At 36.7% G+C, this 72,089-nt stretch overlaps 1 protein-coding gene across 1 annotated transcript; it reads left to right on the top strand.

Annotated features, from left to right (window-relative positions):
* Positions 1-13,516: 13,516 nt before the first annotated feature.
* SLC26A7 (solute carrier family 26 member 7) lies at positions 13,517-68,153 on the top strand (the record flags this gene model as incomplete). The annotated part of the gene is given in 19 exon segments (XM_079533194.1): positions 13,517-13,706; positions 17,157-17,173; positions 17,177-17,213; positions 25,182-25,292; positions 27,884-28,056; positions 31,801-31,965; positions 38,102-38,254; positions 39,276-39,358; positions 40,648-40,795; positions 42,850-42,963; positions 46,180-46,257; positions 47,261-47,356; positions 53,206-53,312; positions 55,837-55,903; positions 60,932-61,069; positions 62,300-62,348; positions 65,388-65,488; positions 67,685-67,739; positions 67,828-68,153. Coding segments are annotated over 19 exon segments (2,208 nt in total).
* Between the last annotated feature and the right edge of the window lie 3,936 nt (positions 68,154-72,089).

Raw genomic sequence — 72,089 nt, 5'->3', positions numbered from 1 at the left:
AACCATCAGAATTAGAGTTGCCATCAGCAGCTGCATAATAAATAAATGTTAAGAAACTAATTCCAGATCACTCTGAACAAGGCAGTGGCTATCTTGAAGCTCTGGACATGAAGTAAAATCATTGGCTGGCACTACTTAATATATTGTTCATTTAGAAGGTTTAGAGAAGCAAATTCCTCAATATCTTGTAATACTACCTTCTGTTATAAGATTTTGAATTCTGAAGTATATAAAAGTATAACAGTTCCAAATATTGCCACTGGGTTGAATATTACCCAGAAGCTAGCAGTTGTCTCTGTCATAGTGATCTTTAAATGGTTTAAATGTCTTAAAGACAAAATCTGAGTTTAAATTGTGCTTTTGGAAACCTTTGTGCCTTCTAATCTGCTTTAAAAAGCTAACCGTATTTACAGAGTGTTTGACAGAATAAGAATTCAGCAGCATCTCTAGTAAAAAGTAATGGAAAGTGATTTCAAAATAATGGCGCTCCAGCTTTTCTTAGAAAATATATAAAATATCAGAAGATTCTACATTTAAAAAGATTTTCATGATTCACTCTTACTTTGAGAAGAAAATTAAAATAGTTGAAAATGTACACCTGCTGCCTACAAGGTCTTTGCTTATGCTCCAGTCTGCCATAGTCTTTGCTGCTACTGCAGCACGAAGCAAGGAAGGAATATGCTCAGTACATAAATCAGATTGCTCTCTTTGGTATTGTTTACAATGATTGTTAATTAGTTTCCTAGCACAGTACCTAATTTGTGGTCAAAATAAGATGTACACCAGATGGAGAGAAAATGAATTCTGAAGTAGTAATCTATCCATATACATAATTATTCCTTGTAACTGTGTAATGGTGGTGGTTTTGGCTGTTGGAACTTCAGCAATGCATAGATCAAGTGGATGACATTTCTTAAGCATTATTCAGGGTTTTATTGGGTAAGCTGTAAACAATTGAAATATGATTGCTTTTTGATTAGCTTCTTCTTGTGATCCATGTACTTTAATGTGATATCCTGATTAATGGTTTTCTGTTTACAGACTTTGGGTTCACATGTTACTTGTAATATATTTTGCCATTTCCATTACAAATCCTGCTTTTCATATGTTTGTAAAGTGCCTTTTAGATTTTGGTGCATAGATGTCTTGATAGAGAAGAAAATGAAGAAATAAAGGGAAAAAAATGAGGTAAATCAATCAGGTTTGAAATGTTTAGAGGTTTTGTGGTTTTATTGCTTTTTGTTGTGTGGTTGTTTTTTTTTTGTTTGTTTGTTTTGTTTTTTGGGTGTTTTTTTTTTTTTTTTTCCTGGACCTTCTATAGGAGGTTACTATCCATTACAGAAAACAACGAAAAAAATGTTAATTGTTTTGTCTTTAGAAATTCTGTACCTATACTCATTGTTTTAATTCCAGTGGATGTTTTCATGTGAGAGAAAAAAATATTCTTACTTTGTTTTTTTGGTAAAAATCAATTTATTTGTGTCATTTCTCCCTGCTTTAAATTACAACTGTTTGTTATTTCACACCCTTTGGAAATAATCATGATGGTACACAGAATGAGTTGATTCCAAGAAACAGATTCCTAATCTTGACATAACTTGTCAGTGGTGTCAGTAGGATTCTCCATGTGCCTGAACTCAGTTATGCTTTTTAGTTTTCTTCAGCTGCTCCAAAGCTACTTTGAATTTACTTCACTAATGACTACTGCTATCATAGATGTCTTAAAACTTAAGATCAGAGCCAGAATACGTTCATACACCTGACTAGTCTAGGAGGTAAAATCAAGCATACATGAAGATCAGTTATTTCAAAAGTTTAAAGAGAACCTATGCCAATTTTGTATTTTGTGTGCGCCTAATCTATGTAGTTCACCTAATCTATGTAGTGTCTATCCTTTGTGTAGGGCATAAGTCAAAATCCATTTGTGACAAGGAAAAAAATATATTACTAAGTTATACACAGGTACTGTCCCAGAGTAAATATCTATGTGGACTGCTGCAGAGAATTTGTAGGAATGCATGCCCATATGCAGGAAAATATATATACATGTAGAATTTGTAGAACTTTAAAAGTTCTTTATAATTTGGATTTAAAAAAAAAAAATTCTATCTGATACAGGCTTCGTTGTTGAATGTAGGTACTGTAATTCATACTGTCTATCTCATTTTCATTTTCAAAAACAGCTTCATTCCAGCATCAGGTTTATAGTATGTTACATGACATTGATTTAAGCTGCTGGCTCTTTAAATAACACGCTTTAAAAACCATTGCACAAATGCTAATAAGGCAATATAAAGGTGGCAAATATTAATTATATATGCAAATAAAGTAAGTAATTGCTGGCAGACAGGACCCTCATTTACCAGACACTGGGGTCTGAGATGGCCTGAAAGAGGAGGTGAAAGAAAGGAAGAGCTGAAAATCAAAGTTGTGGTCTCACAGCTGCCCAAATCTTTGGTCTATCAATATTGGTTCCCTTCACTTTTGTTCTTTACCAACTGCGTAAATGAAGGTCTACAGAATATGCCATCATTTTTCCTTGTCATCAACTTCTCTGTAACATTTGCTCCTTTAATCCAGAGGGCTCCTTCCATCCATTGTAATAGAAGGTCACAACTTTGGCCCATGAAGACTTTGAAGTATGAGAAGGCGCTGAATTAATCTGAGTTTCTCTCACTACAGATACCAGGTTTTCTGCAGAAATTGTCCCAAGGTAATTTTAAACAAGATTTTTTTAGGTAATTATATCTTGGAGAAAACTTCCCCTCTCTCCATTGAAATCCTATTGCAGTTCCAGCTTCAGCAAAATGAACTTGAAGTAATTACAGCTCAAAACAACAAATTTGTGCTATATACGCCCTCTCTGAGGCACTGCTATAACTAACTTCTTAGTTACAAACACTGTACATTTCTGTAGGGCAAAGAAAGATTCATTGGAGGGAAATAATTCCAAAGCAGGAAACTGAACAACTGACCTGTGGGAAGAAAAATCAGTAAATATACAGTGAAAATCCCATCCCATCAGCACATTTGAGTGCATGAGAGAGGTTTTAACAAGGTGGAAGGAAAATGTCTGTATGGAGCATGAGAGAAAGAGCATCCTCTTCCAGAAGAAGAAAATGAGTTGCAAATCAGTGGGATAGAAAACAAAATCAACACAGAATCTCAAAAATTGAAGCTTCAAAACTAGAAATATGAGGGGAAAAGATAGAGAAAAGTGGCTTGTGTCATTTAAGAAAATAAGGAACTAAACAAAAGCAACTGCTGAGCACCTGCATCAGCAAACTATCCTGCCATATGCTCAAGTGCATTTTTTATTTAACAAAGCACTCCACAGTCAATTAAGCAATCACTGGGGTCTGCAGAAATCTTTCCATAACTGCTACAAGAATTAGTTTAGTCCCTTGGACGTCTTTTTCACTTCAGTAAGACATAGGTTTAGTGTTTCTACTGTCTGTGGAATTACAGAAAATGAGGCCGAGAAGATGATGTAAAAGTTTGTATCAAAATTTTTTGATGCAAATACACTGAAAAGCACAGTCTTCCTGATTACTTTGAAAAGTGCATTTGGAAAATGTACATATAATGAATTAGTGTATTTCTGTTTGGGCGCAGAATAGTCTCAGCTGTCTGTGCTGTCTTACCTTAGCAAGAGAGGGATGACAAGTTCTTAATAGCTGGGGCTAATACTGATTATTAGGAAAACCGACTGTAGTCCTGCAACAGTTGTGAAGCATGTGATGGATTTCTCTTGCCCTGACAAGCACATTTCAAACATCTTAAAATCATGACTTAGTTAAAATGCACAAAATTCTGTCAGATAATAACAAATTAACTGTCTCTTTCAATGGACTATAGATGACCACAGGTCATATCCCTTCTCCCCACTCTCCCAAGTGAGGTTTAACATGTGTGCCACACCACTCTAAGCATGCAACCAATGGTGACAAAGATGATAAAGGTCTGGAGCATCTCCCACATGAGGAAAGGGTGAGGGACCTGGGTATGTTCCACCTAGAAAAGAGAAGGCTGAAAGATGTTTGATCAATGTTTATAAATATCTAAAATGTGGGAGACAGTTGGATAAGGCCAGACTCTTTTCAATGGTGTGTAATGATAGAACAAGGGGCAACTGCCAAAAAAGTGGAAAGTAGATGTTCCATACAAATATGAGGAAGAATTTCTTCACAGTGAGGGTGGCAGAGCACTGGAATAGGCTGCCAGTGAGGTTGTGGAGTCTCCTTCTCTGGAGATATTGAAGATCCATCTGGATGCTTACCTTTATGACCTATTTTAGGGAACTGCTGTAAGAGGGGGTTGGACCCACTGATCTCCAGAGGTCCCTGTGATTCTGTGATCCTTACCAGCTGTTCTCCACTCTCTAATTGCTACCATTTTCAAAAACCTGGGAGAAGCTATATGTACTATGTATGAGATGAAGCTATGTTCTCTAGAACTAGTCATATTTTTATTTGTTTATTTATTTTTAACCCCCCTCTCTGTCCTTTTCACTGAGAGTTTTGGCTCATCTCTTCTAGGACAGAGTCTAGAAGAGACTACCTACATACTCAGAGCATCATATTGCACCTAAGATGTAGCTGTAACAATTCAAACCATAGATAACTGACTTGATTGCAAAATTACTTTGTCTGTTTCAGGAAATAACTGTGTCTAATTTTAAATTGTCTGATCTGTGAAACAGCAGATACTTAAGAAAGCAGCAAAACAAGCATTTCTTCATTCTCTAACTTAAGCCGTTCTATTATTATATCATTTTATGATTCATATATGCAATCTTTGTATTCACATAATAAGTGAATAGAATTACATCTTAATAAACACATAAAACAGGTATACAAGGACAGTATGCATTGCTCAAGGTGATCTACAATAGATTTTTCTGCTGTAAATTTTGGGCACTGAAAACAGAAGCAAAAATGCCCAAATGATAGAGTCCAGGTCATGCAAGTTTTTCTCATATACTTGGTTGCATAAAAGTGGCATAAAATGGGTAAGCACGTGCATTTGGTTGTGTTCTCATCTCATGCTGTATTTTCAAAGCAAATTTAAAATTTGGAATGGGGGAATATACATTTGTATAGTGGAAACTTCAAACAAAGTATATGGAGTTGTCTGGATGTAGTCCCTGAATAAGTCATGGCTTGTTAAGGACCTGGCACGCAGAGTCACTGTGTGCTGGATGACTGCTCAGAGTCTGCACTGGTTTTGTTCCCAGCACTTGGGAAGAAAGTGCTGGAGAGGCAGAAGCAAGGCTCCTGACTTCTTGGCAGTTGGCAAGTACACCTGGTGGCTTACTCTGACTTATTTCTGAACCATTAGCACTTGTAATTATTTTTTATAGCTGTAAGCAGACCTGTGGAGTAGTTTAAAATACTTCATATCAAACCAAATTATTTTATGTGTGTAGTTTACTATGTCATAAGCAAGGCTGAGATTTTTTATTGAAGCAAGCAGGATATTCATGACAACTCCTTGTTGTATGAATTTTCTGAGGCTACTCTCCTCTTTCGTAGCTAAAATACTTAGAAAAATAATGTTCTTATGAATATATATATCTTTCCAGTTCGTATTTTGAATCAGGAAAAGCTGATGTTACAGGATATTATTAACACAGCAGTTTTCGTCTTCTCTAACTTCTTGGCCCCTGGAATAGCTTAGTACACAATATGTTGTGTTTTCATATGTACTTGATGTACATTTTTAAGTAAACAAATTATGGAAGGGAAAACATTCAAGTGTTTTTGGGCTCACGCCTGAAAATGAAACAATTTTTTAAAATGCAATGTGAGCAGTACATTCTTCATGTGAAACACTTTTGCATGCAGATTACAAGACAGTAGTCTCATAAAATACATTTTAAGACATTCTGAATTGCCGTGAGAAAACCAAGAATTGTATGAATGTGTTAATATTTTCAGATCTTTCTTTTCTGGGGGAATTGTTTTAGCTGTTCCTTAGTTTCAGTGAATTCATCTGGTTGTCACTTCAGAATTCCACTGGCTTACTGTCTCAGAAGGCAATAAGATGTTAGCTGTTTAATTAATGTAAATTTTAATTACTACCCTTTATAGCCTTTCCTTTTTGAATGGCCACATTTTTGTCATTAGTTATAAAATCTATTACAATTGTGATTTATATAACAACAGCCTACAGCACTGGATTAGTACACTGCTTTATACATAAACAGTTTCTTCAGTTAAGTGATTGAGTTTCTATTTCAGCTGGATAAAACTAACCCAAAGAATAAAGTCTGTGGACTGTAAAGCTGCCAGTTTTTGTAACTAACTCTTGGACTGGAATGACACCTCTGTAAAATGTGTAGCAGTGGCACACTGTATAGTAAAGGTGGGTAGAGAGGAGACATTTAGAGGCTTTCACACAGAGAGAAAGGAGTGTGATAAGATTATCAAGGGATGCAAAATAAGGGATTTCATGTGCTGAAGCATCCGGTGGTAAAGTATTGTTGGTTGTTAAGCAGTAACTTATCTGTAACACTATCAGAGCAAAAATTTACTTTTGAAGAAGGCTTCTAAAATTGGGATAATATTCAATGTAATAGTCTATTCCTCTGTTATAAGACAGCGTAGCACTCATTACAGAGAGGTAAAGAGAGGTAAAACTTTCTGCATTGTTCACACTAGTTAATTTAATGTGTCTTTTGGGGAAGAGATGGTAACCCTGAGGATGCAACAGGAAAGTGGATCCTTCTGCTCTGTTTCTGAAGCAAAAGGGCAGTGATGTCACATTTCAGCATTCTTTTCCTCTTCTGTGAAATTCATTTTATTGATCTGTTTGTTCATGATCCTAATGGCAGCTAAGGTTTTCCTGGTTTTAGCATGCTCACAAGCTCACAGTGGCTGTGACACTGAGTGCGGCCCTTCTTAGTCACACATTGCTGACAAAAGAGGAGTTTGTTCTATTGTCCTTTAATAAACTTTTTGTGTCTGATGGCTTGGAATCAACATATGCTATTGGTTGATGTAAAAGTCAACACCAAATGCAGTGGGAGGTTAATTAGAAAAAGATCCATCCTTGGAGGTTTTCAAAGCATTCCTGAACAAGTTCCTGAGCAATTTGATCTGACATTGCAATTATCCCATATTTGAAGAAGTATTTTGATTAGCTGGTCTATGGAAGGCCTTTCTCCCATAAATGAGTCTATGACACTAAGGATATCTGGAGATAAAATTCTTCAGGAATGCTTGTTTCATGATAGTTGTTCCCAGATAAGTCTTTTCTAAGTCAGTGAACACAGAATGTTTTGTAATGAATGAGAACACTGTAATTACTCAGGTAAAAAGTAACTGGATGTACAAGCCTTTGAAGGCTTGGGAACAGTGTGTTGTACTGTATGAACAGTTACATTTTAGGCCTATCTGCTGCTTATCTAGCTGACAAGGCTGCTGAACCCTGGTTCCAACAAACCCTGTCGCAGGAGTTTGAATTTGATCTTCCCAATGCATCAGTGCCTTGATGTCCCACAACCATGGGTAGGCCAGAACCCAGCACAAATCTCACATACTTCTGGATGGATTTGACTTCTTCAAGAAGTTTAAATGCTCAGCACCCAGTGATCTGAAATGGAAGAATATTTGTAGTGAGCAGAGGTTTCGAATCTTGTTCTCTGGAGGTCAAGGCTAGAACAGGAGCCTGTGTGCCTCTGCTCACAGCCAGCCAGCAAAGTTTGAAGTTGAAAAGAGGGTGTTTGAACCTGGGGTTATTTGCATCCAAATCTGAAGTGTTCTCCATCTGTTGTGTGGCCTCGTAGAATCACAGAATTGTAGGGGCTGGAAGGGACCTCTAGAGATCATCAAGTCCAACCCCACTGCAAAGGCAGTGCAGGCTGCACAGGTAGGCATCCAGGTGGGTCTTGAACATCTCCAGAGAAGAAGACTCCACAACCTCCCTGGGCAGCCTGTTCCAGTGCTTCGTCACCCGCGCTGTGAAGAAGTTCTTAAGCACGTTTGTGTGGAACTTCCTATGCTTCACTTTGTGGCCATTTCCCCTTGTCCTAACATCACACACTGCTGAAAAGTGTCTGGCCTTGTCAGGCTTATAAGTTGGTTTGTGCAACCAGAAATCAGGAAATCTGGTTTATGCATTCTGTCTGAACATTTTGATATGCAAAAATAATAACATTTATGACTTGTTTTATCAACTTTCTTTTTCTTTTTTTTCTTTTTCCTTTTTTTTTTTTTATTGTTTCCTACAAGTGTCAAGATTAGGGGTTACCACAAAATGCTTTTGTTTCTGATGCTTCTGATATCTGTGTATATGCATGTTTGTATATTTTGGCTACAAAGACAAGTTCTCAAATGTGGGTGTTCACAAAAACCAATTTACAGTTCATTTGGTAATTTTACCCCTAGCTTAAAAAAAAAATAATAATAATAACCATTTTTTACTATTTTGAAGGAAAGTTTACCTTCCAGTGATGCTAGATGCAATCTTAAGAGAGAAGGAAAAAGTGAGATTTTCTTTACAGACATTTTCCATAAGAAACAGACATTGTTAAGCATCTCATGCTCATTTTAGACGTTCTAAAATAATTCAGTATCACTTCACATTCATACTATCTTTTTCCTCATTAGCAGCTGCGTGGCATGTTATTAGCAGACAGTTGTAACAGAGCAGGAGTGGAATTTAAGAGAATGGTCACACTGTAAAATTATCTGCCTGTTCTGTGCTTGCATTTTTCATTAGACTCATTGAGAGCAGATTATACCTCAGCACTAGGAGCTCCTGTTTCAGTACTTGCTAATTTATCCCCGGTCTTTAATTTCTGACCTGTAAATTTATTTTAAATGTGATGGATAATACTTCTATTGCTGTGATTTTTACCATCCTGCATTATTAAGCTGTACACTTGAAGTTACACAGTTCAAAAACCATCATGTAGTGAAACAATTTGGTCTAGCTAGTGCTCTCGAGCCTTGCAAAAATAGAAGAAAAATACCAAACAAAGACACTGGATGTCAGTGTTGCTTCACACAGCTTTGTATATCATGGCATAATTAGAGAGCACTGAAAACCCATTTGTAGACAAGATCCTAAAGTTGAGCCCAAGCCGTGTGGGTCAGGACCCGGCTTCTGTATGGCTGGAGGTTTGCCTTTATCTTGTAATAACTCCGGCTCCTCACACTGTGTCAAGCCACAGTGTTTCCTGAGTGTGCTGCATGATGAAGGGAGCAGGATTTGGCTTAGTCATAGTCATATTATTTTTAGTGTAGAGGGCTAGGACCTTATCTTTTTCAGTCAATCCCCATGTTTAAGTATTTGAAGTCAGGAGTATTCTTAACTGCAAATAAAAGCATTTTGTCTGATTTTGAAAGATGCATTGGGAAGCTTTGGACTTCATAAAGTATTTTTTTTTTTTGACACCAGAATCTTAGAGGTGAAGTTTCTTAAATTTCGTTGGTAATGACCAGGATACTGAAAGGGTTGCAGCTTCTGAGACCCAGTTTAATATTTTATGCAACATACGGTTGTTAACTTGTTGGTTGTTTTGTTATTTTTTTTTTTTTAAATATATGCTCAAAGTCCAGGAATGCATTCCTGAAGATGCGGATGTCTTCTACTACTTTAGTCTTGTTCTGTTTTTCAGCACCTTCCCAGCCATTTCAAGAGCTTGTATCATATAATAGTTGTAGTTTGAATGATCTAAACTCATACATACTACTGTTTGTTTTAAATATGACTTCCATTCTCATTGTGGTCAAACATACTTTCCCTTGGAATTTTTGCCAGCTTTCTTAATGAAACAATGCTTGTATACCCAAGATTTTAGCCATCTTTTATTCTTTTACTTTCTGGCATCCTCTGAATGCTTTGTCCATTTTTGTCTGAATGTGACAGAAAGACAGCAGTATCAAAACGAGATCATAGAATAGAATAGAGGACAAGAATGAATGGAAATTTGGTTCACTGCTGAAAAAAAGATGAGGAGATGTCAGTCATTATATGTTTTTGATTACTCACAGCATGTACTTTCCCTTGCCGAATGACAGTAGATGAGAGACCATGGGGAAGTGAAGTGACTTAGATGCACAAGATGTTCTTAGGGAACAAATGATGTTAATCAGCAGGAGCATAGGTTTAGTTAGTCCAAAGTCCAATTGGTTTAATCTTGGAAGATATTCAGTGAGTGATCTGTTTTCCTGAGAAAAATTAAAAAGAGCAAGTCACATCATTTCCAGCATAGCACTAAGGTACAAAGACTTCTGAAGGACATGTAAACATATTCATAGTTGAATTTTCCTGCTAGTTTATGTGAAGACTAAAAGCGCTTCTTGAGCAAAGGTTAAGTGATTTCCTACAAAGCCTGCTTCCATATGAAGTGGGATGCCTGAATTTATATATTTTTTTCTGTTTTTATTTTAGTTTTTTTTTTCATCCTCTGAGTTCAGAGCCATAAGATCAAACATCCTAACTCTGTGTATCCATCATGTATGTAAATAGCCAATGAATGATGAAAATTCAGGTTGTCCTCGCAAAATGTACCCCATTTTTCAGTGAATCTGTTTTAAAGTAAGTGTGAGAAGCCCGCCCAACTTGTAGTGCAATATTTTTTTTTCCTTTTACATTAACTATATTGTAAATTTCAACTTACGTAGTTATTTTCTCAGCCCTGCATGTATATCCACTATTAGAATAATACTACTGTGTATTTTCCAGGCTCTCACAGTCCTGGTAGACATTGTAATACAGTTTAAAGAATGACATGTTTGTGTTTGTGTACTTTAGGGGCTTATAGATCACAGGTTTATAGGTTAATGAAAGCCACCTGGTGTGAAAATGTTTGTTTGGTATGGTACAGTACGTGTTTCAGTTAGGGTACTGTGTTTTACCAAAAAACAGATGAGTTTGTTGATGATTCCTTAAGGTTGCACTACTTTGTAGTAAAGAGGTTTTCCGTTTTGTGCACCTGTGCATCTACCATCCCTTAAATATTTGATTTCTTTGTCTGTGCTGTTGCAAATGATGTATTGCTTAGTGGCATTGGTATGAACACTTAATTAATTACAAAATTACAGTGAGGAACAATGTCTTCCATGACTGGCGGTGACGTTGATCAACTTCAGGTTTAATGATCCTTCAATCTGTCTTTTACTCGTCAAAGCAATTGCTGGAGTAAAATCAAATTTCCACACAAGTACCACACCAGCATGGACATCCCAAGGACTTTGCATGTGCAATTCTGTCTGTGTCCAATTAGTAGTGTTTATTTTCAAGCATTAGCTGTAAGATGTTTGCATTCATGCATGCACACAGCCATAGAGAGAGAAGCCATCCCTTGTTATTGGAGGTAGACAAAAGTCTGTTGACACGGCTAATCCTAGGAGTTCAGATATCAATCTGGGATTGACAAAACTGTCCAAATTTACTGAATCTAAAAATACCAGGTGGGTAAATCTCAATTACAGACTCCTAAACAGCTTCAGCATTTGACATGAGAAATCCAGAGATTAGGGATTATGATCTTGATTGTTTAATCATGAATCTTTGCTTTCATAATGTGGTATTTTCCTGCCTGTTTCAGAATACTCATTCATAGCTCCCAGTGAACCATGATTTTTATCAAATTAGGATTAGTCCATCTTACATCAGTACTCACATTTTGTACATACACATCTATGCGTAGAAATGTATTTATGTGTATTTTTGTTTAGTAAAACAAACCAGTGGTGGCATTTCATCTGCTCTTTAAAGGATGTACATGATTAAAAGATGAGCAGGGCAGAGAATAGGTACACTGGAAAACTCCTACATTGAAGCTTTGGTAGAAGTGATCTGTTTGTGTTTTGGTAAACCACTTTTTTCCACTTTTGAGTGATACAACAGTGCACACCAGATGAGTGACACAGTAGAATGATTTGTGGTGCATTTACCCTATTGCTTTTTCTCTTTTATTTTTTTTTTTTTAAATTTGAATAGAAATTGTGGTTTTTGAAACATTTGTGTGACTGCAACCATTTCTTTTCAAAACTTATAAAATTAATTTTAAGATTCTACATCCAGTCGGAAAACTTTTTTTTCTTTTTTTCTTTTTTTTGGTAATATTTTATGTTATATTTTTTGCAGTACCATTAGGAATGCTGGTAATATAATTGAGAAGAAAATTTCTTATCATTTAATCACGAACTAACTAAACAAAGCTTTAGCATGTTAGAAAAAAACATCTATTATCCATGATCTGTACTGATACAATATGGGAGATATAATAAGATTCAGAATACGAAAAACTGGAGTGCAGCATAAAAAAATGTAATATATGTTATAAGAAACCATTTTTGGTAATATTCAGGAAACTAATTAAGTTATATTAAGCTTTGATTAAATATGAAAAGTTAAATATATAATTAAATATTTCCAAAATTGGTGCTTTGTTTCAGAACCACCAATGCCAGCAATTAAAAAATTGAGTGAGGCTTCAGAATATCAGGAGATTGAGTTAATAGACTAAAAATGAAATTCAAATATTTTTATTTGCCATTTTAAATTTCTTGTAATGTTTTTCTATAATTTCAGGGACTGTGAAACTGCTTATATCTGAAATGAGAATTGAGATCTTGAGAATTGAAATGAGTGTTTTGAGCAGAATATCAAAATCATGAATGGATGACACTTCAGCTTTGTTCATCTTTGTCTAAAGATTAACATATAAACTAATTTATACAAATACAACTAAAATATTTAACAGTATATTTATTTTTATTGCTTACTGTGGGACAGCTTGGGAGGGCACTTTCACACAGGTAATGGATTTTAGATTTTGATCTGAGGGATCTAGAGCATCTAGAGGTACAGATTCTCTAGCTCCCCTGTGCCCTTGTTCCAAATGGAATGAAGTGTTTAAGTAAGTTGACAGTTTGACTTTTTCTGCGCTGATCACTTTGTACCTGTATGTTCAGTGTGAGAAGTTATTTCTCGACCAAAAATTACTGGGTGGACTGAGCTCTGTTCTGCACCATAGGGGCAGTGGGGCTGGTGGAGCTAAGCCCCATCTCTCACCTCAGAGCAGCATTGGCTCTGCTGTGACCCTGAAGCAGCCCTGAGATGTCCCAAGGTCCAGCACCTCTCCCTGCACCACGCAGCCCCGGCGAGCGCTTGCCCCGCTGTGCCTCACGTTCCCGCTGGACCGAGGCCAAAAGCACAGCACTGCCCAAATATAAAGCGGGAGGTGACGGGGGAGAGCCACAAACTGACAGGAGAGGAGACGAGCCGAAAATGTGAGCTTTGCTCTGAGAGCTTCGCGTGGCTGTTCGTACAGTTATGACATTTAGTAAGTGCTTTTATTGAGCATAGTGAGAGCACAGCTGCAGAAAATGTGAGTGCTTCTGTGTTGTTTGTTGTTTTGTTGTTTTTTTTTCAATTTTTTTCCCTATAGTCTTGGAACCACAAATTCTCGGAAGAAACCTGGAGAACGACCCAGATCAGGGTGGTTTCTCAGCCACTCATTCTTCTGCACAAGGAACTTCTTTTGGGGGTTTTGGTGATGACGGGGGCAGAGAGGAGAAGGAGAGCGGTGTGGGGGAAGATCCGGGCTGTTCGCTGTGAAGATATCAAGCAGTGGTGCGTGAGGCGGCTGCCCATCTTGGAGTGGGTGCCCGTCTACGATTGGAAGGAGAATCTGGTTCCCGATATGGTGTCTGGGATGATGCTGGCCATCCAGCAGGTGACTCAAGGTACAGTTAAACTTCTGAAATCTTGAAATCCAATCCTGCTGGATTTATCTGGTTTTCTTTTACACCCTCTTCATGCTCATATTATCTTAAAATTTAGTTTTAGACAGCTTATATCCTTACCTATCAAAAGCAGATTTGATCTAAATAAAAATACAATAAAAATTCTTAAATCTTATGCATATATCCATGCAGATGGAAATACATGGTGTTATTTGAATAGCTTTCTGTGAACCAAAACTTCCTCTATATCCGATCCTTTGACAATTTTTCAGAATTAATACAAGAAATAAGGAAGCATTAACTCTGTTCACACAGCAAATGATTACATACAAGATTTTATCAATTACGTGACCACATTTTTTTATTCCACATGAAAAATAAAATGTATCTACATGGTAACTGCATTGTAATTTGTCTATATGTTGTCCGCATTTTAAGAAAATCTGCTCAGAAGTAATCATTGTGATTATACTGTTACCTGTGGAAGCCCAGTGTACAGCAGTAAAAGATAACAGTGTTCTGTACTAAAAGGGCACTTCTGTCAGTGACATGAACCACAAAGTGTGTGCATACACAGCTTGCATATTTCTGCTTCTGTGTTGACTTAGTGCTGTATTACACTACCTGTCACTTCTCTTGTCAAGCAGCAATACAAAGAGAGGTGGAGCTAGACTCTATTTTGCTTCATAAACATAAAAAATTAAAACTAAAAAAAAAAAGAGAAAGAAAAACTCCTAGAAACAAAACTCTGCAGAATGACCTGCAGAAAACAAAAGTCCCAGCTATCTGAGTCTCCAAAGTGGTTGTTACTGGGAAATAAATGCTTTGGTCTGTTTTCAATATGTCCATTGTAGTGTCACTTCTTTAGGCAATATTTTATACTTGTCTCAGATAATCCCAGCTGCTTGTCTGCCTCAGATAATTTTCAATCCCTTCCCTGATGTAAACTATACATATATATGTTATTTCTTAACAACTCCCCATACTGGCTATGCTTTACTATCATTTATGTTGTTAAATTATAAGCACTACTTTAATTGAATTATGCTGCAGCTGAAAACAACTGGCTTGTGTAAGTATTTGTGCTTCCAAGTTAATTAGTAACATCTGCACTGGCATGATTGAACTTTAAGAAACTTAATACTATAACGCTGTAAAGTACCAGTTTCACTAGTATGTGCCTTTACTATAATTGTAATTAAAACTTTTAAAACAGTATGTTGAAATTCATGAAAAATAGCAATTTTATAATGCCAGTAGTTTTCGATAGAACTTTCTTGTTTGAGTTTTGTACTAACAGCAATTTAATGTGAGAGATACATTTGAGAAAATCTAAAGAAGATAGAGAATACTGCTTTTCTGTATTATTTTTATGAAAGCTAGAAATAATCTTACACTTTCTCAAAATGAGTGTATTGAAACTCTTTCCTCCAACTGACTTTTTTTCCTTTCTTTCTCCTCACTGCTTCCTCAGGTTTGAGAAGGATTTTAGGTTATGGAAAAGGAGAGCTAAATACTTTATCATGTTTGTAGTGTTACTTGAGCACAACTTACTTCTCTAGAACTTGCTGCATTAACTCTTTTACTAGTGCTGTAAGCCTTACAATTACCATCACACAATGTTTTCAGTGAGTGATGTATAGGGTAGTTCAGAATAGCTGTTCTTATGACTCTTTTTATTTTGGACAATATTTTATAGAGCTACTACCACTCATTTAGTGATTTTCATTATCAAAAATCTTGGTATCTAAATGTGAGTTATGTCTTCAACCCAGTAATTCATCATCAAATCAGGTACTTGAAAATTAAATTACTTGAGCATATACTACATAATTTAGGATTAAATATATTCTATTGTGGCACACTGGAAACTAGTCCTTTGCTAGAAACTATGTCCTGTGGAGCAGAGTCTAGGAACAGTGTATGAGAAAGGCATGCTACCTGAACATTCAGTTGTCTTTAGTTGTGCAGACCGTCAGGAGGCACAAGGTGTTATGCATACTCTTTCTAATCAAATTCTCTATCATATTAAAAATATAATCATTATCAAATGAACAATTACTGCAGAAAGTGGATCTTCTGAAGCTTCCTTTTTACTTCTACTGAAGTTTGATCAAAACATAACTAAAGAAGTCATGTTCAACCATGTGGTCAGAATATACTGATCAATAACATCCCATGTAACCAACAGATCCAATTCCTAAGTAGGGGAGGCAAGACAGAGGAAGGTAGAAAGATGAGAAGGAATATAATGGAATTACCACAATGTGCTGCTTGGCATTTCTGAAGAATGAGGGCTCATACCAAGTCATGTCTGAAAACAAGTAGTCCTTCTCTGTGTGTTCCTGTAGTTGTTTTCTTCCCTGCTAAAAATGCCAAGTTAACCTTAATTAATAAGTCTCAGAATTCACTGACAAACTCTTCTACTTACCTACTGAAACAATACTTCTGCAGTCTCTATGCATGTCCTTTAATATTAGCGTCTTTTTGTGAATTCAACAGCAGAGAAAGAGGCATCCAAGTTAATTATGTTTCTATAAATTATATGGACAGTGAAAATAGACCCTATGAATTACAAAATTCCAATAATGGAAACTTTGAATACTCTAATTGCTGAAAAGATTCAGCTGAAGCTTGCATTGTCTCAGACTGCAAAGCCAGTCAAGCTCAAGTCTAAACCAACAAAAGAAACTAGGCTTCATTAGTTCAAGAGCACAAAACTATAACTTAATAACACACTTCTCAACACCTCATTTCTCAAACATAGAATCATTATTCTTACTCTGGCTGAAAAATTATTCTTACCTAAGGCTGAAAATTAATCTTAGAATCTATAATGAATATTTTCTTCCCATCTTGAAGTTTGCTGCTTACTTTCACAGATAGTTAAGAAAGCTGAGTTTTCACGTTTTGGTAATTACTACTTTGTCTGCATTTCTGAAAAATCTATTTTTGATAGGCTAGAGAAATAACTCTGTAAAATAACAAATAAGTTCTCCATTTGCTTGTCAGACTAGCGTTTCATTTCCCTTTTAAAACTCATTAATACTCCATCAAGATGAAGATGATTTTGAAGTAGGTAGAGTTTTGTTTCTGTTTTATTCATTGTTTCTCTCCCATACACACAAATGCAATTACAGTCTCCATGTAGATTATTTAGAACTTCCTAATATGTTGTGTTTGTTGTTTTTTTTTTTCTTTCCAAAATGAAATTATGTAAATATAATCAGTGTTCTTCACTATAGTTGTCAGAAAGCTGTTCTTGCATTCCAATGGAGATCTAGTTGTAAGAGATAGTGAAATTTGGGATGTTTGATCTTCTGGGAGGTAGCAAACAATTGCCTTTACATTGCTTTGTATGTGTTTGGTTGAGTTCCTTCACCTATTAAACTGCCTTTATCTTGTCCTGCAAGTTCTCTTACTTTTGATTTTCTGATTCCTGTCCCTCAGAGGAGGGAGGAGGAGGCTAGGGATATTTAGCTGCTGTCCAGAGCCAGCCCACTCCAGATGTGATTCATATGAATTCAGGCATCGACTTTGTTAAAGTTAATTGATGTTACTGAGAAGATTGTATTGATTAGATTAGAGAAGTGTTACGGGAGACTGGCTCGGGTGTAAGCACAGAAGATGTAGAATTCAGGTGATGTGTTTTCCCAGTCATTATAATTGTGGTATTGTGGGTAATAAATTGTGTTTAAAAAAAGTTTAAGATAGGTCTTATTTTTTTTCTTGTATCTCATCCATTAACCTGACACGTTAACACCAGAATTTTGCTTGTGTTTTTTTCGTGTAACCTGGATTTCGTCTACTCGGAGGAAAAGCATATTTTGATCAAACAGTACCTGAATTTTTCCTAAGTTTTCTTGCATGATAATATTAAGATGCATTATGATGTAGTCTTTTCATGCAGCTGAGTCTCATAAGCCTGTCATCCTGCTTTCTGTTGCCTCCTGAACATGTATTATAGCCCATACATATCAGTTCAGAATGCACCTGCTTAGCTCATTTTCACTGTCTGTTCTAACTTTCTATTGTACTAAGTAATTTATCTTTAGTTTCAAAGCCTTTTATGGGTGATCTTTCTTAGCATCATTTATTCATTACCAAGCTGTTAGTATATCTCTGATTAATCCATTTTCCAATCCTTCATGGTCTTACCTTGTCAAATAAATACCTTTGTGGCTTCTTTCAGTATTTGAATTATGCAATTACATACCCATCTCCTTTTTTTGCCTTTGGATTGCTATTGTGTAATGTATCGTATTGTGTTTTGGATTGTTTCATATACTGTCTACACAGGCTGTCATCTAGGAGCCATGTAAGTAATATTGCAACCCATCATTAAGCTTCTCTGACTGCCATGGTCTGCAAAAATGTTAATCTGAGTTTGTCAGAAAAAGACAGTGCATATTTACCCCCAGTCATGCAGCTGAGTTCATAGTTATAGTCTGTTTGAATATGTATATGTGTGTATGTAACTTATTTAGGAATGTCAGTTCTCTATATAATTAGGGGACACAGATATGTCTGAAGTCTTAAGCAGAGTACTGTGGTTAGGACATCATATAATGTCCTATAATGAAAATTAAGTCTTCTGATTAACAACTGAAGATGTCTTACTCTTTAAAGATTCTGTCAAATTTGGAATAATGTTGTATGATTTGATAGTAGCATGTGTAGTGTTGCATCCTAGTTACAAGACTGCAGTTTGGATGCAGTTGGACCAGATGCAAGCAGTAAATGTGTATTTCCCTTTAATGGGAATAAAATAATATTTTTATGTGTAACAATAATGGATAGGAGAGCAATTGATCCTACAACCCATTTCAGAGGTAAGGCTCTGTGTTTTGCTTCAGATCTATACAATCTAAAGATAGATGCACTGATGCACACAGTTGGGGTAGTTTATATAAACTGCTGGAAAATTATTAGCTTATTGGAAAAGAAAAAAAGTATTAGGGAGATGTAAAGGTGCAAAGAAGGTGATGACTTGATACATTTTTATCTGAAATATATAATTCTGGATGCTTGTGTTAATGGAAGGTAACTTCAAACTTCTGTGGGAAAAGGCTAGGAGGAGGATCAGAAAAATAAAGATTGTATGTGGGAGAAGATTTAAGTGGCTTATACGTATCAATTGAAAGCTGAAAATGTAGATGACTGTGTTTCTTATCAGATGGGTAAGTACAAGAGTTGAGAGAAATTTCAATACAACTGCCGCACATAAATGACTATAAATTAACATGAGTATGTTTAGAATTTAAATCTAAAAACAGCCAATTGAAATATCATAAGATGATGCATGTCTTTATCACATAATTTCATTGTAGATGCAGTAAATTACACGTTTGCCAGTTATAAGAATCAGAACACAATGCATAAGGAGATTTCTTCACAAGTTTGGTACTTTGTGTTACCTGCTGCTCAAAAAAAAAAGAGGGAATTCTTAAATTGAGATATGTGTGTTGATAAATTAACGTAAGTGCTTTACTAAAATAAATGAAAACAAACAAACAAAAAAAATCCCACAAACTCTCACTGTATTTCTGGTTTCATCTTTATCTTGCTAAGTTCTTGATATTTGGCCGCATTCATAAACACTGTGACATTAGTTTTAATTTAAAGTTGTACCCATCTGCGTATACTGCATATAGTCAAAAGTTATCCATCTGAAAATATGTGGTTATAAAATTTGGACTTTAATTTTTATCAGACTTTTAAAATATATATATTCTATAGTCAGCTAGCACATCGATACACTCCATACAGAATTTGTATGTAGTGTTATACAGTAGCTGGCTTTCCTATGACCTATCATGAGAAAAAAATACTTTGGCTCAATTTGGTTTTAGTGGGCTGCGTTTTTCTGGGGAGTGAGGGGATGGGAAGGGCCCTTGAGGCATAAAGTGAAATACATACATGGCATCTGATGAAATCAGTATTGTTATTCCTGCCAGCATTTTCATTCCACAAGTCCAATAATTACTTACTGAGGATTGGCATGGTTTGTATTTTTTAATTAAAGTTAATTTAGTCTTGAGTTGGATTTATTGCTGAACAACTAATTCTTAAACACTGGCTGGAGACCTTGTTAAAAAAAAAAAAAAAAAAAAAAAAAAAAAAAGACTATACTGCCTTCATGCATTCCAGAATTGTTGCCCAGTGTTTTCAAAGGCATGATGCCAACTTTTTTTTTCAGCTTTCCATGGAGGAACCTCAGCTGTATCTGTTTGTTGTTGTTGTTTGTTTGTTTTGTGGTCTTATGTTTTTGTGGGGGTGTTTTTTTGTGTTTTTCTTTTCCTCCCAGGTTCTGACTATAAATGTATAGATGTAAATACACTCTGAGCAGACAAACTGGAGCTAATCATTTTATTGAGGAGCAGATATGTCTTGCAAATATACATCTGGCATACAAATAGCATGTGTAGATGAAATTGAATAAGTGTATTTGGCAACAGAACCAGAAAAGTTGCCTAGAAAATGCATTGGAGAATCCATGTAGTTCATAAGTGATTTGTGGAAGAAAATGTCCATCTGAGCTCTGTTATAGTTCTCCCATACAAAAAATAATGATGTAAGCTGATAATGAAATGTAACGTATTAGTCAGTAAATGAGGGACAGTGTTTCATGTTTATACAGCTTTCCAGCAGAGGATTAAGGAACTGATGTTGCTGTGCATGCAATATTTTCATTTCTAATGTCTTCAAATTACATGTGCTAATGTAGATCGGTCTGATAGAATGCTAGAAATGTAAATTCAGCTTCTGAATGACCTGTGAAACCTCTGGAGCCTACTATGAAAGGTAGACCTGTGTTAGTGTGGCCAGATGAGCTGTGACTGTGGCCAGATGTGCCATGTTGGTAACTGAGAGGTGCCTGAGCACCATGGACAGAGACCAACAAAGCCAGGCAGTGTTGATCCATGGAGAAAGAGAGATTGCTCCACTTCTAATCTTCTGGATCAGAGAGCTCAAGAAAACTGTTACTGCCGAGATCCTTGACCAGCAGTTTTTCCAAGTAGGAGTCTTTTTCACAGATTTCCTAAAGTCTGGTTCATCTCTGTTAAGCTTTGTCTCTTCAGTCATGATTGGCCTTTCTTTCTCCATGCTGCTGATGCTTCTCAAAAGGCTACCTCTTAGTTTGGTTTTCCATTTGTACTTAAATGCAGAGCCATCTCCCTGTAATAATACTCTTTATAAATAAATAAAAAAATATTTTAAAATCATACTTACTTTATTTTGGAGATAGCCACACTCTTCATGAATTATGGCTGACCAGCGTGCAATAGTTTGTAGGATTCTCTGTACAGTAATTTATAAAGTCTCTGTGATGTTCAGATATTGTGTCAAATTCATCCTAAATAAGTCTAAACCTTTAATCTCTGCTTATCTGTCAAAGTTCTTTTTTTCTTTTTTCTCTTTTTCTCTCCCTATTTCTCTCCCTGTTTCTCCCTAGTCTGGAGTCATAAATTAAACCCTATGACGTAAATTTGTCTAATTTGCTGGTTTTCCAAGGGAATTGATAGGAGACTCATCAAGTGTGTGTTAATTCTACATTTCAGGGCACCTACAGGAAATATCTCTATTACATAATTCACCTTTGCCAACATGTGGAGAAATAGTCTTTTTTTGAAGCATCAGAGATAGTTCAAGATTGCATATAGCATTTTGGGTGGAAAAGATGTCCTAGTGTTGTTTTGGCTTCCTTAAACTTGAAGTTAAGGCATCTTAATGTAGTCACATTTAAGAAAAGTTTACAACTCCAAAGGTATTTGAATGTATATATGACAGAAAATCTATTAAATATTTAGCTTTTCACTTAAAAAGTAGATGATGAAAATTTTGATGCTCCACAGATTGACTGTAGACTTGCTACTTTTCCTGCTCCTTGATTAGTTTGGTTTGCAGATCTAATTTCCAAAAGACATGGCATAGTTTTCCTTTCAACATATGCATGTATCACACGCCTTTTTTTTTATATGCAGATAATTTTTAACTCACTGCTCATATTATGATGATTGATAGCTTTTTTAATGGGAAATAGAGTCTGGTTTTAGCAGTGCAGTTAGCAGAAACTATCAAATTAACAAACATAGAGAACTTTCTCCTGTGGTGGGATATGGGCTTATTTCTACTTGCATCAAGTTCACTATTCTATGGTTAACTGCATTTGATGGTTACAAGTAGAGGTACCACATTTCTTGCTTTCCAGTGTGGCAAATCATGACTGTTATTCTTCTGGTGCTAGCCAGACATATGATTTTCAATGAAAAAGCACCACACAAATGTTATCTTATGATAAGAATTCAGTAAAAATAAAAAGATTCACAATATTAATGTACTGCATTTGAACTTATTGTTCATTCTTTGTGAGTTTGACTAGTCCTTGAGCATATGGAATGCATTGTAGCAAGTTTTAATATGAAAATTAATGAAGTGATCTGAAATATATGACTGATTATATTTTGAAAATGTATTTGAAATTTTAGAACATTATATGTCTAATTAGAAAGCCTGAAGTCTTTTCTAATTCTGTTTTATAATGTTTCCTCTATTCTTACACACAATTGATGTGCTTCAGTAACAAGAAATAAAGCCAACAAGCAGAGCCAAGATTGGAACCAAAGCTGCGATTTTAGCTCTGTCCTTATTGAACTGACCTCACCTTGAAGAGAATGAGCCACCACCTCTAGAAAATTCATACAAAAAGACTATCCAGGAAAAAAATTGTGGCCAGATTTATATTCAGATTATCTGCCTGCAGGAAAGCTGTACTTCCCAGTTAGCCTGTGAGCAAAGCAGAATTCCTTTATAGATTCTGGTATTTGCTAGGTGGGTAGCACCTTTCATAGAGTTTCACAGAACATGGCAGTGTTTGGGTGTTTGTGTCACACCTCTCAGCATTGTTCAGAGGGTTGAACTGAGATGCTGGCAATGTTTTTGTGTTTGTGATCAAGGACAGTATTGCTTCTTGTGCTCTACCTACAACTTGTACAGTTTATGCTAGATCAAATGCACTCAGGCTGCAATTGTCAAATGTTTCTGATTCTGATTTTATGTTTTAGGAAACATAAAAACAAAGTAAACACATCTAGGGGAAAAGAATTGACTTTTACAGCTAGATGGTGACAGTATTTTACTGTAGCTGAACCTTTGTTTACCTTGTAAATACTGAGGTGAAAAAACAATGTTCTCTGCTCTTAAGCCTGTAAGAAATTGAGATATTGAATAGTAAAAGAGAATATGGTCCCAATTTCAGAAGTATTTTTGCTTAGCCTGTGGTATATTACTGTAACCTCCAGTTTTGTTTTGTACATCTTCACAGCTCACCTCCACTTGAATGATTTTCTTAGAGTGAAAACCTGTTAAAAATGAACCACATGGATTCATACTGAAAACAAGATCCAAAATTAACAGTTTATTTGCAAAATTAAAAATTATATGAATGTAACATGATTTCTGCAAAAAATATTTTAAATCATATCTTTCAAAATTGTTACAACTTCCTAATGAAGAGGGAATTTTTGTGCTTCACAGAATCACAGAATGGCCATGGTTGGAAGGGATCCTCAAGGATCATGAATCTCCAACCTCCCTGCCACAGGCAGGGCCACCAACCTCCACATTCAATATTAAATCAGGCTGCTTAGGGCCCCATCCAATCTGGCCTTGAACACCTCCAAGGATGGGGCATCCACAACCTCTTTGGGCAGCCTGTTCCAGCACCTCACTACTCTCTCTGTAAAGAATTCCCCCTGACATCCAACCTAAATCTGTCCTCCCTCAACTTAAAACCACTTCCTTTATAATCTCTGGTGGAAAACAAATGCTTAAGAAATGCAACTCAGAGAACATATTAAAGAACTAGCAGAGGTGACTTCCCTAGGAATGATGCAACTGTTCCATAGTGTGTGTTTCAGAAATTTTTGAATTTGAAAATGAAATTTTTTATAGTTGACTCAACCAGCTTTTATTGATCTCTTCCCAATATGGCTGATAAATAGGCAACTGCTTCAGTATTCCATGGTGAATCTTGTAGATTTATATCTCACACAGAGATGTCATTTCACTTCACTTATGTTGTTATAATAAAAATATGGCTGAAGTTATACAGATTTTGCTTACTCTGTTCTTTTCTGAAGAGGAAAACGAATTAGTTTTTCATAAGCTCTTTTGCAAGAATAGAATATTTCTGTGAGTACTATGTAAGTAGTTACAAAGTTTTTGTTTGTTTTCATTTTTATTAGTAAAGTATTTGTAAAGGAAGAGGTATTCAGTGCTGAACAGGCCTTAAAAGTCTCTTTTTTCTTTTTTTTTCATCTTCTCTCATTTTTCCTATGCTCATTTTTGTTAGCACAGGATCATACCATTCTCTTCTGTGCTGTCTTATTCTGCTTAGGCACACCCTTTTCTGTTGATCTTGGATCAGAATTCTCTTTTATATCTCTTGCTCAAGTGAACACAAGCATAGAACTGTAATTTCAGAGATCTTCCTGGTTCATGGTACCAGTGTGTTAAAGAAGAGAAAAAAGCAAAACTGATGAGTAGGCGTGTTAACTGTAAGGCAGAAGAGAAGAAACTGTAAGGCTTGAAAGAAGGCATCCAAATTTTGTGTTTTATAGTATCTCCTCTCCCATCCTCCCCTCTCCTTTTCTCCTCATGATGTTTTGCTGATGAACTGCTGGGCCTGCTTTACAGATAGCTGGACGTGTCTGGGCTTTCAGCATTTTGTTGCTCCCCTCATCACCGTTATTTGTCTCAGATTCAAATTCAAGAATGGAGCTCTTGAATTAAAGTGTTCTACATTGCCACTGAAAGCCTTTAAGCAAAGATGCTCTTTGATGCCTTCATATTATTAAAATCTGTTTTAAAATACTATTAAAATACTTTCTACACTTCTGGACTCACAGCTTAATGTACAGAAAAAAAACTGTCATCAACTGAAGGAGTGAAAAAACCCAGTCACCTAAAGAGAATGAATTAACAATTTTTTTTTTTAATTTTATTTTTTTTAAGAAATTAAAAGAAAGCAAACTGAAGTGTCTCTATCCAAACCAAAATTATAGGTTTTGAACTGTACGCAAGAAATAACCATTTGACTGCCTGGAGCTCTGGCAGACTCAAAACCTTGTTTCTTGGGGAATGGCACTGAATGGAACTGCCTCCTCCTGTGATAACTGTCTATTAAAGAAGTTTGAGATGGTTGATGGAGACAATCTGGAATCACAACAGCTGATGCCACAGATCATATACATGACCTACTAGTTTCCACTGGTGACCAAGACTGTAGATGGACAACCCTTCCTGATTCTTTCTGATCCTCACTGTAAATTAGTTGGCTTATAGTCTAGATTTTTGTAACTGAAAGTGCTTTTTCTCCTGCCTTTATTAAAACATAGACATTCAAAAACTTGAAAGCAGAATAATTTTATTTTATCTTAATTCATGGAGGTAACGCCATTTAATTTTCCATAGGATTGGCCTTTGCTGCTCTCTCTTCAGTCCATCCAGTTTTTGGTTTATATGGTTCATTCTTCCCTGTCATTATATATGCCATATTTGGAATGGGACGTCATGTTGCAACAGGTAAGTGTCTTTCTGCTCTAAACATTTTCAGAAGTATGAAACTGGAAAAAAAAGTGTTATCAATGGAAGGAATATTCTCTAAAAACTAAACAGAAATTAAATGTTTTTGTGCTTCCTTTTACAACTTTCTTCCCCCGGTTTAAATACTTTAAAAAGCCCGTTAAGGATACACTCAAGGTAATTCTGTCACTGTAACTTTATATTGCACTTACACTTTTCTAAATGTCATTTACTAAGGGATTTTGGATTTTAACTCCTAAACTCTTTTTTTTTCCCCAATTTTTAAGATTTTATGATTACTCTGTAATTTTTAAGATTTTAAAATCTTAATTAGAATCTGCTTCAAGATGATAAGATTTTAACAAAAAGTTCAGCAAAGAAGATATATGCAAACAGCAGCAAAAAAGACTCTGTTCACAACTGCTATATAATTCTCCATATCCATCACTGAAATTCTTTTTCTACCAGCAATTTCTATAAGATTAATGGTGTTCTGTGTACATATACAGACAACAAGAATGATGTTTGTTAGTGGAGTCTGTTATGTCAGTGTGAAGATCAGTCACTTGAATAACAAATCCCTTTTTCTTGGGCCAGAAATCATCTTTTTCTTGATTACTCTTGATATAATTGATGATTGTCTGAAGGCAGTTTCTGCTGTGATATAATATCAAATGTAGAGTCCTATATAAACTGTTCTCAAGTTCAGTCTTATTAGATAAAAAATTTAAATATTAAATATTAGAAAAATTAATATTAAAATATTATAAACCCAGGTAATATATGTCACGTCATTAAAAAAAAAAAAAAAAAAAAAAAAAAAAGTTATCCTCCAAAAGTCCCTTCATGCCTCAACATGACAGGAAAATTAACATTTCTGTCATAGGAAAGAATTTAGTACCTAAAAAATGGAAAAATTGACTAAATGAAGTAAGCAGGAAAGCCATGAAAAGTGGTAGGTGAAACATATGTAGGAAGATTGGAAAGCCAAAAAGAGAAATTTGAAGTATGCCATGGAGAGGAAGATCAAGTGGATGCCTGAAAATTCCCTAAGTGCATCAAAATCAGTAGGCTACGAAGGAAACTGGTGGGAACGGCTTTCTGAGGAAAGTGAAGCCAGTGCATTCTGTGACAAGGCCACAAGATTTTTGAGTTACCATTCCGATTTCATTTACCAAAAAGGCTCTGTAGCGAATCCTGGTATCTGCAAACCTGACCTTCACCCTTATTTTTACAGACTAGGGTAAAACTATAAGATCACTGAAAGTTACGTGTAATCAATGTCTGTATGAAAGGTGTTAGTGTGACTTCTGTACAGGAAAATCCCATCTCACTAAAGTCATTGAATTCTATAGAAGTGCCAGTAAGCAAATGGCAAAAGGAAGTACTTTCAATATAAGATATCAAAATGGTCAAACAGTTACTGATAAGGTTGCACAGCAAAGGTTATTTAAAAAAGTGAAGTTGCCCTTGTGATAGAAGAAAGTTCTTTTATTAATGATTAGCTAGTTGTAGGATAAGAAGCATAAAACAGGACTCAGTGGTGATTTTTCAGGATGGTGGAGTCCCTTGTGGGTGCCCAAAGAATTGTGCTGGGAAGTTTGATAAATAGGGGTATACCAAAGATGAGGGTAGAACTGTACTTATCACATCTTGCTATAGTAGAAGTATGGATAGCTCAATGAAACTCATAAGGGATCACTTTAGAAGAAAGTATAGATTAAAAGATATACCACAGCAGATGCTAAACTTCTGGAACCTGCTCCCAGAGGACACTGCAGAGGCAGAAAGTACTATCAAGTTCAAAGAGAAATTCAACACATTTGTGAATGCTAGTCCATAAAAAAAATCTAAAATTCTTGCTAACATCCCTGGTGCAACAGCTACAGGATGCTGGGGATTATGTAGGGAATGGTCTGCAGAAAGTGGCCAGGCTTGTGTGCGTTGCCTAAGTAATGCCTCTGACTGTCACAGCTGGAGGCAGAATGTCGAGCTAAATGGACCGTTGGTCTGACATAGTAGGGCATTTGTTAGACTCTTAGAGCTTTCATGATATATTTGTCCTTTTAAATATTGAATTATGATCTTTCTTTATCTTTAATGAAATGTTTCATTAACCTTGCTTTGCCCTTCTGAGCAATTTTTTATTTCCTTGCCTGTCTCCATTTATTGGAGTGCAGATTATTTGTTGAGTTCTTGAATCAGCAAACTATATTGGACTAGGTCCTATGTATATAGCATGATTTAATTATTCTAGAAATTTGAATGGTGAACATTTGTGACTATTGGGAAAAAACATTTCATCACACATATATCCAAAAACATTTATGTTAACTTCAAATCATTGTGAATTGTCATGTTGCAAACTCTTTTGTTAATGTGTCTACATGACTGTGCATTAATATAGACACAAATGCATTCAATTTGAATGTATAAATGGTATCTTACATGAAAAAATTTCAATTAAAACTACTTCAAAAATTCTTAAGAGTGTCCAAAAGGATACTTCCACCCAAAATGGCCAAGTTTTTAAAAACTTTTTGTATGGGTATAGAATCATTGGTAGCTAATCTGTGGCTTTTTTTTTATAGGAACTTTTGCCTTAACTTCCTTAATATCTGCCAATGCAGTTGAACGTCTTGTTCCTTCCATTGGCACTAATTTCACTGCAAATAATAATTCAGGAATCTTGGGCCTGTCAGAGTTTGAAATGCAGAGAATTGGAGTTGCAGCAGCAGTTTCATTTCTTGGAGGAATCATTCAGGTAGGTAGTGAACACATATACTCTGTGTTGCTGATGCTCAGCATTTGTGACAGCTATGGCATTTGTAATATTTTTTTTTCACTTCTCTTGGAAAAACCGACCCTGGGTCTGGTCTGATATTCATGAATGATGAAACGTGTAAGAATCTGGTGTAAGAATCTGTTGCTCCTTGGTTGAGATGTCGTAATAGTCTGTGTGCACGCTCATGAAATGTTGCAATATGAAGTAAAACCACATTCAGTCAGTTCTAATATAATGTTCAGTCACTGTTGGTGCTCCCTTTCCTTTACCTTCAGAAACAAAACATGAATCAGCTCTCTGGTAAGTTGACATGTTCCTGAGTTTTTCTGTTGCTCTTGTCTTGAAGAGAAATACTATACAGTATTCAATAATTAAAAGCATTAAGGAAAGCATCTTTACATTCTCTTTAGAGTTCGCACACCCACTGTTAAAGCATAATAAATTAGTAAAACAGATGTCTTCAAATAATTCTCCAAAGCTTATACAAATGATCAACGATCTTTTTAATTTTTTTCTCTTTTCCTATTCTGACCACAAACACTGAATTTCTTTATCCATTGCCAATTGCTCAGGTCTTCGAAGAGAGCTTCTACCTTTCCTTGTTAGTATTTAAATGGAAGAAATGTTTCAGCCCTTGACATTGCAACACTTCCTGGTACCCATCCTCTGAAAGAAACATGGATCCCCGTGCTTGGTGCTTTGGGTCCATCCACCATGTAAAGCATGAGCCAAAATGCCCAGAACTGGCATGTCCAGTGTCTTGGCACTTGGCAGGAACTGGGGCATGTACTTATGCTAGTTGGTAGGAGGTATCAAGAAGTGTGTTCACTTCTGCTGTGCTGTTGCTGTTTCGATTCTCTTACTGCTTACTTAAATATGCAATATAAGGGAAAACCCAGAGGCAGCATAACAGAGTAGACCTAGTTCTGATCACATCACACAGGTTGCCAAGCAGATGTGGGGTCTCCTCCTTGGAGACCTTCAGAAGCCACCTGGCTTGGGCCTCCTGCTCTGCATGTCCCTGCTGGAGCTGGGGTGGGCCAGATGGCCAAGAGAGCCCTTCCAGTCTCAGCCATCCTGATGTTCTGGTGTTCTGTTTTTGTGCTTGGCTTCTGTATGTGTCTGCTTATGCCAGTGAGTGTATCACACCTCTGCATTTTGTGCAGAACACTTGTAACAGAAAAAAGTCCTTTGAGCATACACACTTGGGAGTGCAATGCTCAGAGCCTGACAATCTCTTACATCATCCTTCTTGTGTGTTAGAGGCCAAAATGCCTACAGCAGGATGCTAGTGACTGCATTTGATCTAAGTTCAAAATCCAGTGCAGAAAATTGTTCTTAGCAAAATCCCATTAGGTGTGTAAATCCGCTTCCATTTTCTCTTTCATTCTGAAAAGTACTGCCTTTGCATATGCCTTAAACTGTCCCAGGTGACTTATCTCAGCCTCTGCCCTGTTCAAGCTGGACTGCAATGAGAACTAGAAAATCCTCTGTATGGGTCTTCAGAATGTGTCTGGCAGGGAGCTGAGCCAAGTACATGGACTTCTCTCCGAGGTCAGTAAGGCTACATTTATTACAATCCTGCTAATAAAGTTGGTGCTTGTGCTGCCACCAATGCTTCATGTAAGCAAAATGATCAGAGCATCTGCCTGGGACACAGAGAAAAGATTACAATACTTATTTTCCATATCCCAGAGGATACTCATCAGTGAAATTTGGGTGGAAGTCCAGATCAAGATTGTGAATAAATTTTGCCATCATCTTAGGTCAGTTTTTTTCACCTCGATTCCAGTCTTCTGGCTAGCAGTTGCTGCAATTACCGGATAAAGAGACAAGGAAAATCTTGTTGTAATTGAGAGCTATGACAGTGATCTGTTTCTTTTCATCAGGCTAAATTAGAAGTTAATGGATAGCTTGGAATAAGATATGGCATTCTGAGATAAAAATATGATGTATTTTGGGGAAAGAGATTTCCATTAAAGGCGTCCTGTATTACAAAAATTCATCGAATTGTCAGGGCATTTGGGATGATACTTCTCTGGGAAAGGAGTAGACCTTTGTTTTGGTGTCTGCCCATAAACATGTTTCTTTATACCAAAACACGGTGTTCTAATCACAAAATCACACACACACACACACACAAAAAAAAAAAAAAAGGGATGAAGTGTCTCTCTCCTAAACAGCTGATTCCCTCTGAGAAAGAACAGGCTGAGACCTGAATCAATTTGGCTAGAAAAGGAGTTTGACACTGTTTTTCCAGTAGCCTGGCTAAGCACTCTAAGCACATTCCTTGTGGTTGACTTCATTTTCTTAGCCTAGGAACCAAATGATCTGAAGGAGGACCACCACGTCTTACTCTGAGTAGAGCTCAAAACAAAACAAAACAAAAACGAGCAAAAACCCAGCACCTTCCAGACCATGGAGTTTGAGGGTTTTAAGGTTTGTTCTCCAAAAGTGAGTTCATGCAACAGGTAACCATTATCAGACTCAATTACTTTGGACAGAAAGTTTGAGATTAGTCATTTCCAAAGAGCCTGTTACGTGATAAAAAGTTTTTACTGTCCATAAAGTTAAATTGACTACACAGTGAAAGTGGAATTCCAACTATAATAAACTGAGTTCGTTGTCATGGTAAGTAAGTACTGAAAGTGGACAAGAACTAAAAGGACTTGAATTAATGAACATAGAGGGGTTTGGTTTTTTGCAATTACTCATTTCTCTCTGGCTAACTCTCTATCCTCTTCTTGTAGTTATCAGGTTCAAATTATGAAACAGTAAAGATAGCTACAAGAAAAAGTTCCTTTTGCCTGACGATTCTCCCAGTCCCACAGTCAGTTTTAATACTTTTTTAGAATTTCTTTTTCTTTTGTTGTTGTTGTTGTTTGTTTGTTTGTTTGTTTGTTTTAGTAATCCTGTCTTCCACCACTTCTGTTGTTTACTTTTACTATAATTTTATAAAGTTTGTTGAAACAAGATGCATAACTGTTCAAACATCTCTGATCTTCTGTAAACAAGAATGTTGCCCCATCTTCTGAAGAAAAATCTGTAGCTCCTTTTCTGAATACCTGCAAAACTAGAAACCTCAACGTATAAAGCTGATGCAACTCAAAATACTGGACTGACCATACATGTATTTGACATCTGTGTATGTGTGGGGCCAGTGTGATATCAGGAAGCTTAGGATCTCCCAGAGGAGTGGAAAAGCTGTGGGTTGAAGACACCAATGTTACAGTGCTTGGGACAGAGTAGATCTCCACAGAATTATGCAGTGTTCAGCATAAGGCTCACATCTCTGTAGTATCAGCACCTAATACATTTGGTAGCTATTGACATTACTGACTTTGGGAATCATATTATGGACAAGCTAGTATTGACTAGGTGGTCTGTCAAATATCAGAGGAACAGGAGTCTTAGCATCAGCCTTACTGGAATGTTTGCTTTTCTCATGTATTTGACCAGGGTAGTAAGCAGTGTATGAAAACAGTTTCTTCAAGTCTGCTTTCATTACTAAGTTTAATGTTAGAGTCTGGTAAACCAGTGATGTGAATGAGATGGTGCAGGTGGTTCAGTGGTCCCATTGTAAGCTACATTCATCCTTCAAAGGACTTTTGCTTTCAATCCTCATTTACCTTACAGTTTATTAAAAGGAGCCCATCTCACTGCTCTGTCACCTGGAAGCTGCACATTTTCACCCTTGCTAATGCACATACCCTTGCTCTCCAGGTAGCGATGTTCATGCTGCAGCTGGGCCACGCCACCTTCTTGTTAACAGAACCAGTGATCAGTGCAATGACCACAGGAGCTGCGACGCACGTTGTGACTTCTCAAGTGAAGTACTTGCTGGGAATGAAAATGCCGTACATATCAGGACCGCTAGGATTTTTTCATGTGAGTCCAGTAAAAGAGATGGGTTATTTCATTAGCTTAACCTTTTCTTAAATCATGATACATTTTAAAAAAATTATGTATATGTGAAGAATTTGTGAAGTATGTGTGAGAAAGAACTGATGTAATACCAAAATCTTCGTTTTATTATTTCTTTTCGTAGAAACAGATTAGGAAAACTTGATGAAGAATTAGCAAGACTGGGTCTTATTTTGAAAAGATAAGGAAACTACATTTTCAGTATATGTGTATTACAGCATCAGTAATTCCCTTCATTATCTTTAGCAATGAGACATTCATCATCTACTAAAATATTTGTTAATTCTTCAAAAGCTTTTTCATAAATACTTCTTAATGTAAGCAGCCATCTGTTTTTTCTTTCTTTCTTTCTTTCTTTCTTTCTTTCTTTCTTTCTTTCTTTCTTTCTTTCTTTCTTTCTTTCTTTCTTTCTTTCTTTCTTTCTTTCTTTCTTTCTTTCTTTCTTTCTTTCTTTCTTTCTTTCTTTCTTTCTTTCTTTCTTTCTTTCTTTCTTTCTTTCTTTCTTTCTTTCTTTCTTTCTTTCTTTTTTTAAGTAGGTTTTCCAAGGAGGCTGTACTTACATATGGGCATATTAGTATCTTGTAGAATTGACAGTGTTAAGTACAACAGCCAGGAAATAATCAAAACACACATTATGAGCATTAATAAAGAACAGCAGTGATAGAAGGAAATATTTCCATGTTGGTGTGTTGATGATATCATAAATGAGGTAATACAAATGCTTTGAAAGAAATCTGTTCCCTTATCCCTTGTATATTTTAATGCATATGAAAAAGTTCTTTGCCTTTCACTTCAGTTTTGAAATCAACCCTCTTTGAGCATTTTCCAGAATAAAAAATCTTGATAGTTTTTTTTTAAGGTTTTCAATTGCTCTGTAGAATTGCATAAAAACAAATAAATAAACAAAAAACCCTCTGTACAATTTAAAATAATAACAAACAAGGAAGCCTCTACATTTAGAAAGAACAATTTTACCATACATATACTTCAGAATGTTTCTGGTGTCTGTTTAGACTTGTGGATTGCTTCAAGAAACTCCAGTATTTCAGTCCCCAGCAGTGAATTTGACACTGTGTCTCTTGATATTTTTTTTGCTCCAAATTCATGAAACAAGGGAGTAGGTTTTTGCTTACTTTTTGTTTTCTTTCTTCAAACCACTTCCCACCCACAGATCCCATTGTTATGTTTTAGACAGCCTTTGGGTTGAGAAAGCAAGAATAAGGATGTTTAATAAAGTGTAACAGGAGGGTTGAAAGTAGAGCAAGCCATTGAAATGTGTTCTTTTACAGCAAGTGAGATCACAATTAAATATGTAAAAATGAGCTTTGTGTATGGAGAATGAATATATTACATCTGCATCAAGCATGTGGGATTTTTGTGTTTACACATAGCTTGAGTAATGTATTACATTTCATTTTCCCTGTGTATGGTTTGTAAGACTGCAACTGTGCTGCACGTTGCAGAATCAGTGGAGATTTTACAAATGGCAATGGCTGGATGAAGGTGAGAAGGAAAATGATGAGGGAGGGTTGCATGTGAAATCTGATGTTCACAAGGGGCAATGAGAAAACTATCAGTAAGTTTTACTGAAAACAGAAAGCCATATCTGTATTTGCCCTTTATCCTTCCACAAGTTTCTATGGAATGCAGCACTAAAAAGTGAACTCCTGCAATGTAAGAAGCCTACTTTGCAAAATTGGATCTTTTGTGGTTACGTTGCAAGTTGGTTGCAAAATCCTTGTGGTTGTGCTGCAAGTTGGCCGAGAAAGTCTTCATGTTCACACTATTCCACTACCAGTCTTTTGCCTTTCTTCTCTTATTCTTTTTCTATTCTTTCCCTGTCCAGCTCACAGCAATTGCCTGCATGATTTTCCCATACAATGTGTTGTATTTCTTAAAAATAATAATAATAATCAAAAAGAGGCATTTTTTAAAATGTAACAAGGTCACCTACTCTCAGACAGAACCAGGCATTTTAACACAAGTGTTGCTTTTCTTTTTCTTTTTCTTATTTTATTTGTTTCCGTTTCCATACTCATTTTTAAAGCTAATCTTTTGGATTTTCACGTATGCAGTTTAAATAAAAAAAAAGTCAGGATTTCATTAATCTACCAGAATGCACATTCCTTCTCGAGTATAAACCATGACAGTGTGCCCTATTACCATTTAATATTATGTGAAAATTGGGTGAAATTCAAAGCAGTTAATTTCCCATGAGAACAGAGACATTATGTGTGTATATATATGTGAACAAAGTTACAAAGTTGCTTTTTTTTACTTATTTTCAAATTTACATCAAGTCACTCATCTAACTGCATTGCTTCAATTAAAATTCTTTGCATGATAATAACAATAAAAATAAAGAGACAATCAACTAAATATATTACTGTATTGTAAAAATTTTGTTAGCTATATAATGACACAAAATATTCTCTACATTGCAATATCACACTAAATTCTACTACAGATTCTAAATTACTTCAATGTGTGTGTCATTAAGATGTATAAAATACTGAATTCCTAGTGATTTTTGTGATGAAAACATCTGCAAATATTTCTTCTGAATCAGATTACAATTGTAACTTGAGTTTTAGGTGCTTATATTTAGCGCTCACACTTTTATGTTGGATGAGCACAGGAATCGAATGGACAGTATGAAATCTGAACTGAAGAGTGCAGATTGATGGCTTTAGTACACATTAACCACATGCAGGTTTTTCCTCTGAAGAAACAGTGAGTGGTCTGTGAAATGCTCTGCTTGCTTTGCTGATATCATCATGAAGTGTGTTTTTAGGGCTTCAGGGAACGATTACCAGGGAATAGTCAGTGGTAGCTCTGGAGTCTGATGTGGTAATTGATGTAATATTTATACATATTACTGCCAGATTTGTTTCAGTTTATTACAGACACTGATATTTCTGATATCTTTTTTAGAAATGCCACGTTTTGGGGACATGGCTGTTTGTTGTTAGCTCAATGAATGAAGTATTGACTTTTTATTTGCTGATGTAAAGTACGTATTGAAGGGTAGGGCTTAGAGAGAAACATCAAATAATACTGCAAGCTGTTCAAGTAAAATGTTTGTGGAAGTACAATAAAGGTATGAAAAAACTTTAACTCAAGAGTGATGCATCCCAACAAAGAGGAAGTCAGGCAAAAATGCCAGAATGCTTGAATGGATGTACAAGATCCTGGCCACACTTAACACAAAAAAGAAACCTACAGAGGATATAAGCAAGGACAGCTAACCTTGATGGAGTACGGAGACATTGCCTGAGCAGTCAGTGATCGAGTAGGGAAGGTTAAAGCCCAGATGCAATTGAATCTGGCTTGGGAAGTCAGAGGCACCAAGAATGGCTGACACACGAGTATATTAGTGACAAAAAGACTAAGGGAAATGTGGTCCCTATGTTGAATGAAAAGGGAGACCTTGTTACTGTGGGCAGTGAAAAGGCCAAGCTACTGAATGCATTCTTTGCCTCAGTCTTTACCAGTAATTCAGGCCTTTAGAAATCCCATGTCCCCGAGGCCAGCCTGAAAGACTGGTGCATCGAATATGTAATCTTGGTGGAATAGAATCAGGTCAGAGATTATTTAAGAAAATTGGGCATTTGTAAGTCCATTCGCCCTGTTGGGAGTGCTGAGGGATCTGGCAAATGAGACTGTGAGTCCACTGTATATAATCTTGATGAATGCAAAGGGGAGAAGTGTCTGAAGGCTGGAGGAAAGCAAATGGACTGAGGCCCATGTCAACTGCAGCTGTCCTGGCATTCTGAGATGTTATGAAAGCTCTAGAAGCTTGGGCTAGATATTAATAAAAATAAAAGGAATCTTCCTTTTATTTAATTTGTAAAGAGAGATGTTCTAAAAGCTTGTGCACATTTCTTAGTAATCTTTCATTAAAATTATATTTATTCACCCTGCATTAGATCTCAGTTTTTCTAAGCAAAAAAAATTAAATTAAACAAAAAATACGTAGATAGCTAAAGCTGACAATGCTCATTAGGAAAATAAAAAATAAAAACAAAGCAAACGAACCAAAAAAAAACCAACGTCACTTCGACAATTAAGAATTGTTCTATTTTCTTACCACTTTATCTTTGATATAGCTCAACCTTCCCTATGTTTGTGGGTGCAGTTTGCAATGTAGTTTTTCTAGATTGCCTTCCTTTGTCCTAATTAATCACAGCTTCTGCTGGGTGCCAAGCCAAGGCCTGTGCTCTCTTGACAATGCATGCTTGGAAGATCATGTGTATGCAGATTATTTGCAAGCCACATTAAGACATAGTTCACATTGTCTGATGACAGTGGGGAAATATGTGATTAAAAATTGGGTTGATTACCATATTCATTACATAGGTATATCACGTTATTTAATAAGTTGTTTTTAAAATGTTTTTCAGGGGTTCTGATAAATGTTTGTGCTGGGTTATGCCATTCATCCTTAATCAAAAACCTACGGCCTATATTTCAATGGAGAGGACTTCCCTTTATGAGAAAAACTACATTTCTTCTGTTTTTCTTTCTCCATTTTTAGAGTTTTTTTATTATATTTTCAGTTTTTTACCCCTTATAGATTATAAAGATCATCTTAGAAGTAGTAAGAGAGGAAAAATCAGGAAGCCATTAATAATATACTCATGCAAAAAAAGCATAATCTCTTCAGTGAGTGACAGAATCAGAACAGGGGAAAAAATTATCATCACATTGACTGTCTTTCTGCTAGAACAGTGCTCTTTCCCAAGATAATTTATCTATTCTTTTTCCCTTCCTAATATAAATGTATGTATTTAAGCTCCAAACTGTCAAACTTTGTTAGCATTATGCATTTATTTGGAAATAGGCTCTGTGAGGCAGAGGATTATTAATATCAACTTTGATTAAATTACAAGTATGACTTTTCATTTATTGTATTGACCTTAGAATAAATAGAATCATGGAATCCTTGAAGTCGGAGGGGACCTTTAAAAACCATCTAGTCCAGCTCCTCTGCAATAAATGGAGAGACATCCACAGCTAGATCAGGTTGCTCAGAGCCTGGTCCACCCTGGTACCTGGGATCTTAGTTGTTGCTAGGAAAAAACAACATTTACTTATATTTTATTTCAAGCGTAAGTTCCCTGATTTTATTATCCTTCATGCTGTGGTTTTAAGGGAAGTTACTTGTGAAGCAGCCTGAAACTACAGCCTAGATTTTAACTTCTTTTTTCTATACAGTTTATATTTTGGGCTATGCAACAATTCCTAAAATCTTAATGCAGAATTTAAATGTTTAAGCCTACCTTGCTTTTTCTCCACCTTGCATCTTTATAAAGCATGTGCATTACTTTCATTTTCATGCTTCTTTGTTCCTCTAAGCAGTGGACTTATTTTGCAGCTTTCAACTTAAAACTTCATGCTAGAGACAGAAACAGAGCTGAGTAGATAGCATTAGTCATTTAGTCAACAGTGCCTACACACAAAGCATGACAGGCAATTAGTGTGTGCAGCATCTGGACCTGATCAAAACATGCGTCATGGAGCACTGTTAGTGAAATGGCCATGAGCAATCAACAGGGACACTGAATGTATCTTGCTCTGTACAAAATATTTGGATGGACTCCCCAGAGTGCTGGAGAGGTGGCCCTGAAAAGAGCAATCATCTGGGAAGATTCCTCTTGCTTCCCGTCCCAGCCACTACTGCATCTTTCTTTCCTTTTTTTTTTTTTTTTTCTTCCACTCTCTCCTTCTCTTTCTCTTCTTTCTGTCTCTTTAATTCTTTCCTCAGATCTCACATTTGCTATCAGTGTTGGTGGATGTCATGTGCTGTAGGCACAAATAATGCATCTTTGTGCAAATTTCTCTCAGTGTTTTTATGCTTAATTCACTGAATTTAATAAAACAGGGAAGGAAAGGACATATATCAGATTTACTGGAATTTTCTTGCTTCTACAGTCAATAGAAATGTATAAATTGTTGATGACAGATCTCTTGGAGTACTGATCCAGCTCACCCAGGTAATTCAGACATTTGAAGTATAGAAAATACCATACCGTGTGACCTGGAATTACGTATTCTGTAATTTGTGAATATAATCTGTTGTTCATCTCAATCACTGCAGATTTATGCCTACGTATTTGAGAATATCAGATCGGTTCAGCTAGAGGCTTTACTTCTCTCCTTGCTGAGCATTGTGGTGCTTGTTCTTGTTAAGGAATTGAATGAGAAATTTCAGAGAAACATAAAAATTGTTCTTCCTATCGATCTAGTTTTGGTAAGTAGGAAGCCAAATATCAGACTTTTTGCTTTATAGAGTTTTCAGTGGCTCAACTAATTCCCTGAAGTTTTTTATGTTTTCTGTAGTTACTAACACCTGCCACTTATTAAATGAATGGCTAATTTTCATGGCTGTATATTAAATGCAATAACAAGAAAGAGTTTGGCTAAATAATTAAGAAAGAAGTGACATATGTTCCCAATTTTTATAATATTTTTACTACTTTTTTGCATAATTACAAGCGCATGAGGTCTAGAATGTTAAACTATAAGAAGCTTAATGTAGAAAATGAGAAGTAACTGATATAACTCCAGGCAAGCATCGTGCTGAGTAGTTCTGACTTAGATATTGCATATTATTTATCTGCAGCAAAGTTAAATACCAAAGTTAAATACAATACATAGCATGATGTACTACAGCATGTTCCTGTTCTGGGATTTCTGTGGTCAGCTCACAGAAGTATGGGAAATGAGCTTGAACCTCCTCAGGGCCAAACTTTCCAATCTCTCAGCAAGGTTTATACCTGCTGAAACATAAATTGAGAGGTAACCACATCTTATTCTGCTGGGTTGTGTGCTGAAGTCGATATTGCCACTTGGGATCAGAGAGCATGAGCTGAACCGCACACTCAGGTGCACCTCAGTTATGGTAACAGTTTTGAATTACTTTAAACTGCGAATGGCAGTGGTTTGAGCCATGTGCTGCACAGGGGCAGTTTGATGAAGACTGGCAAGTGGCTTTTCAGATTGATTTTATTACCAACGAGCATCTAAATTCCTCTGTCATAGTCTTTCCTCAGACATGCTTTCTAAAACTGTTATTGTGTCCAGATCATTTCTTTTGCCTCACTTCCAGATTTACTATAATTTTAGTTATAATACTTCCCTGTCTTACTGGATTAGTGTAAAGACACATGCATGAACACTGTCATATTCTCAGCTCTGGTGGTAACGTGGACTATGTGAGAACCTGAAAGCAATAGAAAAGTAATGTATTTTTTCTATATTGAATCAAATAGATAATTGCTACATCCATTGCCTGCTGCTATGCCGATATGGAATACGTCTACGGGCTAGAAGTTGTGGGGCATATTCCTCAAGGGTAATATGGTTTTTATTAGTTTCTGGCTTCTCAATATGCTTAGATCTACGAACAGCTTGTGAGGAGGTCAGAGTAGTTTTTTGGAGTAAGAAATAGCAAAATCTATAATTTTCATTCATGACCTTCTCGAATACTCTCTCACAATTCAATCTCACACTAACAAGGAGTATTGATGTAGTCTTAAAAATGCAGACTTTTTTGTACATTTTCATAGGTATCTCATTACTTTATGCAGTAAGGTAGCTACTGTATACCTGATGATGGCTAATGGATGTATGTCAGGAGGGCAATCTACTAGATTACTGCTACCTGTGTTTTGTGTAAGAGAGGACTGCAGTGAGATAAGCCTGTAGATTGCACCAATGAGTTCTTCTCTACTCATTTATACAGTAATTTTAGAAAATGTGGTTTCTGAAGAGAAGGATTTAGCTATAGAAGAGCATTCTGACTATGGGCAGTGATACATTTTCCTCCATGAGTTTGAAAAGAAGGAAAAAGATATTCAGTATAATTAGCTGTGAAAACAATTAGATTAGGTGTTAGGGAGAATGTTCATACTCCAAGGGCTGGTAAGGAACAGCACAGCTGTTCTATAATCTCCCTCTTGGAGATTGTGGGGTTTCCCTAAGTTTCACAGGGCAAGCTCTGACTGCATGTGTGGCAGATTGCACTTATGTAAAATAAAGGAAGTTGCTGAGGAAGAAAATTATTTTTAACTCTTTGGGTATGCTATTACAGGCTACGTGTTTCTGAGGCTGAAACAATGTTATTGTACTCCTTCTGATATGCGCTATGGGCAGTTAAATTGTACTGATACAGCTTTAATCAGAAGCTTATTTTCTGTCTAACCTCACATACCAAGATTCTTTAGTGTTGAAAAACATAAGCAGAAAGCTGGATCCCTCCCACATATCTTTAGTGCTCGCTCACCTGAGATATCTAACTGCTTTGTCAGTGGAGATCATTAGAAACTTCAGGTGTTCTGAGATCTGAGGGGACATAATTTGCTCTCAGAAGAGTCTGACATCTTTTTGAAGAGTACAGAGATAGTTTGGTGTGATTCGGTTCTTAACTGCGGGGTTTTATAGCATTAGAAAATCGCCATTAGATGGAGTAAGTTTCCATACTGAATGCTGATGATGAGATGCTGAATACTAACACTGTTCCAACTAATCTAAAACATAATAAATGTCTGAAGTATTAAACAAAATTAACCATGCATGCAAAGACTGTTTCTCTTCTATTGTCAAGAATAACAGAAGTATTGAGGCTATCTTTATTTTTTACAGGCTGCCACCACCAAAACTGCCATCCATGAATGTCCTATCTGAGGTAGTCACAGAAGCTTTTGGGGTAGCACTGGTTGGTTATGTAGCATCACTAGCTCTAGCCCAAAGCTCTGCTAAAAGGTTTAATTACACTGTGGATGATAACCAGGTAAAGTTCTTTCTCTTTACTTAAGGAGACCAGAAGGTCAGTAAGCTATAAAACTCATTTACCATTTTGGAGAAGTGTTATGGATGAAAGCCCAGTAAGCATAAATTCTGCATGACATCCTGAGGCCTTCCAATGATTACTGTGGAACTCATATCTAGTCCAAATCAGCTCTGTAGAATATCCTATTTGGATGAGCTACACTTTTTGAGGAAATGCATCCTTCAAGGATAATCTCGTAATGCTGCATTTCATGCAGACTGTAGCTAATTTAGGTGTTAATGTGTCTTCCCAGTGTTTCAAGGTGTGACAGCTTTTCTTCTGGCAGCTGAGATCTTAAAGGCCAGCTAAGATTTTAAACCAGTGATTGATTAAAAGAAAGAAATAAATTAGGTACTTACTGCCCTAGGAAATATCTGATGTTATAAAATAAGATTATTCAATGAAGAAGTCTCATCTGAAATTAAGGTTTATTTATCTAAAAGATGCAGGATGATTTCAGAGAGCACTGCTAAATTTGCAGCCACAGGAGCTCTCTGTTTAGAGTTCCACTCTGCAGTATGCTAGCTTAAATAAAAGTGGGATGATTTCTTCCTGCGCTACCTCACTACTGGTCATGGTGGGTAGGCAACTTCAAGGCAAGTGGGAATCCATGGAGTCAATAGTTCAAACACTGGTAAGAAACACTCCTAACTGGCAATAAATGCTGTGTGATGAGAATTCTGCTCCCAACTTCCTGTTAAATGATTTGGGATAGATGACATAATGTTGTATGAAGAGCAGTTGGTTTTGCAGATGAAGACCTATCTGAACATCCCATCTAGACAGATTGGCCTTGCTATATCAGTGCGTATCTTTTGCAACTCTCGCTACCATTGGAAAATAAGGCAACAATATTCTTATCTACTCAGGTGCCTAAAAATTTTTCTGAAATGAATACATTATGCCCTGATTTTCTGTCGGTGCTGAGGAGCAATGTTTTCTAGGGAGCACAGCTTAGTGTAAATTATGCCTTAGGACAATGTGCTGTAGTGCCTAGAGGGCACTAAACTGAGTACAGCAACCTGTGTGTCTTATCGTACTTTTGGAAAACCTGTAACTTTTACTGCTTAACTACCGAAATGGTGGAAATTATGTGTATGTCTGCAGAGGATAATGGAGCAAAGAGAAAACCTACATGAAAACAGAGCAGGCAGGGCAACATGGTGGTAAAGCTGCACTGCATTCACGAGCCAGGCACAGTTCTTTGCACGGTGTCATGTGTGTGTACAAGTCTATCTGAGGACTTCCATGGTGTTCCTCTCTGGTGCTGTGAAGACTGACCCACCATGATGTGTTTCCCTGGCTAGATATGACATCATATATGTATCAAGCACTTTGGCAGCACCAGTGTCTTTGTCACATTGTCCTCAAGGGATGGATGAGCTCCTCCCAGAGTAGAGCTGGAATACGAGGTGGCTTCCTCGGTGCATTCTTTCTTCTTCTGTACTAGTTGTTTGTACATACTTGCATTTTGCTTGTGAAAATACATAGAATGCATTTTTAATGAAAGAGAGTGTGCAGATAGTGTTACTATCATACTTCACTTTCACTAATGCATATATGAAAAAAAATCAGTGGCTATCTTCTTCCAGTAGAGTCATAAGCCAGAAAAAACCTGGACACTGTCCAGATCCCACTACTTGAGCCTCTGGCCTGTTAAAAAGCAGATGTGGATCAAGATGCAGCTATTTTTGCTGAATTTTGTGTTCAAAACTCAGCAATATCATTTATTCTGTGAAAAAAAAATGCATCTCCTGTTTTTGGTGAATCTAGTTCAGTAGTTACTTCAAATTACTTTCAAGTTACTTCTGAGTTGTGTACTGAATTTCTGAATATGTACTGGGAGATGTTTTATTATGTACATATGTTGTGTTTTTTTCGTAACAATTATGGCCATCCTCCATCTTGGCTAATATTTTCATTGAAGATTGCTTTGATGGCAAGAAGCATTGAAATGATGCAGCAATAGGAAAAAAAAAAAAAAAAGAAACTCATTCTTTTTAACAACTTTGCAGGAACTTTTGGCTCATGGCCTCAGCAACGTGATTCCTTCATTTTTCTTTTGCATACCAAGCGCGGCAGCGATGGGACGGACGGCACTGTTATATAGCACGGGCGCCAGAACACAGGTAATGGGATAGAGTGCTGTAAGTGGAAGGACACTGACCATGCTGCTCTGGACACTGGAGCTTGCTCTGATTAATCCACTGCATTCCACCATCCTGCAAAATCCCTATCAATTTTAACCATCTGCATGGAATTACGACTGTTTGGCAACAGTCTTAATAGAAAAACTAATGGTTCCACTTCTGCATTTTTACCTGTCTAATTTGATATGAACTTTAAAGTCTGGGACAGTATGGAGGTGAGGGTGTTGTTTTTTCAGATTGCAGGAAACTACACAAGAGCCCTTTCAGTTTTGTGCAAATTTGTCAGCACTGTAACAAAAGTGCCCTCTAATGGCATCTAGTGGATTTATTGGTACAGGCTAACCTAAAGTGTTGGGTTGTGTGTTTGTTTTTTTTTTTTAATTATAATTAGTGATCCTATATGATTTTCAAAAGAAAATGAATGTAATGTTAAGAGTTGCTCCTAAAAGAAACAATGTGCTAACTTCTGTTCTGTGTCTTGGTGTATTTCTTCTGACTCTCACAATGCATTCAGACCACAGATATGGCATATAGTTTTCTCAGGATTTTTTTTTTTTGCATTCTGTTTGAAATGAAACTCAAAAGTTCCCATGGCAGTACCTCGGGAAACAGGGAATTGTAACTGAAGAAAATACTCACTGTGGTTCTGTAGTGTCGTAACCTGTCCAATCTGTGCCTGGGAGCAAGAGAGGCAGCTAACTCGGCACCATGTCGGTGAGCACTGAACACTGCCTCTTTGTCCGTACTGTGAAATTCAGGAGTCCATCAAGGCCATCCTATCGTATAAATGCTGTATCCTCAAGAGTTTGTTGCCATTGTCCTTTTATAACTCCTGCCCTTGCCTGTATAAAGGTCATTAATTATGAAAAGAACAGTAAAGGGATGTGACTGCCAAGGAAAAGCACAGTCTGTAGGTGGTGATTCTTCCTGTCTATATCCTACAATTGTTTCTCTTGCAGACACCACAATAGTAAGAAATGATACAAGGTTTTATTTCAAAACTATGCATGTTAATTACTTGCTAATTAGCCTACACACTTCTCTGAACTCTGTTAATCATAATGAATAATTTATCAAATAATCATCTTTAAAAGCATTCATATGCAAATAGTTTAGCTGCCATTTTGCTATTATCCACTTCAGATTTTTTTAGTTAGATTCAGTGTTGTACCATGTGCCCTCACCATCACTGACATTCTCTTCTATTACGTGTTCATATCTTTCCAAATTAAAGTTTTCCTGCATCATGACTTTTCTAAGACAGCTAATTAACCTGAATGCATATAGGGCATCTGAGCAGTTAGGCTCTGGAACATATAGACAAAGGCCCCATTAGAAAGTCATTCAAGATATAAGATGGAAAAACAAACCACTATGGCTTGAAGTCAAAGTGGGAAGTCCATGGTAAGAATAATGAATATCTGCTAGGTTTTATCCAGAAGTTTCATAGTACAGCAGAATTTGCATCCACAAATTAGTGTGGTTGTGCAGCAGCATTATGACAGTACTTGAAATTATAATATTCTCTCACCTGTCTTCTTTGCCTATGTCTTAGAAAGCAATATATTCACTCCTGCCCATTCTTTTGGAGCTGTCTAGGCAGAATGAGCAACTAAGAAGAATAACTGTCATAGATGTTTGTCAGATCACAGACAAAAAGAAAAGCAATGGCTTGCTTTGCATACACAAAAGGACATGACAGAAATATGTGCAGCCTGCTTTTCTCCAAAGACCAAACTTCAGATTCAGGGATGTAATTTATTCTTCACTGCAGGAAGACAGGAATCCAGACCCTGCCATACTGTCAAGTTTTCTATTTGAGTAGTTGGACTTGGTGATCCTGAAGGTCTTTTCCAACCTGAAAGATTCTGTGAGCTGTGATATTCTTTCTGAAAAAAGAACAGAAGTGAAGAACTATTTCTTCGACTGAGCAGTGTCCTTCAAGTACAATCGACACGTTGTTTTTTATGTTTTGAACAGGCAGAGAAAGGCAAAAATTCCTTGTGACTCTGCCAGCAGATTTTGCATCCCTTTTTCTGTAAAAACCCTATCTATCTCTCTTGATGGTATTTTAAAGTATGTCATGGCTCTCATTTTCTACTCTTTCAACAACTTACTTGTTTTTATTTTTAACAACTTGTCTCTTAAAATGAAACAATTATTTTAGTGTGGAAAAATTTTATCAATATAAAAATAAACTAAGCATCTGTGTACTTACCATCAAAACCTTCTGTGAATCTGGACTGTATCTTAGCACTTATTCAAGTGTCCCTAGCAGGGATTTGTTGAGGTGTTGATGGTTAAGTTGGTGAGGTGGTGATCAAGAAACATGGAGGTGTGATGCTGAGGGTCATGTTTGTGGGCATGGTGTGGATGGGTTGATGATTGGGCTGGATGATCTTAGTGATCTTTTTCAACCATAATGATACTATTTATTTACTATTTGTTTGTTATCAAGACAGAAATGCCGTACTTTGTGAACAGTCAGAGTAGAGTGGGAGACAACAATAACAATGTAGTTCTCTAACAGATTAATTCAAAGAGTACTGTGAAGTAACATATAATCTGTAGACCACGTTTGTTTAGATTCATGTTGCTTTCATTAATTATCATTATATATATATATAATATCAACATAATATTATATAATTTGCTGCTGCATTTTCTAAAGTAAAATACATAGCTTCTATAACATGCTGAGTGGTTTCTGACCGGACACAGTATCTTCAAGTACTCATCCCAGTGAAAGAAGTTAGAAAACTTATCTGGTGCAAAAATCATGACACAGTTCTTCATATACAATTTTTGCTCAGTGCAATACCAAATCTGTGATTTGATGCAACATAGAGTATAATTTTGTAATCATGTTACAGGATGACTGTGTGTGCTGCAATAGGTCTAAAATGAGATGTTACACAACACACATACCATTTAATAACTCTGTGAGTGGAGCTATGGTTTGTGCCTGCTGACATCAGGGTCAAACACAGTTACTGGTATTCCTTATTGTGTTTTCACTATACTTGAATAAAGGTAATCACCTCAGATAAAAACTGAAATTGCATAGTTAAACAACCTGTAAATACCTGGTATCTTCAACATCTCATTCTTGCCTCTGTCTACCATATATGGCAATAATGCTTTTTTACTTTTGTGTGTGCTTGAGTGATTGGATTTTCATGTTTTTTGTTTTAGGTGGCTTGCCTTATCTCTTGTGCATTAGTTCTTGTGGTGATCTACACGATTGGAGCAATGTTGTACTGGCTGCCCATGGTATGGTACTATCACTTCCAGTATTTTATAAAGACTGAGTTTCTTTGAGGGAAAGATGGTACTATATCTGAAACAACTCTCTTTAACTTCAATGGGACAAAGAATAGCGAGGGTAGAACGTGTCCCAGAATCATAAAATACAGAGTTGACTGCATAATACATGTAGAGTCTACACATATGTAGCTCCATATAAGCCTATCACACAGCTATAAAATAAAGCATTTTTCTTCTACTTACTTTTGGCATGTAGTTTGTGAGAAATCTACATCCAGACTGTTATGGACAGATTGGCAGAGCTGAATAGAAATTAATGAAGATCCACAATTTTACTCCAGTAACGCATATGATGTATGATTTTGCTTTTTAAATAAATGTAACACACATGATTGAAGATAGAGATCTTAGTTTAATTAAAGCTCTTTTATCTCTGTCAAGGGATGCACCCTTTACATTCAGACTGTAAAGCAGTATGGTCAGGTGTTTTTTCACCCCTTCCCACCTCCCTATTGCAAGTCTCTTTTTCTCCACCCTTCTTGAGTTCCTGAAGACTTCATCCTTCTCCCCATTTTTTCTGATTTGGAGAACAATAAATTATTGTGCCTGCCACAAAGCTAATCGATGTTGTTGGTTTTTTTTCCTTTAAAGTCTTTCCCTAGGTGGTTAGAAAAGGGAATTGAATATTTTCACTGCAGACAATTTGAGTGCTTACTTGCTTTGGAGTCCCTCAGATGTCATTGATATGGCAACACAGAATCTTGGGATGTCTTAAAGTTTCTGTCATTTTCTCATAGTCAGGAGCCATTTAAAATGCCTTCAAGAATGAAAAATTGATTTTGATACTATTATTCTTGCAACAGAAGAATATTTGTTCTTTATAGCATTTTTGAAACACTATCACCAGATTTTCAATAACTTGCTTTTAATATTGATTGCTGGGCTTGAGCAAGAAGATTCATCTCCTCTACTAATTCCATAATGAACTTTTTCTTCTTTCTTTTTCCAGTGTGTGCTAGCAAGCATTATCATTGTGGGCTTGAAGGGGATGCTAATGCAGTTCCGTGACTTAAAAAAATATTGGAATGTGGATAAAATAGACTGGGTAAGTGAGATCTAATCTTAGGAGGTTTTCCTGAAAGCCATTAAAAACACTTGCTAGATAAACTATAATAGTTGTGTGGCCCTAGAGGAGACAATTGCAAGTCATTGTTATTATTATTTCTGTGTATTATCAGCTTAATTTTTGTCTCACAATAGGAGCATCAGAAATATCAATTGTCAGCATCAGAAAAAGCAAAAAGAAATTTTGACAAATGATAAAGATCATAGTTCAATGCTGAAGATGTATACAGATCTGGGCAGATATGTATCTAATTTTGTATTCCTACTCTGGCCAGTTAGCATGCTTTTATTATTGCATCAAAAAGATCTCATTATCTTTGTTCTCTGTGGAATGACTGTACAGGACAAGCAGAACTGGAAACACTGGAGATGCAGAAAGATGTATGTCCTAAGATGATGTTATTTGCTTCAACTCTCCAAGATTTTGCAAACAGGATGTATTCTTTTATCATATGAGAGATTATGCAGTATGAGAGATGAAATAGAACATAAAGAGCAGATAGACAGAAAGAAACAGTGAGAAAATACAATTTAATACAAGATCTGAGCAGTCTGACATGCATTTACACAGAATTTCCAGCAAATATTGAAAATGAGTCATGTTTCGGAAGACACCTAATTTTCTCTCCCATGGGAGTTTTGAATGCATTGGTCAGTAAGCAGAACCCAAGCCTCTAACTGCTTTATAGCTTGTATAAACAAATTGACATCCTGTAGTGTTTTTGTAACTCCTATTTATGCAATTTCAATTAACAAATACTCAGAAAGGTATTTTGGCCCTATATTCCCCAGTTCTGTGGTGAGAGGTAAAGGTTTCTGGAGATAATATTGGATTTTGTTGGACTCTATGGTGATTTAGCATTCTCCTTCAGTAATGGTCACTCCAGCTGATTAGAACATCTATTTTTTTTATTTTATATTTTTGTTGAGTACTGAATTTCAGTGTTGAAAGCAGAGTTGTGTGAACCCTGCTTTGTTCAGGTTTGACTACCTGATGTTTCTCCCTTTCCATGATAGAAGACTAGAGTTACATGTTTTGTGTTAACCAGAAGAAGAGCTCTGTCTTTCACAAAATCTTACATTCCTCAAAAAGCAAAATTCTGAATATATTTTTCTCTACTTGTGCTGTACTTGGTCTTCATTCTAACCCAGTTATAAAAACATAGGATGGTGTGGATCAAAAATTATTTTGGGGATAGTGGGCCTCAGAAAATTTGTACGAGGGAGCTCCAACTGTACACTGATTTCATAAGTGAAGCTTTTCAGCAGAATATTCTGCTAGACTTGATGCATTTTTATAGGTAGAGTAACCTGATTGATTTTTGCTCTTGTGATTTTGACAAAAAAGGATGAGTGAATAGTTATAACATCTCTGGCATCTGTTATGATTTTTAAGATAGGTTATAGGGAGAGAGAGCTTCCTGGGCTTATCTTTTTGACTGAATATACTTGGAAAATGATTTATCTTCAAGTAGTTGTGCCACCAGTCCTTAGCCTGACAGGATAAATCAGCTTGCTTTAAACAGCATTAATCTAAAATAAAACTACAAACATCGATCTTATATTGCTGCCTAGGCTGAGAAGCCCCACTATGTACAGTGATTTGAATAACTTCAGTGGTGTTGATTTTGGACTGAAAGATTCACCCCAGAACTGACAGCCTTATGGAAACAAATCAGTTCCATTACCCAGGTTATCCAGAGCATTTTGAAGAAAAAAAACCACTGACAAAACATTTGGAAATAATTAGCAGCTGTTCTGGAAATAATTCTTTAAGGGATATAGAAGACAGGTTTGTTATGCTCATGTGTCTGGCAAATAATGCATGGAAACGGACCATTACAGTTTTTCTTACCTTGTTCCTTCACACTTAAACTTCTTAATGAACATGAACAGCATGACTAATACTGTTTGATTAGTGATTTATACAACATAATCCTTTGACATATGAAAGGTAGCTTGAAATCTCTCAATTCAGCCATGGATTGCATTTTCTTGCAGATCTAATGTTTAGAAGCAGCCAAGTTTGAAGGAGCAGGTTGATACAGTATGTTATCAGCTTAATATTACTACATATATTTGTTTCAATTTTCTTTCAATTTATCAGCCTCGGGAATATCCTGTTTTTATATCCCATCTCTCAAATCACGTTCAACTTCTTTCCAGCTAGAATCCCACGGTTCTTGCTCCAGAGTCCTTTTCTGCCACTCACAACTTTCACATAAAGGTCTCTTTTTTCAGTGAAGGTTTTTTGTCAGTCCCAGCACCTTCTTAGATGACTTCACTCATTTCAGATCTAGGCTTCCTCTTTTCTACTGATATTTATTGTAAAACAACTGCACATATTCATAGCTGTATGCAATACAGCATTTCTTCTCTCTCTGATGTCTTTGTATTTTGGATGCTTCCAAGGTGTTGTTCCCTGAATTATCTGTTTTGTACACTGATCTGGAAATGACTTCTCTTGAATTTTTCCTCTTTTTTGGGGAACTACCAAAAAGTTGATGTGGACTTCTTAAGTGTATCTCTTTTTTTATGTTATCAATTCAAGAATTGATTTCCATATCCTTCCTGCTAGCCTAATTTCTTCTTGCTAAATAAGTTCCCCCTTTGTAAGGGAAAAGGTCAGTAATGTTCTTGTTATGTTATGTTCTTAAGGCTGAAAGTCCCAGATGAACAGCAGCTATTTAAACTAGACAAAGACTGATAAAGGAGTGCCAAAGAAAAATATTATTTTGCGGTTAACTGTTGGACTTAGAAATGACCAAATGCAGGGAAACGTATTTCAGTTAAACAAATATATAAAAGAGATTTAGAATATTCAACAGAGAAACATTACTACATTTAAAGAGAAAAAATATTAGAAATTAGAATCATAGAATCATTAAAGTTGGAAAGACTATTAAGATCATCTAATCCAACTAGAACCCATGCCTGTGACTGCTCTAGACCATGTCACTTCATTAGTGACCTTTTCTTAAAAACCTCTAGGGATGGTGACTACCACCTTCCTGGGCAACCTGTTCCAATACCTCACCACAGTTCTGGAGAATAAATTTTTCTCAGTACCCAACCCAAACCTCCCCTGGTGCAACTTGGGGACATTACCTCTCATCCTGTTGTTGTTATGTGGGAAAAGAGGCTGGCCTCAAAATCACCACAACGACCTTTTGGGTAACTGTAGAGAATGATGAGGTCTCACCTGAGCCTTCTCTTCTCCGGATTAAACAACCACAGCTCTTTTGGCCACTCCCTATAAGGCTTGTGCCCTCACCAACTTCCTTACCTTTTTCTGGACACACTCCAGGGCCTTGATGTTTTTCTTACACCGAGGGACCCAAAACCAAACACAATACTGAAGGTGCAGTCTCACCAGTGCTGAGTACAGATAAACAATTACCTCTCTGCTTCTGCTGGCAGCTCTGATATAAGCCAGGATGCCATTGGCCTTCTTGGCCACTTGGATACACTGCTGGCTCATGTTCAGCCGGCCACTAGCACTCTCAAATCCTTTTCCTCCATGCAGCTTTCCAGCCAGTCTACCCAAAGCCTGCAGCAATGCATGGACTTTTTTGTAACTGAAATGGAGAACTCAGCACTTGTTAAAGATCATACAATTGGCCTCAGCCCAGCAATGCAGCCCATCCAGGTCCCTCTGAAGGGCCTTCCTACCCCCAGGCAGATTGATACTTTCTCCCAGCTTGGTGACATCTGCAAGCGTACTATGGGTGCACTCAATGCCCTCATCCAGGTCATCAATAGAGATATTGAACAGGACAGGCCTCAATACCATCTCCTGGGAAGCACTGCTCATGACCAGTCACCAACTGATTTTAACTTCATTCACCACCGTTCTCTGGGCCCATCCAGCCAGCCAGAATTTTTATCCAGCAAAGAGTACAGCTGATCAGGCCAGGAGTTGCCATATTCTCCAGGATAATACTGGATATGTCAGCGTCTGATAGTGTTATTTTTCTCCATGAAAGCTCTTTATGTTTCAACCTTTTAAATTATCACTGTTGTCTTCTATGCCATCTATAAAAATTTTTTCTGCACTTTAATCTGCAGAAAACTTAGACCATGTTCCATCAAGAAAATAGTCCACCAACATTTTCTAACAGCACTCTCACTGTATGAGTGACTTGGCCTGGAAATGACCAGAGCTGAGATAGATCGAAGTTGTACTCTTGACTTGTAAAAGCGGAAAGAATAGCAACAATTTATTGTAAAAATTACACACTCCTTTTGTGATACCGTGATGTGAGAGGTACTCATGGATGCATTAATTGCATATGTATGCATATATTTTAATTTGTAAGGGGCATAATGAATGATACTAACTACAAATAAGGTAGTGACAAGATCGGGCTTACTTCTGACAAGTGCCCTCCAGCATCTTTCCAGAGAGGGTTTTCCAACACAAAGCCACCAACCTGTCAAACAGTTTTGTCAAAATAGATTGGAGTAGGGGGATCAGGGAAGGTCTGTCATGGAATTTTGGAGCCCACCGGTATAATTTTATGTATTTTAGAACATTTTAACATTTCATCCTCATGAGGGAGATAGCCTTTTAGGTTTGTTCAGGTATTCAATATGGTGGGGCCCTCCTTCTTGAGAAAGCTCAGAAGGCTTTGCTGTATAACCAATTTTTTGCCGAGTAGCAAGCAAGCCAGCTCTTCTATTATAATAATTTTACATACTAGTGAGATTTTTTTATCCCTCCAGCACTGGCAGACATGAGTTACATTATTTTTGTGGTAGCCAGTTTGAGTTGATTGGAAAGGGGTTTAAAAGTGCTTAATCCTATGTGCATTGCAATCTGTTCCTGTGCAAATGTTATCAGAAAGTGCTGTAATGGTTGAAATGGACACCTGTGAAGAACAGTATATTCATAGAAGTGAAAATACTTTCCATTCTTCTTTAACAATTTTTATTTGAAGATAAGGTGGCAGTCTTTGCTGAAGGATCCCTCAGGCAAAGAAATATGTGCTGGATATCCTTGACATCAGGTCTATATAAGAAATCAAGTCAGTTATACTTTTCTCCTTTTAATATAAAAATCTGGATATCTCTATGTCGCATACACCATTATGGGATGGAAGTAGGAGTAATCTCTTCTGCTTAAAAAATAAATTAAGACAATTTTTTGAAATGTAAACATTTTTTCTTCTTCATATTTAAAATTTCTTTCTGAAGCAACTTTTCTTCCCGATATTCTTTGCATTTTTAAAAAAAACTTAAATTCAAACATTGCAAGATGGGGAAGCAATCTGAAAACTCACCATTTTAATGTCAACTGATTCACTCCTCAATAATTTTTAATTGTTATAGAGTTGGTTTAGTCAGCTGTACTCTGATAAATGCCACTTGTGATTAACTTCCTTGCAAATTATAATTCCCATTTAGGTAATTAGTGGGAGAAGAGCTCTCTGTGTGTGACCTTTAGAGTACTTCATTGTGTAGAAGGGAAGAAGGATTTTAGCTGTGTGCTGCAAAGAAAGTAGTGATAACTTGCAAGGTGAATAATCAATTACAGTTTTAACCAACCAACCTAGTTCATTCCAAATTAAGCTGCTAGCACAATTACTTGCACTATTTTAAGGACGTCCAGAATGATCGTCTGTGAGCATCGGGAAGAGCAGGATGTCCTGTTACACGTGTTCTACAGTGGAGAGATGTTATTTTGATGATAACTCAGATACTTGCCAGTTCAAACATCTAAATGCTCACCTCTCAGAAACTACTGTCTTTTTTTTATTTCTAACTCATAAGATGTACATCATTACAAAATGATCATCTAATCGTCTCTTTCTGTTTCCCTCCTTGAAGAGCATATGGGTTACTACCTACATGTTCACGATCTGCTTTGCTGCTAATGTGGGATTGTTGTATGGTGTTGTCTGCACAATAGCAATTGTGATTTTCCGCTTTCCCAGGTGAGATGTAATTTATTGAAATGTTCTAGTAGCACATAATTATGTATTCTTTCTGGAACACTGCTTCGCTGTTGGGATATACCTTCACTACACTAAATTTAACAGTGAAATCTCAGTTTTCAGTTGTACAGAATGCTGGGATGGCTGAAGTTGGAAGGGACATCTGGAAGCCATCTGGTCCAATTCCTGCCCAGGCAGATATGTACTACCACACAGTAGTACATATCTGTTTCACTCACTAGATGAAAGTAGCACAAAGTCATCAGGATAGCCAACAATACATTTTTCTTTCATTTCATACTGTTACTCGTGAAGAATATTTCTGACAAGACTTAGTAACAAAACTCCTTTATCAACTGCTAGATACTCCATTGCACAGGAGTTGCAAGCTGATATTTGCCTTGCTAAAACACGTTAATGAAAGATAATTGCATGACATGCTCTAATGCCTGAAATTTGCTTTATGGATCCTATCTATGAATTAGAGAAGTTGGGATGAAGTATCTAGAGCTAAAACAAATTCAGATATTCTTTTTTCATATCTTACAGTTGCTAATTTTGATTAAGAGTAAAGGAAAAACATTGTTTGGGGTTTATGATCATTTCATACTACAGAATTAATCCATAACTCACCAGTCCTATGAATGACTTGCTGCCTGCAGGCAGCTGTTTGCAAGAACATTTAATTGCACAGGAATTAAATACAATATAGACAGCTCGATTAAATGCTTGTTAAAGTTATGCAGAGCTCTGTTCTTACAGGATAATTTGCAGAATCAGCGTGAAAATAGCTCAAAATTGCAAATTATTGCAAATGATTTCTGCTTGAAACAATCAGAACCTTACTGGTAATCCCCTGCTGCTTAGAAAACTATTGGTAAATTCTTGTTGTAAAGGAAAGTTTTCATGTTATTTACACATTTGGATGTCTGTTGATCTGCAACAGAAAAGGGAGAGATATTTGACACAAAAAGTAGGATCCTCTTTTGTCCGACTAAAACCTTAGTCTGAACCTGCACTAGTTAACTAAGTAATACTCTTTCCATTGATTTGTGTGGTCTTCCATCAGATTGTACAGGATTGTCCATGCAATCTAAGGGCACCAAAAGAGCTAACAACCTTAAAAAGAGCACTGCACAGGTGAGATTATCATGAGAATATGCAGTAAGTCAGCCAGTCATGGCCAAACATGTTCTGACTAATGACTGCTGCAAAAGAGTTAGACGCTAAAGCATGAAAAATAACTTGGTGATTTATTATGAAATCTCTGTTCAGACACCAGAGCACTGGACATGGTATGTTATATATCAGGATGCATTAAAAACAGCAGCAGCTACAGTAAGATTTATGCAGACAAGAAAGAACAGCTGAGTTTTGCAAGCCTCATTTAGCCAACCCCAGTACTTGTAAATACTCCCTGTGCATTGCCTTGTCTAGTTCTGGGATTACTCTCATTGCCTAGCTTTAGGCACAGATCTCAGATGACAGCTAGCTTTATAGACTTCTTGTTCTGCACTTTAACGCATTCCTGCAGAGATGTATGGATGCAGAAATTCCTATACTGAACTGCCTGTTCAAAGCAACTTTCCACTGACCATATAGAGAGCATAGGGACACTGTTTTTTCCAACTGAGTCCTCCACTTTGACAGCTAGAGTGCAGCGTTCTGCTTTGTCATACAGACAAGCACCAGTTTTAACTACAAATAAATCATCCTTAAAGGTTAAAGGTAGAAAATGTTAATTAAATCTCTGAGCTTTTGAAGTGGTAGTTCATGTATTAGCTACCTTGATTTGAGACTAGCTCTCTGGCCAGATATAAAATGGTAACGAAAATTAAAATGAAGATCTTATTATTTGCAGTTGAATAAAATAAAATTCTATTAGATTATCAAAGTGATGTACTGCAATTCTGAAATTTGCCATTTACTCTTTTGACTACACTGTCATTATGATAAATAAGCTTTATAAGCAGAAAAATACATGTGCAGAAAAATATATATGGATAGTATTGTCATGGAATCATAGAATAGTTTAAGTTGGAAGGTATCTTAGAAATTATCTTGTTCCAACCACCCTGCCACGGGCAGGGACACCTCCCTCTAGACCAGGTTGCTCAAAGCCCCATTCAGCTAGGCCTTGAATGCTCCCAGGGAGTATTCAAGTAAAGAATTTCTTCCTAATATCTAGTCTAAATCTGCCCTCTTCCAGTTTAAAGCCATTTCCCCTCATCCTGTTGCTACCTGCCCTTATAAAACGGGCAGCTATCCTGTAGGTCCTCTTCAGGTACTGAAAGGCCGCAATGAGGTCCCCCCAAAGCCTTCTCTTCTCCAGGCTGAAGAGCCCCAGCTCTCTCAACCTGTCCCATAGGGGAAGTGCTCCAGCCCTCTGATCATCAAATAATTACCATAATTGCCATACATTTAGACTTCTGTGTTACGGTTTTGGGGTGTCTTGTATCTTGCTCTTTCTGTTCATGTTTACTAATGATTTGACTCACATATTTTCTGTATGTGTTGATTACAGAGAAAAGACACTGAATTTGAAAAATATGAAAGAAGTGGAATATAAATACAAAACTGAAGATAATTGTGTAAGTTAAATCCAACCCCCCTCTTTTTTTTTTTTTTTTTTTTTTTCTTTTTTTTTCTCTGTGTCGTCCTAATTAAGGCTTGTTTGTCTTCTGTAGTTGGTTACCAGATTATAATCAGTGTGTCCTTTCTTACAAAAGGCACTTCAAATCTAAAGCCAGGATAACATAGTGGGTAGAAAAGTAGCCTTGAGTCTCAGGGAATTGGACAGCTCTTTCTATGTTCTTGTCAGATTTCCCCATTTCCTGAAAGTCCTTTGGTACCCCCACCATCCACTATCTCTTTTCTGCCTCTGATACTGCCTCCAGCCCCAGTGACCTGACTCCCAGAGGAGGCCATGTGTGCGAGGCAGCATCATGAAGTGTCACAGGCTGCTTCATGCACCTCACTTCTCAGGCAAGTGTATCCTCATGTGATAAGTAGATGTAAGCATTTCTCCCAAAGACTGTGTTGTTTAAATTTGCTTTGTGCAAACTTAAACCTACCAACGAGAGGTTTTAAATTCTTTTGGTCATTTTCATTACAATTACCATCAAAGCTGCTTGTGGTCAAGCCTGTGGTAAGAAGAGATGGGTAACAACCCAGAGAGGTGACCTCCCTCCTCCAGAATGAAGCTTTAGATCAGTAGCCAACACAAAAGTGGAACCCTGTGTCCTTCCAGCATAGAGTCCTGTCACTGGGACATCCTGAGCTCTCCTTCATGGCAGTTTCTGTTGTGTCTGCTTTCCTTTCCTAATAACTGTGAAGGGTCAAATGTAATATGTTCACAGTTATTACCTGTTATTATTAAGAAGCTCTCTTCTAAATATTCTTTTTCTGGCAAATGTTTTCTATCAGAGCTATCTTGGGCGCAACATCCAAGCTTGGGTTGGGTGGCATGCTGAACAATGCTGGAATGTAAGAGGCACGTAAGAATGGAGAGTACTCTAAAACATAAATTTAAAACACTGCTATCGAAGCTGGTCCAATTGTCAATTATATCACTTGTTGTTCTTGAGGAAACTGTTAGAATAACTTTGTCAGAGATGGGCTACCAAAATTTGCCTGCTTTTATTTTTTATTTGCTTTTGTATCAATTCATACAGTATTTGTATGAATCTCTGTGCATTTTTTTTTTTTTAAGCTAACTACTCCCCAGCTTTTTAATCATTAAGATTAATGCCAGCCACCAAGTAATAACAAACTAGTGTCTGCAGGCACTGAGGAAAATAACATTTTGTTAAGAAAGCAAATTGCTCAAGAGCTTATTATACAAATAAAGGAAAATATTTTTAAGATTTATAAAAAATGATTTTAATTTAATTTATGGAGCCACTGGGTTGCAGCAGTCATTTAGGGTAATTTTTAATGTATGTGTGTTAGAGTTATCCATGTTCCTCTGGTAAATAATAGCTTAGACATAAGTAACAGAGCTTTTTAAACACAAAAATATGCAAGCTTAATGATCTACCCTGCCATTAAAGTCTGTGGATTTATAGGGATTATTTCATCCATAGGAGAAATGACACTTTAATGTGGAAAAATAACAAGAGGGTATTTAGAAGTTTGTGTGAAACAAATTGCATCACAGGCATTCACTAACATGAATTCTTACCCAAACATAGAGAGAGCTGTGCAGAGCGTGAGGGGCAATTGTAAGCATCCTAAGTGACAGAGGGAATAAGCCACCCATAATGACCATTTTCTTCTTTTCTGGGCAAGAACATGATAAAAAAGAGATGCATTTTTCTTAGAACTGTTCTTCTTAAGACAAGAGCTAAAACTCAACTCGAGTCAAGAATAACTGAATCAAATTTGGGTTGCCCATTTTAGGCAAAAGGTTATACCTAAGTGTTCCCCCTGCTTGAATGTGTTTCAGCAGTTAGCCTTTCTCTTGCAGAGGTGTTTGATTCTATGATTTTACAGTTCGAATCTTTCACATCTTTCACCTTTTTGATCACCAGAGACTTTGATCTTTGCACATTTATCTTTTTATTTTTCTTTTATTTTTATCTTCTACTTGGTCGGCTCTGGTGTGGCACCAAAGTTCTCACTTGTCTCCACACCAAGCTCTGTGTAGGATAGTTTTTAAGGGAATCTGTAGGATTTCAGAGTATTTCTGCGTTCAACCGTGTATCGCTCTCTGTTTTGTCCCTGTTTTAGAGCCTGGTTTTCATATAATTTTGGCCATTTTAATTGCCAGTTAGGCTTTGCCACTTGACTGACTGAGACATTTTGGTGTTGTGATGTTCACCATAATCAGATTCATAGGTAAACTGCACAAATCAAAATATGTAGACTGGGCTTCATTGCCACAGTTTTGGATATTTGAAATGTTTAAGTCTGTATGATGGCTGCTGCGGTGGTGTCCAAGAGATTGCCTTGTTCCCAGAAGTCTGAATAATAGCTTGCAATGAGGAGGTAGTGTGGTTTGTGGTGAAGATTTCCAGTCCTATTTTGCTTGAAGGTCTGTTGGGAAAATTGTTTCTTCAGTGCAATCCCATGCTTCTTTGAACGACTACAGAAGTGGTCTCTGTGTCAACTCCACTTACTTCTGTTGGAGTGTGGCCTAGTTAAGTAACTTTAAATGTCTCTGACTTTTGTTAGGAAGAATTGAAACTTTTGAAACTTATATTCTCTTTCAAAATGTCTGGGATTTTTATCTCTTTGTTTTCTTACTGCTGATTACTTGTTGTCATGATTAGTTCATTTTTGGGAGCTGACACTTATATAAATTAGATTTTTTTTTTTTTTTTTTGTAGTGAAAACTATTTCAGTAGTGAAAATAAATATAGAGATTTTTTAACGTTTTAATGTTCAGTTGTGGATTCAAGGATCATATTTTTCCATCATCTGCTTGCAAAAAGCTCTGAGATTTCACAAATAATCTTGAGATCCCCTGCATCCATGAAAGACACACCTAAAAGGCAAATTAATTCTACTGTGTTTTTTCCAACTGGGCCATATTAGTAGAGTTATTATGGATATTTAAAGATCTCTGGTTGTGTGCCACTTGGGTAGAAAATGCTCCTGAAAATACTGGTAAGTTTTACAAGCTATACATGATCCTTCTTATTCCTATTTTGCAGCACTAGACACATAAAAACTCAATACAGTTATTTATTTGAATATAATCAAATAACATTATAAGTAGATGTAGTATCTTTTACTAGATAAGATAATACACTTGGAAAAGCAGAAGACTTTAACAGCCAACAGACCTTTCCTCAAGTCTGAAATGCAAGAAGTAGACACCAAAGCAAGTGAGAGCTGCTGCACAGTGAGTGAGGTCCATCTGAAATAGTGACAGAGAGCAAGTATTTGGTATCTATGATACCATATATGATTATTTCCCAAGGAAAAGAGACGCACAGTTTATAACCTGTGGAAAGTGGATGTATCACTAGAATTAGGTTAATTCAGTCCACATATAAAAGCTGCATCACAATTAAGCTAGGGATGATAATACCCAATCTTTTTATATATATGAGGGCTGCTCTGAAAGTAATGCCTCCTCTTTTATTATGTTGGCTCACCATGTCAGCAGCTAATGTTGGTGCAATGATAGTAGAGGCTGAACCTTCCCACCAGTATTCCATTACATTTTGTTACCATGTGACAGATGGCAGCAGAGGGGCATTGTGGCATCTGACTTGGAAGTGCAGATGAAGCAAAGATATGTACTGAATTCCTCCGTGCAGAAAAAGTGGCACCCACAGACATTCATTGATGCTTTCTCAGTGCTTATGGAGACCAAACAATGAATGTTAGCACAATGACTGTGTGGGCAATGTTTTCCTAAGAATGACACTGTCATAGGCATCTGTGAAATGGTGAGTCATTTCTGCTAGTGCAGATTTTTACAACCGCAGCATGCAGGCTCTTGTTCATTTCTAGTGAAAATGCATAGATAATTGTGGTGACTATGTTAAAAATGGGTTTTTTAGCTGAGAGTTTGCTCTATCAAATAGCATTATTGTGCTCTTTGTATTTTTTGTAGTTTCCATGAAAATAAATGAGGCATTACTTTCAGAGCAACCCACATACATATACACATTATTACTAGCTTTTGACAGTGTTTTATAAGTTCACCTTAAGAACAAGAGAAAAATTGTGTATTTTGTGGGAAGTGTTCTTCCTTGGTAGCTGGGCGTTTCTGACTTTTATCTGTTTTCCTTCCTTATTTGTTCTGGTGTGTAACAGCTGTGCTTTGAGTTATAGTTTCAGTGATGTTTGGATGAAACTTTTTAGGAAAAAATGTGAAGACAGGATCCAGAGTAGTTGATGGTTCTTTGTGTGTGCTAGCGATGTTAAAATGCGTCCCTCAGACTAAGTCTGGATCCAGTCGGTGCAAGTAGGACCATCAAGAATTTGCACATGCTCAAGAGCTCAGTGAGGTGAGAGTGGCTCCAGGAAGATTTCTTCCCAGGCAGGAGCTTCAGCTATAAGCTGTACCTCTTAAACGATTCTCAGCTCTAGCTCAGGGAGGTGTGAGAACCATGGTTGCAGGTTTGGTGGGATTTCCCTCCACTACTAAAGTCAGTGCTGGCTTTTTTCATTTCCATATTTCCGAAATATCCCTGTTGTACTATGATAGTTCTCAGGAATCTGAGGTTGAAGTTATGAGTGTTCCCCAGACCCAACACAGTGTATACTCCCAAATTTTGTCTACTTTTTCCAGTACATGTTTGCACTATAGAAGATATTCCCAGTCTGTAACCCTTGTCTGTGTCTACAGATTATGCCAACTGAAATAGTGCTCCTCCCATTTGCCTGATGATAGCTCTTGAACTTGTGCTTTGTAATGAATGTGATTTTGCTTTTGTGTTAACTTGAATTATGGATAATTTCCCTGTAGATTTCTTATTTCCTCCTTAAGTGCAGTTGCATCAAAGCTGATCAAGGCAGCTATCTGTTAACATCCTCACAACACAAAGTTAATTCTGGGTTGATTTACAGGAATTGTCAGGATTTTTAAAGAAATCACTTTTATTTATGTATATTTCCAAAATGAAGATAAACTGCGGCATTTTGTTTATTTCACTCCACAGGAATCATTAAAACAGGTTAAGATAGTTTCAGTCAGCAACCCATTAGTCTTTCTCAACGCCAGAAAGTTTCATGCAGACCTGATGAAGATAATCCAGAAGGATAGCACGAGCAGCCAGGCATGTGAAGATTTAAACAAGGTAGGATATGCTACATGATTCAGTTATCATGGTGACAGTACTGAAGTTCATGATTACTTTCCCTGCATTTCCATTTTCTATACTATTAGTATTGGAAAACAAATAGCACAAAAAAAAATTACTTGTTTTTTGGAAAATGTCCCAGAAAAGATCATATTTTTTCAAGTTTATTTGCACACAACTATTGCAAATTCCTACGATTGTTCCCTAAAAGGGAAAAAAATACACATTATTCTTTCTATCATTACAATGAAAGCATTTCAGTACAATAAGATAAAAGGCTAACTGTAGCCAAATTCATCCAGTTTGATGAACTGGACTGAGGAAATCACAGCCATTTCCTAAATGGTTTGTTAATAATTAAGAACTGAAGAATCATAGAAAGATTGAATGGCCTGGGTTGAAAAGGACCATAATGGTCCACAACCTCTGCTGTTGCCTACTGAAGAGCTGTGCTGCCCATACCTATTCTTCACTGTTTAGAAATTCAGCTCTGAAATTCTGCTGTTTTTCCCCTTGGTTCTGTTAAATTTTAATTTAATAAGATAGCAAGTTAATAAGTTAATTTATAAGTTCATTTATATGTTACTAAGGAGGGAGATGTTATCCTTTGTCTATTCTAGAAGGTACTTGGCAATGCAGCTACCTGAAATACGGTGCATAGTGTTTGGTACCTGTGTGGAATAACTGTCTTTCTACAGAACACAATGGAAGTGAAAAAAATTGTGGTTTGAATTTTGTTTCTGTGCTGTATTTCTCTTTTAAACGTATATTGGCGTATATATTCATGTGGAAATCAGTATGAAAACATTTATCTGGATAAAGGTAACTCATTAATAACTTCATGTGTCAGAATTTTTCTCACAAAAATCTAAATGAGATTTCATCAAGTAAAATGCGAGTCAGAAGCTAATCTTATAAAATTTCTATCAAAAGCAAAATTTTAGTTACAAGCTTTAGAGTGAATCCAGACATCATAGAGACTGAGTTTTGTGGGGGAAAAAAGGGGGGGGGAGACATCTATCTACTTGATAGGTCTTTAGAAGAACAATGAAACTCTTACTCAGCAAATGTGTCCAATAGACTGTTGCATGCAATATGATTTTGAGAGAAGGAGTTAACTTTGATATAGAGAAACAGAATTCTTGTGTATTGCACTGATTTTCTCTGGTTACTCTGCATCGGGTTCGTTTTCCTTGGTATGCTAATTGTTCATTGCTTTTATTTCAGTGTGAGCAGAACACATTACTCTGCTCATTTTCCAATGGAGGTTGTCATGGTGAGTTTGTTATCTATACATTATATTAAAACCAGGATGGATGTAAGTGTGCAAAATAGCTCCAGATTTTTCTATTTATTTCTAGGCAAATTCAAATTGTCTGGAAACTTATATTTTTTCAGATCACACATTCAGTGAAGCATGAGTTCTAACAGTTGCTAAACTCCATTAACCTTGGCCTAATGGGTCCTGGTTTTATTCCGTTCTTGACTGACTTTTTAAGATTTCAAAAGTGAGGAACGAATGAAAATACATTTTCTGTAGGGGTCTCTTATTTCACACAAATCACCATATGCATACTGATTCAGGTATGGAGTGGGGGCATCACTAAGAACATTGCTACCTTCCTTGGTCTTCAGCCAAAGAAACAAATAAACCATTTTGTTAAGCTCTGCTCCTGAGTTATTTTTAGTTCACGGTGAGACTTGAACATTAGTATGCAAAACTAAAAATAGGATGGGATGAGAACCATGAGAAGTCTTTGTGGTCTTTGAAGGCACTGAAGAGAAAGACTCAATAAATGTCAGCTGAACAATCAGTGATGCTATGGCCACCAGTACAGTACAATATAACACAGTTTGCTTTCAATTAGGGATTATGCTGAATGATTCTACTCATCCCACAATTTATTGGGCTTAAATCAAACCAGAGCACACACATTCTCCTGGGACCACTGCAACAACCTTTTGCAGAAGATACTTTATACAGATGACTTCATTGTGGAGGGAATTCCAATGCTGTGTTTATTTAAAACACGTACAAGCACTGAGACCTCAGTAGAGAATCTGATCTGGGGGCTGTTTTCTGACAGTTCACACTTATTAACTAGGCTCATGACATTTTTATGGTATTGCAGTGTTTACTTTACTTGGGTGTGATAGAATGCTTTCTGCAACATGCAGTAACGTAATGAGGATGGCTCTTGAGGACTATACAGTGCTGTACTGTGAAACAGTAAATAAGTGAACAGCATTGTATTTGTGAAAAGTCTTTTGGAAGGTCTTGTCAGTATGCATTTTTGTCTTCATTTGAATAAGTTGGTTTCTTATGTTACAGAAATGACAGACAGCACAAGAACTCATTTTTGGTTTCCCTGAGGACTTAATTATTATACCTTGTACTGAGCAGAGTAGGGTGACTCTTCATGGGAACTTAAAACAAAGACCGGAGAGAAAAAAAGAATAAGAAAAATCCCTTTCAAAGGATAATAAAACAAGGGGCTTGAATTTCTAGGAAGTGGAGGGAAAGGAAGACATAATCCTTATTCACACAGCAGTCATCTTGGAAAGCATGGCAGCTTTTTTCAAATCTTTCCCTTTTACCTCTAGGGAATACTGATTTGACATGGCCTATATCAGCACGATGTTAAATAGCTTCTGCTGCCTTTGCCCAGTCATTTAGAGAAGCAATAGGTCTGTACCTGCAGCCCCTCCACTGAAATGCAGGATGCCAGCTAGGTAGGAGAGTAATGCAAGATCAGCATTGTCTCTGTATTTGCATTTGTACATGTGTGAGTGTGGCTTGACCTTCACAAGGTTTGTCAAGATTTCTGAGTATAATAATACTATAAGTTTTTCGTATTGTGCTGGTCTAACATCAGCTAAGCACAGTTCATATGTAAGGTGATCTCAGCCTCTGTGCTGGGATGCAACATTTCTAAAGCAATTTGTATTGTTATCCTTCTGTCCTTTCCTATTTATTTCCTTTTCTATTTCTTATTTTTTCTGCTATTCTGAAGAAAGTTACATGCTATTACATATATTCAAAATCTATTCTTCAACTGCCAAACACTGAGTTTTATGTAAGCACTGTAACAACCAAAAAGGGAAATTCAACCCCAGGGCATTTTTTAAAGTAAAACTTTTGGAACCTGCAGATAGAATTGTGTATGTGCTTTTTGAGGGAATAAGTAACAGAGATAAAAGGTTCTTCTGTTTTGGAAACAAAGGAGGTGTGTAGAAAAGATGACAGTGAGTAGCCCAGCAGATCTCATAAATCCTTCCTGGGTTTCCACTACAGTACTGCCAGGCTGCAGGTTTCCTTTGAAATTCCTTATTTTGTTTGCAGTGCATTTATTCATGTATACTGGATGGCAAATCTCTGGAGGTGCAAATCCAAAAGGCTCTGACTCTCAGACTCCTATCAGAAAGGAATTAGCACCATTATAAATCTACTCGACAGGGAAATACTGAATGCCTTCAGGATTTTAAAGCTTTTTCCTCTGCTTTGTCAAAACCATGTCTATTAACCTATCTTTGCATTCGAAATAACTCTCCTTTTTTGAGTTTTATGTTTTACAATAACTGATATTAAAGCTGTTATTTACCCACAGAGCAGTGTAAATAAGATGTACGTTATTTTCTTGTCTTCCTTTTATGAAAGCCAGGAATCATCTATGTGCTAGTTCAGGACACACTTACTATAGTATGTGCTTAGATTAAAAATTATGTGTATGTGCTTAGATTAAGCACACGGTGGCCAGGAGCTGAAGAATGAATATAAGAAGACCTTCACAAATCTTAATTTTTTTCTCTAGCATGAATATGTGATAGCGTATGTATGTGAAAAATAACCAAAAATTCCCTGAAAAACAGGGAAAATGAAACACTCCACTTTACAGACTTGTCTTCCTTATGGGAGAATATTAGTTAAAGCAGAAGAAAGTGTTTAGTTACTACAGAAATGAACGCAATATCAGAATCTGCAAGAGATATTTGCTCTGTGAATCCCACGTGAACTTTCCCAAACAAGCCAGGCTTATTTAGAAATTTAAATGTGAAGACGAACTTCTTTTTTTTGTCCTTGAGAGACTGTTTCTGTCTAATACATCTTGCTAATAACGTATTCCTCATTCCATTGCTCTGATGGTACTTCGCTTGTGCTTTTAAACAGTGCAATTTGCTTAATGCATATCCCAGTACACAATAGACGAAGTTACTGTGATGTTTTGGGCTCATTTTGTTGAACTTTCATAATTCTAATAGGCATTTTTTGACTTATCCCTGGTAATTAAAATTTTCTCTTCCATCAAATGTGCAGGTGAATCGCTGCAGCCATGTCAGAGTGAGCGACGCATTTTGATATTGGACTGCAGTGGACTGCATTTCTTTGATTACACTGGAGTCTCCATGTTGCTTCAGGTATTAGTAATACCGAATACTTTCTGTACATTAAAATACATAAATACACACACAAGTTATTCAAGTCAGCTACTAGTCATCCAACTTACAGTGGATAAAGGGGGTAACTTGTGAAAGAGATGAACAGAGATTTGATACTGAACTGTGTTTGTATAAAATTATACACCAGTGATTTTTATTTAATGGAGTCGCATTTCAGAAAACACTCTCTTTGCTGGTATTTTTTTCGTGGGTTGTTCTTGTGTTGGTTTTTTTTGTTTGTTTGTTTTGTAATTTTAAAGCTGATTTATGTCACATCACACCGTCAGCTTTAAAATTTCAGTTTTTATTTCTGTGAGTTTATCTCTATTACCTACTTTCTGCTAAGCCAGAGGTCTTAATGATCTCCATGTTCTATTCTGTGACATACATACCTAGCAGGCTGGGTTCCTCAGGCATGACAGAAGGTCCAGGAAGCTCCCATATGACCAAGAACAGCAACAACATAATGATCAGCACTATACAGCAAATGAAAAAATATGTTCAAAAGCTACTTGCTATTTCCATCGGGTTTGGCATTTAATAGATTTACAGTGGGTACAGATTTAATTGGGTGTTCATGTAATTTTTCTGTTTAAGATAGAATATTAGATTTTAATCATCATAGAATCATGGAATGGCCTGGGTTGGAAGGGACCTCAGGGATAATCAAGCCCCGCGCTGCTACAGGCACAGTTTCCAACCTCCACATTTAATACTAGACCAGGCTGCCCATGGCACTATGCAACCTAGTCTTGAACACCTCCAGGGATGGGGCATCCACAACCTCTCTGGGCAGCCTGTTCCAGCACCTCACCACTCTCATTGTAAAGAACTTCCCCCTGACATCCAACCTAAATCTTCCCTCCTTCAACTTAAAACCATTTCCCCTTGTCCTGTTATCTACACTTGTAGGATCCTTTAGGTACTGGAAGGCTGCAATGAGCACAAAAAGCTGAAGTTGTGTTTCAGCCCAAGCCTTTTCTTATCTTAAGTGTTTTCTCAGTTTGCTGAATTGATTAATTAAAAAAAAAAAAAAAAAAGTGTTAAATTAAAAATAAGTATATATGTGAGGACATAGTTGGAAGGAAAACTGGTACGAATAAATAAGGTAAGAGTTACTCTTTATTACTTCTTCCCTCAAAAAAAGTGCATTCAATAAAATTAGTAGAAAAAAAAAAAATAGTTTGTCAACTGATTTGCAAAAGATCTATGAGACCTCAGAACTACGGATTAAGTCAGAGGAATTAGACAAATTTGTGGGACACAAATCCATGCTGGGCTATGGCATAGATGGAGGTGGCTTAATGACAAAACTGGGTTACCCATAAGGGAATGTTTTACAGTCCTTCCCTGAATATCATCACTGCTGCTGGAGTTAGAGGGATTTTTTCTGTGGAACGGGCTTCTGGGTCCTTTTTAAAGTAGGTTATACTGATGATGTTCTCATTGAATCACTTCTCTTTTCCTAGTTGTTCCACTTCACATGGATTAGTTAAGGGTTTTTTTTTGTTGTTTTGTTTTGTTTTGTTTTGTTTTTGCTTTGGATGCTTCCTCATCTGCCAAAAAAAGGCCCTACTCTTCTTCTAGAGTTATTTTCATTTTTTATCACTTTCTAGCTTATACCTAGTCTCTGTGAAACTGCACATTTTCAGAGAAAGAATAAAGAACAACTTGTTGCAGAATGTGGCATGCTAGCTATGGTACCTATTTGATAGATGCTGGAAGTTGGACTAGATGACCTTTAAAGGTCCTTTCCAACTCTAAGGATTCTATGAGTATACAACTCTTCCCTAGGTCCAATACTTGGCTTTGTGGGCTGGTAGGTAAGCTTGTGGGAAAGAGATGGGTAAACTTGCAGAAAAAGGCATACTGGAAACAAATTCATAATAATGTTATTTTAAATGGTACGTTATTAATCAGATTTTGATCAGATTGATTTTTATTACCAGCAAAGCTGTAGAGCACTTTGCAAACGAGGGAAGAAATGATGCTTTCCTGCTGAACGTGATTCAGTGCTCTTTGTATTATGGAGGGGCTCTCTCTGGTGGCTGTTGTCAGTATAGCCTGAACAGCAGCACGCCGTGCTCTGCCTATTTGAGTATGTTCTTGGTGGGTATGGTGTTGGTGTTTTAAATTTTTTTTTTTTTTTTTTCCTCCACGTTTTCACATTTGTAGATTTACATGGATTGTAAAAGCAGACACATTGAAGTGTTGCTCGCATGCTGCAAAGGCAAGTATCAACTTACGGCAAAACTTTTAACGTTACATTTATATATTCTTGCTACTTTATCAGTGCTCATATGTTTGTTTTGCTACAGCTTCCTTGATTAAAGCAATGCAGTATGGTGGAAATCTCGAATCTGAAAACCCCATCTTCTTTGACTCTCTTTCTTCAGCAATCGATGCCAGTCAGATTTCCAGGGTGAGGCTTACAGCAGGGGTAGGGGAGGTCTGGGGGCTCCTCGCATGCTCACTGAGCTTTGATAAAGCTTTCATTTGGGAAAATGTCACATATTCAGTGAACCTGTTGTACAGAAATATTTTATCTGTATACTCTGCAGCCAGTCCTCAGTCTGTGGATTGCATTTACCACGTTTTTCCTGCCTGCTCTCTCTTCTTGCCCCCTTCTCTCCTTTTGCAGTAACTCCTCAGTCTTCTATGCTGGATCCAGAGGTGTGTTGTTTTTCATTAATCTGAGTGCATGTTCCACTGGAAAGCATAATGACATCTCAGCATAACCAGCACAGCCTCTTGGTGAGGCAAATTATCTTCTACTCTGTCATGCATTGCAAAGCAACACTCTGTTCCGCAACCTGTGTTGCTTAAAGCAGAACACCTCTGTTAGCACAGTAACATGGCCATAAGGTGCACATGTGCTAAGAAATAAGTGAGATAAACTGAAGAAGGGCACTGTGCTAGACTGAACAAAACACTTTGGCAGGCTTGTTTAATCTTACGTCTGCCCTACAGTGCAGAGTGCAGTGCTGGCTCACTGGTGGGAAGAGGAGAGAGGAACTTCATGTGGTGGAAGGGAGAGCTAGAGGGAGAAGGAAGAAAAAAGGTTGTCTTAGAAATTGAGGCTTGAGGCTTGAAAGTGCATTTGCTTATATATTTATTTGCTCGACAATAAGTCTTGCAATCCTTGCTAAAAGACTATAAACCCGGGCCTTCCTTATCATGGAGTCTTTTCCATTCTAATGTTCAGTGGGAAATATGGTAATAGGTGGACTGGATGATCTTAGAGGTCTTTTCCAACCTTGGTGATTCTATGATTGTAATCCCTGTGTAACTGAGCGTGCATTATAAGCAGTGTGCTTTCCTGTGGTTGTATTTATAATTCCAAACAAGAGTAGAGCTCCTTTCAGAACCCTGTTCAAGAGATATTAAACTAATTATGATCTGCGGTATTTGTTTTCACTTTTCCTGCCCTTTACTGTGATCTGGCATGTGTTACTAGTAAAATTAGAGTTGCCCTTGGACAAAAAAAAAAAAAAAAAAAAATCATTTTTCATTGATTTATCTAGATAAGGTGATTTGGCCCTGTCCATCTGGAGGATAGACTGGGAAAAGTATGTTCTCTTCAGTGCTTTTCAACATTTCTTTTTGTTGCTCTGCAAAAATTAAGAATTAAAAAAACCCCAAAACTGAAATGGTAACTGCAGGATAAAAATAATGGGGATGGCTATTGTATATTTTGTCTGGGCCTGGTTAGATGAATTAGGATGACTGTCATGTTATAAAAGATCTGAATTCTTTATAGACACCATGTAAGCTTTCTAATGTTCCTGTGAGATAGCTGGTATCCCCATTTTATGGGAACAGGGAATGGAAAAGCCAGAAGTACTGAAAATAAAAAGGAGCTCAAGTCCATTTTGCCATGACCTGAGAACGTGCTACTACTACACCTGATAAGCAAACTGGTGAAGTGGTGCAGTCTGAAACACTTGTATATATTCTGAAATTCCGAGTGTAATTAGTATAAACATTAGTGTGCTGCTGATTCCTCTTTATAGTGTTTAAGATATGTGGTTTGGTTTCTCAATGTGTTCACTGCCTTTCACATCAGAAGATAAAAAAATGATGGGCAGAAGTAAAGTGGCAGGGTGATCTCACTAGCAGCACCATGCTGTAACTGGGGTCAAGATGCTGAGGTCAGCAGGAACTTTGAGAAAAGAAGTGGCAGAATAGGATACAAAAGAGCAGGTAATGGAGATTTATGGAAAGTGTTTTGTCTGGGTTTCCGTTTCTGATCCCCTCACACCAGAATTTCAGTGGAAGAAAGCTAGAGGCAAGAGGACTTGGTGGTTCCTTTGCATCTCTGATGCATTCAGGAAGACAAAGATATTCTTATATACATCCAAGGTCAATGTCGTGCCATATTCATTTCTAAGTTGATAAGAGACATATCTATTGCTTTATGCCACTCATCTTCATCATAAATAACTTTTTGATTTGCAAGACTTCTTAATGGTGGCAATTTCAAAAAATTTCAAACTAGCACTGTTTCATCTGCAAATTTTCTTGATCTTCTACAAAAACATTGTAATAATTTGTTTTCTGTTTCTCACAATTTAGAAATGCAGCAAGTTCACCGAACAGAGTGAAGTGTGATGCCAACCCATCCAGTGTGGATAGTTTGACCAGCTCATATGCAGAATGAACTACACCATGGTTTCTTGTTAGCTTTTTTTTTTCTCAAGGAGATGTCATAGATGCTATTCTATATGTCATTTATGTTTAGTGCACTCAGTAATGACAGATCTGCCGTTCAGAACAAAAGATTTTTCCACTGCCATCACTCAAAGATTGTTTCTATAGTTGATCTACAGTGGTTTTTATAGTACTCTTATACACACTTAGAGACAAATTATTAGAAAGCAGATGTGGGGTACTGAGTGTGTTTAACAGTGAGATATATTATTTTAGATATCTTCTATTATAACATTAGTTGTAATATGCATCCGTAGTTTTGTGCATGGAATAATGAGACATTAGAATTTCTTAAAAGCACAGTGTTATAATTGATACATTATATTTGGGGAAGCCATATACCAATGCATACTTCATTTCTTACCTTTCTCGTTGTTCAAGACAGCTATTTACAGTGACAGCATCACAACACAGCTAACATATCCTTCAATTTTTTGGTTATTGTAAAATTTTTTATGCCTGCCAAGGTCAGTGGGAGCACTATTTGTTGAAAGAAGGCAGATGTATGTTGCTTGGATTGTCTCCCTCACTAGTAGATGTCATGAGTTATTATAATGGCTTGCTATATTTTCAGTGCCATGGATATTCTTTAGCTTAGATTGAAGAGGAAAAACTGGTCATATTTTTCCAAAACTTTTTCTTGTTTTCAGCACAGTCATCTGCATTTCCAGCTTGAGCTGTTGTTTGGTCAGTGCTGGAATTTGATCGCGTAAGAAGTAAGTTTTATTTGTTGCCCAAAGTGCATTCATGTCACATGCAGTAGTTGATTGCAAATGACTTTGACAGGTTATAACAGGCGATAACATTTAATTATTAAATTGTTCAGACAGTCTTAGTGATTTATGAACACTTTAGGCACTATTTACATTGCACTTTCATTGTAGAGGAATCAATTGTATGTCAGCTGAATGGAGAACTCTTCTTAACTAAAAGCTGAATAAGTAAATAGAAGTTATCTCTTCTATTAAGTTCAGTATTTTTTCTTTGATAGTTATATGCATTTTCTGAAAATTTAGAGATACGTTGGTTAATAAAATTGTTAAAACATGGTCTTTAGAAAAGATAACACCTACCAAGAGGCCTTCAATTTTGTTCTGAATAATCTTGTTAACAGTAATACAGATGCTGTTAAAATTATTTGTAATGTCAGTGCTTGATGAAATCCTTGGCAACTGCATCAAATTAAAAAAATTTTACTGCTATTCAAAATGGTTTCCATTTTCCACAGTGTTCAATAGAAGTTTTCTACAGCTGGATTTTAGTATCAATTTCAACCTAATACGGAATTTAGTAACAACTTCAACACTCTTCTGTATAGACTGTCCACTGGCTTTCCTCAAGTTCATCAGGAAATAGTAGTCTGTATATAGGTAGGAGTGTATCCCAAACTTCCCATTAGCTGCATTATGTATGGCCTCAAGTTGCACCAGGGGAGATTTAGGCTGGACGTTAGGAAATACTACTTTTCTGAAAGAGTGTTCAGGTGCTGGAATGGGCTGCCCAGGGAGGTGGTGGAGTCACCAACCCTGGAGGTGTTCAAGGAACATCTAGATATTGTGTTGAGGGACTTGGTTTAGTGGAGCTGTTGGTGGTAGGTAGATGGTTGGACTGGATGATCTTGGAGGTCTTTTCCAACTTTGGTGATTCTATGATTCCACGTTTGTTCTTCTGAGTCAGGAGGGCAAGTGAGCCAAATACACCCTGCAGCAAAGACACTGCACAAAGCAGTTAGCATTAAATGCCCAGGTATCATTCTGAAAACTGAGATGAGTCATAGCCAGTAAGAACAATGGAGTGTTGTTATTCTGCTCTCTTGAGACAGACATTCATCTTTGTACATTCTGGCTTTATTTACCTAGATAACCATAGG

Source organism: Tetrao urogallus, assembly GCF_951394365.1.
Source record: "Tetrao urogallus genome assembly, chromosome: 3".
In the NCBI taxonomy this organism is placed as follows: domain Eukaryota; kingdom Metazoa; phylum Chordata; class Aves; order Galliformes; family Phasianidae; genus Tetrao; species Tetrao urogallus.
This window is presented reverse-complemented; position numbering and strand designations above follow the sequence as displayed.